Below are 60,948 nucleotides of genomic sequence, written 5' to 3' on the forward strand. Positions count from 1 at the left end.
GTTTGTATCTCTTTTGATATATTTCTCTTTTGTTATATGTTTTATCGTCGTTTAATATTTGTTTTACTAATTTTAGCATGACATCCAATTCTTTCTATCTTAATACATGATCTATGTACACCCTACCTACAAATGTCCTACTACTTAAGACATCTCACTTTGCTCTAAAATCCTACAATTAAAATATTAATGATTAGTTAATGTAAACTTTATAATAAAGTTATCAGACTATATGCTACGTTATACGTTAACAAAATTTGTTAACTAATTTGACTGAAAGCAACACATATTTCCAATTAAATAAATATAAGTGATTGTCCGTTTTATTATTATTTATTATATGCAAAGCTATCTTCTAGGTTGAAAATGGGGTTGAGCTCCCAGCGACACCACTACCAAAAGAAAAGAAATTTATGTTGACGGGACCTGACTAATATGTGAAGTCAAATAATTTTATTTTTCTTTTTGTTCCTTTTCTCCTTTATTAATGTTCTCTTTTTTTTGTTAATTACATGTTGGTGTTTCTTTAACCTGTTTTTCTTTTTTTCTTTAACCTTTTTAGAGTATTCGAGAGTTCAGGTCGGAGAAGATCCAGATTAAATTAACGGGTTTAGGTATCAATATACATCAATTCTTGTTTTGTGTTTGGTAATTAGTTAAATTTTATTATCAAGTGAGTAATTATAATTTAAGAGAGAAAAAAAAATGTTCCATGGTTGGACATGCATCCCAACTAGGACTACTTATTTGGCGGGTCGGACGAATATTTACGCTTAACGATTTGACTTATCGGTTATTGGATTGTAAATGTATTGTCTGCTAGCCACTTGATTCGGGCGAATTGGTATCGAATTAGCGATTATCAGGCGGTTTGTTTGCTAAATCAAATAGACAATAAAAATTACATAAGTAAACAAGACAGTTAACAATAGATAGACGATCCAATCACAATCACACTCCAGTAGGCTAATGAAGCCCATATTGTTAATGGCAGTTTCTTCTTCTTTAATTCTTTTGCAATAAGCAAGCTAAAATACGAACTAGGGATCCTTAACTATTAATGGATGTTCGGTTAACATAAATTATGGATATAATTTTGCTCAGTTACCAAATTAAATTATTCATGTTTACCCTCAAAATCGAATAACAATTGAATTTGTTAGTGGTTTAAAGGATATGCGGATTAACTTGATACAAAACGATAAATTAGATTGCAATTAAAATAAATAACGATAAATTAACTGCAAACCATATGGATTGGATGATTTCAGCTTAGGAAAGCAAGTCAGCCTTGAGTTGAATGCACTTTTATTGACACAAATACCAAAAGATAAGAATTCTAAGAATCAATAGTAATGTGTTGCTTACGAGTATATGTTACAATAAATCTCGTGAATTGTTAAGTCTCATTTATATATATTAGGGGAGACCTACCTTTTAAGATATTATCTTATTGTTCTATAAAAGGCAAAAGTCCATGATTTGCTCACCGTTGGTCCCTTTTTGACTCGTTCTATGATTTCTGCCATAATGATTGGTTAATGACGAGAATTATTGATCCATGTCGGATGAGTTGGCAAAGCTTTCTTCGAGACCATTAGAAACATCATCGGTTACGCCTTTGGTAAACTCGAGGGCAAATCTGATGGTTTCGATGGCTAACTTTGACAATGCTTTGGATTCGATCATAATCACCATGTGCCGATCTTGGCTGATGGTGTTAGACGTCATATCGATCTTCGAGCTCGACTTCACCCGATCACAGATATTTTGACCCTAGCCTAATCAGGGAGTTCGGAAGCTCGATCGAATATCGAGCTCGGTTTTATCCGTATATAGATAGTCCCCTCGTTTTTCGGAGAGTAGATGACGAGGAACGACATGAGCTTCAAATTCTCACTTCGATATATCATGACGTAAGTGACAAAAACATGACGTCAAATCCCCTTGTTTTTTGGAGAGTAAATGACGAGAAATGATACGAGCTTCCGATTCTCACTCCGATAAACCATGACGACGAATTCATGACGTAAGTGATAAGAATAGTTGAAACGTCCCATCGGTCCAGTCTTCAAGGCATTAAATATGTGTCAGTTAACGGTCGACCGCTACAAGATGCGAACCACCGTTTTGAGAAAACTATAAATACCCCTTTCATCCATTCGTTAGAACTTTTTCATTCAAATATTTGCTCTTGTGCTTTAAGAAAACTTCATCACTCTCATCTTCTGGTTTTCTGAAAACGTAAGTTTAAAACTTCTTCCCTTCTGGTTTTCTGAAAGCTTTCATAAGTTATCTGCTAATTATACCTCCTCTTTTATCAGCATCTTCTTTTCTCCTCTATTTAGAAGCAATGGCAAATACTTCAAAATCCGTTCCTTAAAAAGAAAACCCCTATTCCTCGAGACCGTCTGGGAACGTTTCGCCTGCTGTCACTGAAGAACCGACACTAGAACCCCCTCTAAAGATGTTTGTCCCTGCGGAGTATCCAACCGGAGCCGATTTCAAGATTGATAAAACCTCCTCGGTGTGAGCACCTAATGTTTTGACTATATTTGAATTTTTATCACCTTCTACTATGTAAATAGTTTTAGAAATTTAATATATATTTTTAGCTTTGTTACAGGAGGTGTGACACTCGGTACCGGGTCGGTGCGAGCCGGTCTCGAGGTACATTTGTTCGGTCACCGACAGTGTCCTCGAGAAGGTCAAGGAGGATTGCAACTGGACCAATATGCTTGTAGTGGTCCCTGCCCCCGAGGACTCGATCACCACCCACATGGAGGGTTTTTTAAGTGTTTACACTTACCCTTCCATGCTGGGTCCTTTAGATCCAGTTATCATAGCCTTTTGCAAAAGGTATGAGGTGACTCTCGGGCATATTCATCCTTCGTTTTGGAGAATTGTAATTCTTATTCGATTTTTCGTGAGCAAACTCGAGGGGTGTCCCTTTACCATCCACCACCTTATGAGCATGTATAGCCCCCGACTCTATCGAGGGGGATTAATCAAGCTTGCACGTCGGGCCAGTAAGGCTCTATTATCTAGCATTGATGAGCATCGAGATCGAGGCTAGTTGGGCCAATTTGTTCGAGTGAAGACCTCAGATTTAATCCTGACCGAGGATATGTCATTTCCTGAGAAATGGAACATGAAACGTAAGTATAACTTTGCCTTTAAGATTTATTTTATTGCTTTTCTTTTTCCTCCCTTTTCATTGATATTTTGTGATGGTGCAGTTGTTTCTCAGATGTCGGATGTAGTTCCTCAACTCAAGGAGTAGGTCGAGGGTATCGCAACACAGAGATCTTATTCTGAGCGCTCATGGCATGAGTTTTCGAAGGGCCGATGGGAGGCCCGTTCTCATGGTGAGATTTCGAAGTTACATTCGACCTTACTCTTACGCTATCGATTTCTGAATTGTTTTACTTTCCTTTTGCAGGTTTACCAAAAGATGTCAAAATGAGGCCTCCGTCCGACGATGATGACATATTTACCAATCCCCCTTCCCCGAAGTAGGATAAAGAGAAGAAAAGAAGAAAAGCTCCGAGCTCCTCAAGCCCCGAAAAGAAGAAACCGAGGAAGCGACTGGCGTGCAAACCTAAAGAAAATACCAGCGCCCGAGAACTCCTATCGGACTCAGTCCACCGGTTGAGGGATGAGTCCGAAAAAGAAGAAGAAGAATCCGAATTGGTGGCCCGCGTGAGAAGCGGTTCCGAACTGCCTCAAACCAGGAAGGCCGATGAAGAAGCAATGACTGAGGCCTCCGAACTAGGGAGGGTTGAGGCCATTTTCCCCTGAGCTGGGGAGGCCGGCGAAGAAACCATGGCCGGTAATTCTCGGTCAGAAGATAATATTCCGAAGGACGCACTCGGGCTGATAGATCTCTCTGGGTCGCCTTTGTTTACTGATTCTATGATAAACGAGGCTCAGACGTTGAAAGGTCACCTCAGTGAGGGGCCCCAAGGAGAAGCAGATTCTTTTCACAACTTCTTCGATGGCTTAGATTCTACCGCCTCGGAGGATGTCAACGGGTTAGGTGACTTACCGGTACCAAAAAAGATACCGTCTTCGGGAGCTGGCGGGTCTTCTTCGAGCCCAAAATTAGTGAATCGGTTCCCAGCTACGAGTGTTGATCCTACCCGAAAGCGAGCAATATTTATGTCCATTTCGGAGGATGCCCGAGTTCTCTCTGCCCCCATGGGGATTTTCAGTTACCTTCGGTGCTTGGTGACCGAAGAGGATCACGCCAAAATGAATGAGGTGGAATGCCTGTTCAACGAAGCTCAAGAAGCGTTAAATCGAGTAACTTCGAATGTCCCTTTTGTTATGTACTTAGATTTAGTTGTAAATAATCGTAACATTTTCCTTTGTGCTTGCAGGACTCGGTACTTCATCACGAGTTTTTTCTTCTATACCGGGAAGAGTTCAAACATCACGAGGTCAAGACTCGGGAGCTTACTGAGAAGAAGGATGCTTACAAGCTTCTTAGTGAGAAATCCCAGGCTGAGCTAGAAGCGGCTCGGAAGGAGCATGCCGACCTGTTCGAGCAGGTAATAAGAGTTTTTGAAGTTAGTCATGATTAGTCAGACATAGTGGCTAACGATCCGAACCCGCAGGTTCAAAAGAAGCTTGACCAGATCAAGCAGCTCCGGGGGGAGGCGGATACTGTCAAAGCCGAGGCCGAAGAATGGAAGAAGAACATGGATCGCCTGACCTCGGAGAAGGAGACTGTATATGCTCACTTGGGTTCGGCTAAGGTTCAGCTTCGGGTTGCAAAGGAGAAAAACTTGGTGCAGGCCAAAAATATCGAGGGGCTTCAGTCTCAGCTGAACTCGGTTGTATTTGGTCAAGAGAATCTGGCGAAGGTGCTTGAGGCGACCAAGTCAGAGTTTACCATGGTCAGGGCCGAGGCCGATGATATGGTGGCCCAGCACAAGGCCGATGACGAGTCGATTCAGGACCAAGCGAGAAACATGGTGAAGCATGCGAAGTGGAAATCCTAAAGGAATGCCCTCGAGGGAGTCCATGCTCAAATTTTGACTTATTGGCTGAAATCGAGACAACCAAGATATATGAAGCCAAGTCTAGGAAGTTGGCTTATCCCGAGGAAGATTCCGAGGGGTCTGAAGAGTCAGGTGAGTCCGATGGTGACGAAGACCCCGTAGGTGATGACGTGGCCCTCGATGAAGATTAGGCCATTTAGGATCTTTTTAGGCGCTTTTGCCTTTTGTTTTTTGTACTATCTTTTTGTTGAGCCCGTTCGATCTTTGTAAAAATATGTATCGGTGATATTCAGCTCTTGTAAAAAGAAATTTTGATATATATCTAAGGCTTTTCCCTTTCACATCTATTGGATTTTTCCTTTGCTTTTTTATTTTTATTCGCAAAGGTCGAAATGCCTTGGCTTGAAATAATTAGGTTGTTTTCTAAGGTTCGAACAAACCTTGCCTTTAACATTATTTTGTATTTAGGCATCGGAGGGATTCGGTGTTACCGAAAACTTTTCCCAAAATAGTTTAGGTTTATGGTTTGTCGAGGGTAGCCTTTATGACCAGTTATAAAAAAGAATTTTTTGAAGGCCTTGTTTTTGTTACGAGTCCCAGACGTCTCTGAGTAGTGTTAATATGGCCGTAACATTTTTAGTTCGGGCGTCGCCCAGTGGGCTTGCTATCCCGAGTTATCCTGGCATGCCTAAGATAACAGTCTCCGAATGGGGGTGGTCGTTGAAATTAAGGCGTTGCCTAATAGGTCTTATGACCCCGAGAGTTGATATCTCGGACTGCCCGAGATTATTTTTGGTCGGCAGTCCCCGAGTGACAGTGAATGTTAGAACTTGGATTAAGATGGCCCTTGGGCTCGATAGCTTTAGTAAATTCCTTGAAAAATGCAAGAAACATTTTAAAGGACAAAATGTTTATGTGCAAGGAAGAGTCTTATTTTTTATTCTTGTGCACAATAGTTGTACATGTATACATATTTTGTGCCAGGGCTCGAGAGGTCTGTGTGGGCACAGTTCATTTGACCGTTTGGTCCTTATAATAAATCTTATTGATCGAGACTCTTCAATTATGAAGTTTCTTTCCTTGTTAAAGTCGATATCCGAGGGTATTGCCCCCAGTGTTCATGGCTGACCGAAGAGATGCCTCGAATGCTATTGTGATCATGGTCACCGGTTCGTAGTCGGACTTCAATTCTATGTTAGCACGATTTACTTGTTGCCTCATTAAAAACCTTGCCGGAAAATCCATTTGGGACAAAGCCGGTTCAAGGAAAAAAGAGTGCAACGCGTGCTTTCAGACCTAGGATCTCGTATCATCCCTTGTTGGTTACCTGTTAGTGTTAGCTTGAAATGTAAAAATAAAAGAAAGAATTGGGGTTGTACCTTAGCAGTAATATCGATTTAAGTGAGTTATATTCCAGTTGTTCGGTAATTGCTCGTCGTTCATTGTTCCAAGCTTGTAGTATCCTTTTTCGATGATCTCGATAATTTGGTACGTTCCTTCCTAGTTCGGTCCTAATTTCCCTTCGTTCGGGTTTCGGGTGCTTAGTGTAACTTTTCTTAGTACCAAGTCCCCTGTATTGAAGTGTCGAAGGTTGGCTCTTCGATTGTAATATCTTTTGATCCGCTATTTTTGGGCGGCCAACCGGACAAAGGCGGCTTCGCGCCTTTCATCTAGTAGCTCCAGGCCCGTACTCATAGCCTCATCGTTCGATTCCTTTGTTGCATATCGGAATCTGATGCTTGGTTCTCCTACTTTGACTGGTATTAAAGCTTCGGTGTCATAAACCAAAGAGAACAGGGTGGCCCCGATCTAGACTTCGAGGTTGTACGGTACGCGCATAGGACCTCAGGTAGCATTTCCTTCCATTTTCCTTTGGCGTCGGTTAACCTCTTTTTAAGGCTTTGGAGTATGGTTTTGTAGGTAGATTGAGCTTGTCCATTTCCACTAGGGTTATAGGGTGTCGATATGATCCTTTTGATCTTATGGTCTTCAAGGAATTTGGTTACTTTGCTTCCGATGAATTATTTCCCATTATCGCATCAATCTCGATCGGAATATGATGTGGTCCCAAATGAAATCGATGACTTCCTTCTCTCTGACCTTCTCGTATGCCTGGGCTTCCACCCATTTAGAAAAGTGGTCAGTCAGAAATAATATAAATAGAGCCTTATCGGGTGCCCATGGAAGGGGGACAACGATATCCATTCCCCACTTCATGAATGACCATGGAGACAAAACCGAATGCAGCAACTCCCCAGGTTGATGAATCATCGGAGCGTGTCTTTGGCATTCATCACATTTCTGAACGAACTCCTTTGCATCTTTTTCCATGTCGATCCAGTAGTAACCGGCTCTAACTATTTTTCGAACCAGTGATTCGGTGCCCGAATGATTTCTGCAGGTACCTTCGTGGATTTCCCTCAAAACGTACTCAGTATCCCCCGATCCTAGACATATTGCAAGTGGTCCATCTAACGTCCTTCTGAACAGGGTTCCGTCTTCGGATAGGCTAAATCGGGTTGCCTTTGTACGCAGGGCCCTCTATTCTTTCGGGTCCGAGGGCAGTTTTCCAATCCCGAGATATTCCACATACTTATTTCTCCAGTCCCAAGTTAGGCTCGTTGAGTTGATCTCGGTGTGGACTTCTTCCACCACCGATCTCATAAGCTGTACAAATTCTCCCGAGTTGATCTCGTTATCTTCAACCTATGAACCCAAGTTAGTGAGGGCATCAGCTTCGCTATTTTGATCCCAAGGTACATGTTGCAAAGTCCATTATTTGAACCGATGTAATGTCACCTGTAACTTGTCCAAGTATCTCTCTATTCGTTCTTCCCTTACCTTGCATGTCCCATTAACTTGGTTTACCACAAGGAGTGAGTCGCACTTGGCTTTGATCACCTTTGCCCCCAAGCTTTTGGCTAATTCAAGGCCTACAATCATGGCCTCATATTCGGCCTCATTGTTAGTCAATTTCACAGTCTTAATAGATTTCCTAATTATATTACTTGTTGGTGGCTTTAGTATGATGTTAAGTTCGGACTCTTTTGCGTTTGACGCGCCGTCTGTAAAGAGGGTCCAGGTTCCTGAGAAAGTCCCCGAGTTAATCAATAATTCTCTTTCGACCTCGGGTATTAAGGTCGGCGTAAAGTCGGCCACGAAGTCTACCAAAATTTGGGACTTAGTGGCGGTACGAGATCGGTACTCAATATCATAACCACTTACTTCCACGGCCCATTTGACCAATATGCCTGAGAGTTCGGGCTTATGCATAACGTTCCTTAACGGGTAAGTTGTTACGACACATATGGGGTGACATTGGAAGTATGGTTTTAGTTTCCTGGAGGCGCTTAGCAAGGCGAGCGCTAGTTTTTCTAGGTGAGGGTACCTAGTTTCGGCCTCACCTAAGGTCCTACTAACATAATAAATCAAAAATTGCATACCTTGTTCTTCCCGAACTAGGACTCCACTTACCGCTATCTCCGAGACCGCCTAGTACAAGTTCAGTTATTTGTCTGTCTTTGGTGTGTGAAGCAGCGACGGGCTCGATAAGTACCTCTTTAGCTACTCCAAAGATCGTTGGCATTCCGGAGTCCATGAAAAGTTATTCTTCTTTTTTAATAGTACGAAGAATCGGTGGTTTTTATCGGACGACCTCGAAATAAACTGTCCCAGGGCGGCTATGCACCCGGTTAGCCTTTGCACGGACTTTACGTTGTCCACCGCTGTGATATCTTCGATGGCTTTGATCTTGTCGGGGTTGATCTCGATTCCTTGGTTGGATACAATAAACCTGAGGAATTTACCTGATCCGACTCCGAACGCACATTTTTTCGGGTTCAGCTTCATATTGTACTTCTTCAATATGCTGAAGGTTTGCTACAAATATTATAAATGGTCCTCTGCTCGCAGGGACTTAACCAACATATCGTCAATATAAACCTCCATCGATTTTCCTATTTTTTCCTCAAACATCCGGTTTACTAGGCGTTGATAAGTGGCACCGGTAGTTTTTAATCCGAATGGCATCACGTTATAGCAGTACGTGCCTTACTTAGTGATGAAGGAGGTTTTTTTCTGATCATTCGTGTCCATCCGTATCTGGTTGTACCCGGAATAGGCATCAAGAAAATTGAGGGTCTCGTGGCTGCCGTGGAATCGATCATGCAATAAATGTTGGGCAAAGGGAAAGAGTCCTTGGGACATGCTTTGTTCAGATCTTTATAATCTACGCACATTCTTAATTTGCCCCCCTTTTTAGGGACTACCACTACGTTTGATAACCAATCCGGGTATTTAACATCACGAATGGACCCTATTTTAAGGAGTTTAGATACCTCGTCCTTGATGAAATTATGTTTGACCTCGGACTAGGGCCTCCTCTTCTGCTTGACCGGATTGATTTTCGAGTTCAGGCTTAGCTTGTCAGTGGTTATCTCTGGTGGGATACCTGTCATATCAAGATGGGACTAAGCGAAACAATCTATGTTAGCTACAAGAAATTGAATAAGTTTTTTCCTGAGCTCGGGAGTTAACCCCGTGCCCAGGTATACCTTTCGATCGGGTAGATGTTCGATCAATATAACCTGTCCATCTCTTCGACCGTTGATTTGGTTGCGTCGGAGTCGTCGGGGATAATAAAAGATCGGGGAACCCCATAATCGTTGTCTTCATAAGTCCTCTGCTTATCCAGTTTGGTCGTGGTCGATATCGGTGACTGTTATTTGGCTTCTTGGTTTGCTCCCGAATTTAGTTCCTTCGATGTTGCGAGTGTTGATATTGGAATCACTTCTTCTACTGCAAATATCTCTTTTGCGGTCGATTGTTCCCTGTAGATTGTCTTAACCCCCCCCCCCCCCCCCAACTCTTTAACACTTGGTGAAGAGTTTAGGGTACTGCCCTCATGTTGTGGATCCATGGCCTCCCGAGAAGGGCGTTGTATCTCATGTCTCCTTCGATCACATAAAACTTGGCCTCTCGTATGGTTCCGGTGGTATTTACTGGCAACGTTATCTCTCCCTTGGTGGTTTCACATGCCATGTTGAACCCGTTAAGAACTCGGACTGCAGGCATGATTTTATCTTGTAGACCGAGCTGCTCCATGACCCTCGACCGATTGAGTTGGCCGACCTACCTGGATCAATCAACACACGTTTAATTCGAGTTTTATTTATGAGTACAGATATTACCAGTGCATCATTGTGAGGTTGTACGATCCCTTCCGCATCCTCATCGCTGAAAGATAAACTTCTTTCCGGTATGTAGTCTCGAGTTCGTTTCTCCTTAATGATGGATACTTTGGTGCGTTTCAACACCGGCCTCTGTAGGATATCGACTCCACCGATGATCATATTAATGACGTGTTCAGGTTCAGTATCTTTTTATTCTGTCTATTTGTTAGAATCCCTGTTCCTGAAATGATTCTTGGCTCGGTCGCTCAAGAATTCTCGAAGATGCCCATTGTTGAATAGTTGGGCTACTTCTTCTCTCAATTGTCGACAATTTTTCGTTCTATGACCGTGAGTCCCATGATATTTGCACATCTGGCTAGGATCCCTTTGAGCTGGATCAGATTGTAAAGGTCGAGGTCATTTGGTATCCTTGATGCGCCCGATAGTTGATACGATGGCAGCAACATCGACATTAAAGTTGTATTACGATAGCCTCAGTGTTTCTTTAGGCCCGATAGACCTATCGAAGCTGTTTTTGGTCATGAGCCCTCGGTTGCTTAGACCTTGGTCATTTCTCCTTTCTTTTCTAATGAGGTTTTGCCCGGACCCACTGCTCCTCCGATCTCCATTATATGGAAGATATCGATTCCTGTTTGATCTTGGTTCACAATCGATGTGTCTCTTGACTCTGTCGAGGGTTCTGATGGGATAAACAGACTCTGAATGGGGACTGAGTTGATCAACATTGACTCTAAGTTTTGATTGATACCGGTTATGTACGTTAGCCTAGGTAACGGTGGGGTATTCTATCAGATTCTGCTTCAGTTGTTGTGAAGCCACTGAGCTTCGAATATTGAGTCCCTGAGTGAAATCTTGAACAACCCCATCATCAACGACTGGCGGCAGATCCATTCATTCCATTTGAAAATGGGACACGAATTCCCTGAGCATCTCGTTATCCTTCTGTTTGACTTTGAAAAGGTCTAATTTCCTGGATTTGACCTTGATGGCACCAATATGTGCTTTTACGAAAGAGTCTGCAAGCATAGCAAATGAGTCAATATAATTAGAAGGTAAGTTGTGATACCATATCATATCTCCCCTTGACAGGGTCTCTCCAAATGTTTTCTGTAGAACAGTCTCGATCTCGTCGTCTTCCAAGTCGTTCCCTTTAATGGCACATGTGTAAGAGGTTACATGCTCGTTCGGATCGGTCGTTCCGTTATACTTAAGTATTTCAGGCATACGGAATTTCTTGGGGATCGGCTTCGGAGCCGCGCTCGGAGGAAAAGGTTTTTGCACGAACTTCCTGGAATCCAATCCTTTCAATATTAGAGGTGCTCCTCGGATATGATCTACCCTGGAATTTTAGGTTTCCACCTTTTTGTTGTTTGCTTCGATTTTATTTTCCACCTTTCTACGACCGGTTAATCTCCGCGGGTGAATTCACAGGGTGGATCGGGTTCAACACTGCTCGACGTCTGGCTTTGGCTCTGCAACTGAGCTATCGCCACCTGTTGATCTTGCAGCATTTCGAAGATCATTCGTAGGTTGATCCCGTCTTCTTCATTGTTTTGGGGCCGGTAGGCAAGTTTGCGTCGATAGCCACATGTGAATGAACATCAATCGGATCTGCGATCGAAATTCCAACGGGATCAGCGGGTGGCCCTACGTTACCGGGTGCCATGTTGTTATTCTCACCCTGATGAAATGACTCGTTGTCGATATGTAGGGGTGCTAATTGAGAGTTTGGCATTTTTAGCCTAAAATCAAAGACACTTCAAAGAGCAAGTGTAAAGTAGTGTGTGTTATGGAGATTTGTATCAAATAACCACTATTATCCTTAGTCCCACGATGGGTGCCAAACTCTTTACCCTCAAAATCGGATAACAATTGAATTTGTTAGTGGTTTAAAGGATATGCGGATTAACTTCATACAAAGCAATAAATTAGATTACAATTAAAATAAATAACGATAAATTAACTAGAAACCACATGAATTGGATGATTTCAGCTTAGGAAAGTAAGTCAGCCTTGAGTTGAATGCACTTTTATTGACACGAAGATACCAAAGGATAACAATTCTAAGAATCAATAGTAATGTGTTGCTTACGAGTATATGTTACAATGAATCTCGTGAATTGTTAAGTCCCCTTTATATATTAGGGGAGACCTACCTTTTAAGGCAAAAGTCCATGATTTGCTGACCGTTGTTCCCTTTTTGACTCGTTCCGTGATTTCTGCCATAATGATTGGTTAATGGTGAGAATTACGGACCCCTGTCGGATGAGTTGGCAAAGCTTTCTTCAAGACTATTAGAAATAAGACTGATTATGCCTTTGGTAAATTCGAGGGCAAATCTGATGGTTTTGATGGCTAACTTTGACAATGCTTTGGGTTCGATCATAATCACCATGTGCCGATCTTGGCTGATGGTGTTATACGTCAGATCGATCTTCGAGCTCGACTTCACCTGATCACAGATATTGCGACCCTGGCCTAATCAGAGAGTTCGAAAGCTCGATCGAATAGCGAGCTCGGTTTTACCCGTATACAATTCATTTGAGCAGAAAGGTATCACGACTATCCAGATCTGCCTAGTCTTATCCTAAAAACAAGTTATAATGATATTGAAGCTTAGTCTGCTAAAAATCTGCATCGTTGTAAGTCTGATTGGTGTAGTTATTTCCTAAGGATTCTTGCGAGAAATAGAGAATGTTGCGGGGTGCTGTTGAGATTTAGGGAAACAAGAAATTAGAGTTTCAAATAGTGAAAGAGATACTTTATATACATATAGTGTAAAAATATAAATATAATAATTCTTAATGAATTAATGGTTAAATATATTTTATAAAAATTATTCAACTACATATATATTCTTTTAAATCAAAACAACGTGATAATTTATGCGTCTTTTATTTTGATGATTTGGCAAACTTTATAAGAGAACCAGATAAGGAACCTGATACAATTAGTTCCCTTGCATTCAGAGTAACTAGTCATATGTCTGGTTCAATTCTCAGTGAAATCAGATAAGGGAACAATAGAGGGAACAAATAAGGATCAGTTCCCCTGGTAGTCATGCAATCAACTCTATAGATGTAAAAGTTGTTGCACTATACCATTTGGCAGCAGTACAACCGCACAGTTGTAGCTTCCTAATACCAAACTAAAGGACACTTTATTGAATTATCTTTGATATCACACACACATATTATCAACATGAGGCAAGGGATTTCATTTCTAACACTTGCAAATTCAAAAATCATATTCTCTCAAGTGTTAGACACCGCCTCCCTCGAGAACAAAGTTGCTGCAACCTCAAGGACCAGATCCAAAGATTGAAGATATCTTAAGTCCTTAGGTTTGTTGAGTCTTTTTTTACTTTGGTCTTCATTTGTAATCCTACACTACTTTCAAGAAGTGTCTTTGTAGGATAGATTTAAACCACTGTTTGGTTCAGTTTCTTGACTAGAGTTAGTCAAGGTTTGTTGCTTTGTAGTAGAGTTATTGTAAGGGGTGGGGGATTAAGAGTTTAATTCCTAGATTGTAATATGTTGTAATCTGAAGTTTGCTCGGTTTAGTGGAGTTGAAATCCTACTAGGGTAGGTCGTGATTTTTAATCTCTCGAGCAAGGAGTTTTCCACGTAAATATCGTGTGTTCTTTATTTACTACCGATTTACTGTAGAAACAGATAGTGAACCTGGTTCCCTATACCATTTGGTGAACTCTTAATTTTTATCAATTGATATCAGAGCAGGTTCTTTCCAAAAGGTTAACACCTACAAAGGATCTTCATCATGGCTGCTACACCAAACTTCGAGGAAGGACAATCAACCTATAGACCTCCAAGATTCAACGGCCAATACTATGATTAGTGGAAAACAAGAATGCATGACTTCATTATGGCTGAGGACTCCGATCTTTGGGACGTGATTTGTGATGGTCCATTTGTCCCTATGAAGGATGTTGGAGAGGGAACAAGGATTGTTCCAAAGACAAGAAAAGATTACAATGGTGCTGACCGAAAAGTTGTTGAGAAGAACTTCAAGGCGACGAAGATCTTGTGTGTGGTATTGGACCAGACGAGTACAATCGTATCTCGGCATGTGAATCTGCCAAGAAAATCTGGGAAGCTCTCTAAACGGCTCATGAGGGAACTACTCAGGTAAAACAGTCCAAAATAGATATGCTTACAACTGAGTATGAACTCTTTAAAATGAAAGATGATGAGTCTATTCAAGAGATGCATACACGTTTCACCTCCATAAAAAATGATCTTCATTCACTTGGTGAAATCATTCCAACCAACAAGCTGGTTCGAAATATAATCTGTGTTGTACTAGGTTCCTGGGAGAGCAAGGTCAATGCTATCATTGAAGCCAAAGACATGCAGAAGCTGACTATTGACGAGCTTATTATAAATCTCAAAACTTATGAGATGAAGAGAAAGAAGGATCTTGAAATAAGAGAGCCCAAGAAGGAGAAGAACCAGGTTCTCAAGTCTGCCAACAACGACTCGGGTAGTGAAGAATTCGACATGATGTATCTCACTAGAAGATTCCAAAAGATAGTTCGAAGAAATGGTGGAATTCTAAAGAAAGGAAGTTCCAGCATAAATTTCAAAGAAAATGATTGTTTTCATAAGTGTGGAAAGCCTTGACACTTCATTAAAGACTGCCCTCTTCATAAGCAGGATCATCACAAAACCAACACTAATAATAAATCTAAGAGGTATCAGGTCCCTGATAAAAAGTTAAAAAAAATGATGGTGCTGACAACGTGATGAAGCAAGCCATGACTGCCTGGGGAGATTCCTCCAGTGAATCTGAAGGTGAAGATGACCAAGGAGATATATCTATGATGGTTGTTGACAATGGATCTTCAGAATATGAGTCAATCTTTGCACTCATGGCCAAATCTGATGATGAGGAGGAAAATGATGAATATGAGGCAATTTTTCTTGATGTTTAAAGAAATTTGAAAACTTACTCTAAGAAAAAATTGATGACCTTAGCAAATGTGTTGATTGATGCCTATCATAACCTCATTAAAGAGAAAAATGTTTTAATTAAAAATTTTGGTGACATAGAACAAGAGAGGGATGATATGGTAGTTTTCAATGTAGACTTGAAGGAATAAGTGGAAGAGGTAACTAGAGAAAGTACCTTGTTGAAAAACAAATGAAAAAATGGATGGACACCCCTAAGGGTAAAGAAGTGGCTAGTGAGGCTCAACTTGAGTTTCAGAGTGAGCTTAAGAAAGTTAAAACAAGTCTTGTTGTTGAGCTTGAAAAGAATAGACAATTTCATGAGGATCTGAAAAGAGTTAAAAATGATCTTGATAAGTCACTTAAATGGACCCGGTCTTCTAATGTAATAACGTCTATGTACAAGAGTAATGGTGAAAACAGGCAAGGAATCGGGTTCCAAAAGACTAAAACCTCATATAATTCCTATAGCAAGTATATAACTGTGGATGATAATTGGTTGTGTACTCACTGTGGTCAAATTGGTCATTACAAGGACTATTGTAAAGCTAAAATTCAGTCTTTACAGAAAAATAAAGCTTTTGTTGAAAAGAAGCATACTATTGAGGAACATGGTCCTCTAAGAGAAAAACGTGTGTTGCATGCATTGGCAACAAGAAGTTTGATCCACCCGTTATATCATAATAAGGGACCCAATCTGCCTTGGGTTCTTAAGTCTAATAAGTGATTTCATGTGCAAGCTGGAGTGAGAGGTAGCAGTCAAAAAATGGTACATGGATAGCGGTTGCTCTAAGCATATGTCTGGAAGAATGGATAATTTCCTCTCACTCTAGCCCTTTCAAGGTATGAGTGTGTCCTTTGGAAATGGCAAGAAGGGCTATATTCTTGGTGTTGGCAAAATTGGCAAATACTCTCACATGCAATTGAAAATGTGTACTATGTGAATGGCTTGAAATATAGCTTGTTGAGTGTGTCTCAAATCTGTGTTACGGAAAATAGAAGTGAAGTTCTTGTCCAAATCTTGCACTTTCACCAATCTCAAAAATGGTGAAGTGGTGTTGATATCCAAAAGGTTCAAGAACATCTATGTTGCAGACATTGATTCACTGAATGATGGTGATATAACATGCCTAAGTGTGATTGATGATGACGCTGAGTTATGGCACATATGATTGGGGCATGCGAGTCTTTCTTTACTGAACAAGTTGGTCATGGAGGACCTGGTTCGTGGGTTGAAGCAGTCAACATTGCATGTTACTTGATTAATAGGTGCATGATCAGGTCCCTTCTCGAGAAGACATTCTAGAAAACCCAAGCTGACTTACTTGAGAGCCTTTGGATGGAAATGTCTTATTCTCAACAATGGTGGCAAAGGGTCACATAACAAAGAAGATGAAGATGGAGATTTCACAAAGGTTCCTGGAGAAGCCATAGATATTGCCAGTGGAAAGACTGATTTGATGCGTCAAGTCAAGCAGCGATAAAGAAGATGCAGCAAAATCTCCAAAAGGCATAGAGGAACCTGGTCCCACTATCACCTCGACTGAAGCTGAACATAGGGTTGTTGATGCTGTATTAGGTACTCCTGATGCAGAAAAAAGGAGTGGAAGTCATAATTATGTTGATGTCCATGATGTTTCAAATATTGAGGAACCTGGTCCTTCAAATTCTGAAGTTCAAGTATCCAACTGGAAGCAAAAGAGTTAACATCCCCTTCAAAATGTAATCACACCCTTAGACTCTAATATTCAACCTAGATCTTAGGCAAGGAACATGTTTTCCCTCTCAGCCTTCTTGTCTCAATTCAAGCCTAAGAACATCAAAGAAGCATTGAAAAATTCTATCTGGATAGCTGCTATGCAAGAAGAACCCCATCAGTTTGAGAGGAACAAAGTGTGGCACTTTGTCCCTAGGCCTTGAGACAGAACAATTATTGGAACTTGGCCCAAAAGAATCTTACTTGAAGGTTGCCAAAGGAATTTTGAGGTATCCTAATAGAATGCAGGACTTGTTCCTCGTCTATTTTTTAGGAGATAATTTTGACTTGGTTGGATATACTGATCCTGATTATGTTGGATATTTGGTGGATAGAAAGAGCATATCTGGAATGTCATATTTTCTGGGGTCATGCTTGATCTCATGGGGTACAAAGAAATAAACTTTGTGACTCTTTCTACTGCTGAAGATGAATACGTGTTTGTTGCTTCTTGTTGTGCTCAACTACTATAGATCAAGAAATAACTTGAAGACTTTGGTATATTTACCGCTGGAACCCGGTATAGCACAAGAGGACAAATCACATTGATGTGTGACATCACTTTTTGAGGGATAATTTTGAAAATGGTCTGATTTGTATGAAGTTCTGAAAGACAGAGGACCAGGCAGCAGACATCTTCACCAAGGCGTTGAGCAGGGAACATTTTGAAAGAAATTGTCTGGAGTTGGAGTTGATCAAGCTCAACTAAGGACCTGGTCCCTCGATGATTGGCTATGTCAAGAAGGAAAGGTACAATGCTAAAAAGTATTTTTTGGCGACATCTAACTCAATTCTATATTGTTACAGGTATACACACATGGCAGTTTCAGGACAAAACAAGAGTGACATTGCACTTCTAGAAGTTTTTGCTCAGATTTTCGAAAATCGTCAAGGAACTTGGTTCCTATGACTCAGGTTAGTAGTCTCTTCAATACTTATATGCCTTTTTAAACTGTTGAAGTATCATGTCATTTATTTATTCCCGTCTCTCTCCTAATCGTTGAAGTCAAAAATGTTAAACATTTTCAGAACTCACTCGTTGCCCAAAAAAACTATTTCCTTCCCTTACACCTAACCAAAACTGATTACTTTCTTCAAAACTAAAATCAACCTTGTCTCAAAAAGAATCTTTCTCTCCAAATATGCCAGAAGTGAACCCAACTCTGTCATTTTCCAAAATCCTACTCCATCTGAATCAAAACCCTAAGAAGTCTTTGGTATATTTTGATAGGACTTTAACTTAAAGGGAGCGGGATAGATCTAATATTCTAAAGAGTGAGGCTGAAATTGTTGTTGGGTTCTTAGAAGCCTTGGAGCATGGAGGAATTGGTAAATATGCTGGAAAAGGCGAACTAAATGAGGGACTTGATCCCTCTAGTCCGTCTCAGGATATTAATTTTGATGTTGACTTCTTTTTGAGCTCTGTGTTTAAATGAACTTCTGATCTAGTAAAAATGATTTGTGAAAGGTAAGCTGATTAATGATGAAGTGGAGTCACTTGATGATGTGGTGAATGTGGAGGATGAGCAGAATGAAGTGAAAAAATCTCCACTTATGAGAAAGAACTCAAAGAAAAGAAAAATGGAGAAAATAAAGTCAGTTGAGAAAGATGCAACAAATGATAAGGGTGAACAGATTGAAAAGGAGAAGAGGGAGACATGACCGCTCAGGAAAAGAAATGGTAGCGTGAGTGAGGAGTCTGGTTCCTTAAAGAAGCAAAATGTTGAGTTATCGGAGTTGGAGAGGAAGGAGAATCTGAAGTCTCAAAAAGTGTTGTTAGGCAGAGTATTTGGCTCTGATATTGCTGAAAATGGAGGAACTTTTTGACATTGTTGAGTTCCAAAAATAGAATTACCTCTTTGTTCCTCCAAGTCCCAACGTTTATGAATAGAAGTAAAAACTTCTATGTTGTATGTGATACTCTGATGCTATATGTGTATGGGACTGAGTTTGTTCTTGATGAGGAAAAGTTTGGGGAGATTCTTGGTGATCTGATTGATGGTTCAGACTGCTCAGATAGGTAGAGAACCAGGTCCCCGTGGACCCTTGGTAGAATAGAATGCTAAGTTGAAGAGTGGGAATAACAAATTGAGGAAACACGTGGAGGACCTGAGAGAGCATAAGGTCATTGACCAAAGAATTGTAAATGAACGAATGGACAAGCTTATCAAGGTCTTAGCCCCTTACTTTTCTTCCTGCCCAGTGATCCATGTCTTTCACTCTTTCTAAATTCCCTCGAATTCCTATCTTCTTTTGATCCCTATGTTTGATAACATTGGTACTTTAGTTGTTTAAATTGTCATATTCAGTATTGATTGAAACTGTTGTGCTTTTGTTATAATTAATCTACTATGGGCAATCACTTTATTTTATGTATAGATGTTCACTTGTTGTTCCTGCTACTATTTATGTTGTGTTGTCCAAGTGGCATGAGTCAATGCTGTTAAACTTCTTTTTGGTTGTGCCTCTTCTGTTATTCTTTTAATGATGCCAAAAGGGGGAAGTTACATAGGTGTCAACAAGGGGGAGGGGAACAGAATTGAATTGATATGATGTGTTGTGCATGAAAGATAGGTCTGCTTCGCAGGGAGAACGTTGTTGTTAACATGTTGATTATACGTCTAATCAGTAGGGGAACACGTAAGGAATCTGGTTCTCAGAGGAAACATCAATTTTGGGTTTGTCATCATCAAAAAGGGGAAAATTTTCTCTAAGTTACGTTATTTCGTGGTTTGATGATTTGCCAAACATTCTCGAGGACCATATAGGGACCAGATGTGATCAGTATATGTAAGGAATCTGATTCTGAAGGGGAATATCAATTATGGGTTTGTCATCATCAAAAAGGCGTGAAATTGATAAGTTATATTATTTTGTGTTTTGATGATTTGCCAAACAGCCTGGAGGAACCAGTTGTGACCAGTTCCTTTGGTCTTGTTCTCAGGGGGAATATGGCTGATTCGTAGGGGGAACAATGTGGAGATCTAGTTCTTAGGGGGAATATCAATTCTAAGTTTGTCATCATCAAAAAGGGAAAAATTGATAATTTATGCGTCTTTTGTTTGATGATTTGGTTAACTTCATGAGAGAATCAGATAAGGACCTGATACAATTAGTTCCCTTGCGTTCAGAGTAACTAGTCATATGTCTGATTCAATTCTCAATGAAATCAGATAAGGAACAACAGAGGGAACAGATAGGGATCAGTTGTAATAGTCATCGTGCAGTCAACTCTACAGCTGTAAAAGCTGTTGCACTGTGTCGTCTGACAGCAGTACAGCAACACAGCTGTAGCTTGCTAAGGCCAAACTAAAGGACACTTTATTGCATCATCTTTGATGACCTCACACACACACACACACATTAGCAACATGAGGCAAGGGATTTCATTTCTAATACTTGTAAATCTAAAAATCATATTATCTCAAGTGTTAGTCACCACTCTCTCAAGAACAAAGCTGTTGCAACCTCAAGGACCAGATCCAAAGAATGAAGATACCTTAAGTTCTTAGGTTTGTTGAGTCTTTGTTACTTTGTTCTTCATTTCTAATCGTACATTACTTTCAAGAAGTGTCTTTGTAGGACAGATTTAAACCACTGTTTGATTTAGTTTCTTGACTAGAGTTAATCAAGGTTTGTTGCTTTGTAATAGAATTATTACAAAGGGCTTACAATAGAGTTATTAGAAGGGGTGGGGGACTAAGAGTTTAATTCCTAGATTGCAATAGGTTGTAATCTGAAGTTTGCTCGGTTTAGTGGAGTTGATATCCTACTAGGGTAGGTCATGATTTTTAATCCCTTGAGCAAGGAGTTTTCCACGTAAATATCGCATGTTCTTTATTTACTGCTGATTTACTGTGGGAACATATAGAGAACCTTGTTCCCTATACCGTTGGTTTTATGATTTGTTGCTTACTGTGGGACTGATAGAGAACCTGGGTCTCTATACAGTTTGGTGGACTCTTAGTTTCTATCACAATGTAACTGAGTATGAACCCTATCAGAATCCCACGTTATTAGTAAAGTGAATGTGTTATTGCCTTTCACATGGTTTTGCACATTCTCACTAATGGAGTTTGGGTCAGATTCAATTCCAAAAGTTGATTCATAAAGTGAAAATTATTCATTACGATATAAGGAGACAACATTTCATTATCTTAACTAGCGTGAGATATCTAACACCAACGCACACCCATGGATAGATATTTAAATCATGAACAACATTACACAGGGTCCCAACGTCAGGTTAACCAAAAATATGGAGGCCTCTAACTCTAATATCATGATGTGAGGATTATGTAAAATCATATAAAGAAATAAAAATGCATGCCCTAAACCAATACAGGGCACTTAACATGCTAAATTCGGAGATGAATCATGTCTAAAGTTCATTTTCTTAACATGATATTAAAGCAAGGCGCATTCTTAATCCAACACTATCCAATCTTGGGTAATTTATGTTATGTTTCCACACTCTAAATATCCCTCTTTAGTCCTCTGAGGATGTTGGAACCTTACGTTGGTTAGGTGATGAGCTATTGTCTTTATATGGTTTAAAGTAATTATAACCACTTATATTCAAAACTTTTAGAGTTGAGTTAGTCGAAGATAATTTTTTTAAGTTCTTAACATATCGATTACAAAATTGACGCCCGTCCTAAGTTTAAAGATAGATTTAGAATTTGAAATTTATGAATTCGTAACGACGTTAAGTTAATATTAGAATGAAATGGTAAGATTCGTTAAAGTTGACGACCAGTTACGTTGGACCAGCAGAATGGTCGGGTCTTGTTTTGTAACATTCTAAGGCGGCATTGATCATTTAAAATCTTGAGGTCCATTTTTTTTTGTAAACTTACATTATTAAATTACAATGTAAAGATGTCTGCATGTGAATTCCTTTTATTAGTTTACAAGAAACTTCCCTAAAGTTTCTTCTTCAAAAAACAAAGAAGTTTTGAAGCTAATTGAAGATATAGTCCCCACAATATGATTCCATTCTAACTTTTAGCAAAATTAGTTTTCAAACTTGATAGGCACCAAATAATAATTTTTCTTTCTCGAAGGTCCTAATAGTATCTTTAAGTCTGCGAAGTACACGTGGATATCTATGTATATTAATAAGGAATGACCAAATTACGGATTCCCCAGTTGATTTAGGGCAAATCCTAAGTTTGTATTAAGAATTTTTTTTAATATATATAAATATTTATTTGAATTCAATTAACTAAAAGAGTTGTGATTCTGAATAGGGGTGTCAATGGTTCGGTTCGGCCGGTTATTTTATAAAATTTGTATCATACCAATTTTTCGGTTATTCTATTATGTATAACCAAAATTAGACTTTTCGAAACTGTACCAATCACGTCGGTTTCTCTTCGGTATCGATACGGTTCGGTTAATTTTCGGTATTTTTTTAAACATCATGTAAAACTCACCAGTAGAAGTAGAACGTAATAACATACATTCTTTTATAAGACTTAGCAAAACTCTCTAGACATTTTTATTGTTTAAAGGGTGATAAATTTAAAAAAAATGAAAGATGGCTAGAGTATAGATCCATCAACTATTCTACAATAACGTAAAAGAAACCAAGAATCTAAATTATATGAAAGGAAACATATTCAATACATTGTAGTTTGCTACTCATAATCGCCAGAATACTTTGTGTCTTGCTAATAAAGATAGTTGAAATAACTTAGTTTAAATAGAAGTAGCATAATAGGTTTTAGAAATTAGTATTTTGAGTTTAATTAATTTTTGAACTCGATTTTAACTACTAATTTTGATATCAAATCAGTCCAAATCCCCTCCAATCTTTCTCAAAATTTGTATATTGACTCATCTATATGTTTCCAATGCATTTCAACCGTACCAATTGAAAAAGGTCATTTTAGCTTAGATTTTTAGAATATTATATATATATATGTTGTATTTCATCACCTTATTTGTTATCTCATCCATGAAATTTTCTTTCCGTCTTGCACATAATGTTGCTGATCACGTTTAAATATATGAAAGGAGATTTTTGCGTGTGATTCATGGAAAGAAAGAACCTTATTTATTTGAGTTTTTAATTTTTATATGTGCTTAGCTAATTTTGATAAGTTTATGATTAATTACTAGAGATTGGTAAGTTGAAACTTATATGGTACATTTTTGTAAGATTCCCGTAATAAGCACTATTCTTGTTCTTTACCTCTCATTTAATATTATGTAAATCAAACTATCAAATAGTAATTTTGAAAAATAAAAATTCTGATAATCTCTACAGTTTTAAACGCAAATTCATATACAAATTAAGTTTATGATAATAAATCAATAATGCGTGTGCAAAATTACAACAACATGTCATGATTTTTATTATAATAACAACCACAACAACAACAATAAAAAATTTAGTGTAATCTCACGAGTAAAGTCCGGAAAGAATAATATATACGCAATCTTACTTATACCTTATACAGTAAAGATGATGTTTCTAATAAGCTCCCAGCTCAGACCATCATAGTCACAACATTAAAGCAACAGAGATAAAGTAACGAAAGAGTCATAAAAAAAAACAGCGACAACAACAAAATAATAGCAAAATTGAAGCAAAAGCAACATCTTATAATGATAAACATCCAAGATTACTAATACGGTGTCATATAAAACTACTGATAAGGAGATCGGAAGTTGTGGTACTAAAACTACTAGTTTAAATACCACAATTTTTTTATAACTTACCTTAGTTCTCGTCATTTCTTGTTGTTACTGTTTTATTCTTATTTTTTCCTCATGCCGAGGGTCTACTCGAAACAACCTCTCTATATTTACTGTAGGTGTAAGGTCTGCGTACTATCTACCTTCTCCAAATCCCACTTGTGGGACCATACTGAATTTGTTATTGTTCTATTTTTTTATAACTGTTGTATTTAAAGCAGCATGCACATACCCCAAATAATTTCGGATGATACTTATGGGCTGTTTTGAAATTTTTGTGAGTGATCTGAAGTGGAAATTTTCGAAAAATAACTTTTTGAAGTTTTTTAATTTTTCAAAAAAATTCGAAATTTATCTTCAAGTGAAAATTAAAAATTTTACGGTCAAATACTGATTTCGGAAAAAATAAAAAAAATTCAAATAAATGAATTTTTTTTATTACCGTCTATTAGCACAAATATTGAATAAATGTGGGTCAGGCCTACCTCATTGAATTAAGCATTTATTTAGAGTAGTACTAGCAAGTGTCATTCTTTATTGGTACGGCTAAAATCCTATCTGTCGTTTTTTTAGTCCGTAAGGAAAAAAGAAACTAATGGGAAAAATAATTGAAAGGTCATGAATAACTTTTGTTCAATAAATGTGGTGTTTCGGATTAGGTAGTGTGTATCTTGGTTAATTTTACGGAATATTATCTGTATATATAATCACACATCTCTATAACATTATCCCTATATAATAACCATTCAATATAAAGTCAAGTTTTCGTCAGAGCCAATTTTTTGTGTAATATTTTACCTCCCTATAACAGTCTTTTTACCTATAACAACAACAACAACTATGTTTATAGCAGAACGTTCTTTGTAAAATCACCCTTCTATAACAACCATGTAGAATCTTCAAGGTTACTAATAATAATTCTAAATATATGCACACAATCTTTTCCATTGCACAAAGTTTCTATTTTACATAAGGCATAAGATTTGAAGATTTGCACATGATATCTTTTTCTTTGGACAAACGCCAAAAAATATTTATATAAAAAATTTAATTATTAAGCTCTTAGATTATCTTCAAGTGAGAGCTCTTGGATACTTTTTTGCTGAAAATTTGGATGAATTTTCGCCAATTCAAGCGTTATATCGCTAGTAAGAGAATAAAATCTATGAAATACAACTACGAAGTTCTTCCATTAACCTAAAAGAATTTATTTTTCTAAGTAGTTTTAAATGTGTGCTTTAGAGTTTAAATCTGTATACATTTAGTTATGAATTTATTAATAATATGCTAGCTTTCTTCAATATTTAACTAGTGAAATATCCATATCTTTTAAGATTTTGAATTTCAATAATTTTCTTACTTTTTATATGTAACATTAGTAAAGGATAAATAATTGATACTTGGATAATTATATATATAACGGCCAAAAAATATTTTAAATATAAAATGTTATTATAGGTGTATAACAGTCATTCACTATAAAAGTCAAAAATTATCGGAACAAACGAGACTATTATAGAGAGGGTTGACTGTTATCAAAAAATTTTATTCATCAAAATTCAAACAAATAAAAATAAATTATCTGATATTTTTATCTCTGTTAAATATTAAACCCGACATCATAATTCCCAATCACTTAAATAATATTTCTTCCGCTTCATCATTGTATAAAGGGAAAAGGGTCAAATATACCCCTCTACTTTCATATATTGTCTACATTTAACCTCCATTATACTATCGGGCTAAATTTACCCCTACCGTTATACTATCGGGCCAAATTTACTCCTACAATCAGCAAACTTTTAAAATACTCCTTGATCTGTTAAGTAATTAAAAATCTCTCAAATTTCTTTTATTTAAATCACTTGTTGTTCTTCTTGGTCCAATATTTTTGAAATAATGGCATTTACCTGCTTTCTGAATTAGAGAAAAAAGCTGTTGCGACTGGTTGTTCTCCGTACACTATTTTGACTCCTCTCGATGTTGGGAATTTGAGGACCTGGTATAGGTTCGAAGGTACAACTCTCATGTTGTGGATCCATGGCCTTCCGAAAAGGGCGTTGTACCTCATGTCATCTTCGATCACGTGAAACTTCGTTTCCTGTTGGTTCCGGCCACGTTTATTGGTAGAATTATCTCGCCTTTGGTGGTTTCACATGCCATATTGAATCTGCTTAGAACCAGGGCTGCGGGTATGATTTGATCTCGCAGGCCGAGCTGCTCTACGACCTTCAATCTGATGATGTTGGCCTAGCTACCTGGATCAATCAACACACGCTTAACTTTAGTTTTATTCATGAGTACGGATATTACCAGTGCATCGTTATAAGGTTGTACGACCCCTTCTGCATCTTCATCATTGAAGGACAAAGTTTCTATGGGTGTGTAATCCTGAGTTCGAGATCGCTTTTCTCTCACAATCGATGTTTTAGTGCGTTTAAGCACTGGTCCTTGAGGGGTATCGGCACCGCCGATGATCATGTGAATGACGTACTGCGGCTCTTCCTACTCATTTTGCTTGTCGAAATCCCTGTTTTTAAAATGGTTCCTCGCCCTATCGCTCAAAAATTCCCGAAGGTGGCCTTTGTTAAATAACCGGGCTACTTCCTCTCTTAGTTGCCTGCAATCTTCTGTTCTATGGCCATGGGTGCCATGATATTTACACATTTGATTGGGATTCCTTTGGGCAGGATCGGTCTGCATTGGTTGAGGCCATCTAGTATCTTTGATGCGTCCGATAGCAGACACAATGGCAGATGCATCAACGCTGAAGTTATATTCCGATAACTGAGGTGCTTCTATAGGATCGGCATATTTATCAAAGCCTCTCTTGCTCATAAGTCCCCGAGAATTTTTCCCTCGATCAATCCTTCGATTGTTCCGACCGGTGTTGCGTGTCGAACCGTTGTTCATCCGATCTGGGACGTACGGTTGATATCGGTCTCTGTTCGACCTTTGTTCTCTGTCGATCTCCGTTTGGTTTTTAGTAGCTGTCCTGTTCTGATACATGGATCCAGACGGAGCTCCCAACTCGTCATCTTCGACCCTAATTTTCGACTGATATCGGTTGTGCATATAATTGCCCTTAGAATTCCCAACATCATAATTCCCAATCACTTCAATAATATTTCTTCCGCTTCATCATTGTATAAAGGGAAAAGGGCCAAATATACCCCTCTACTTTCATATATTGTCTACACTTAACCTCCATCATACTATCGGGCTAAATTTACCCCTACCGTTATACTATCGGGCTAAATTTACCCCTACAATCAACAAACTTTTAAAATACCCCTTGATCTGTTAAGTAATTAAAAATCTCTCAAATTTTTTTTATTTAAATCACTTGTTATTCTTCTTGGTCCAATATTTTTAAAATAATGGCATTTACCTGCTTTCTGAATTAGAGAAAAAATAAGAGAAAAAAATATTAAATAATACAATCGAATAAACAAAGTATAGTAAATTGAAAAGTCTAAATTATGCAGCTTTTCAAAATTCTAAAAGTATTTACAACATCCCAATTTTAATGAATTCGTTGCACCAAATATACGGAGACTTTGCAAGTATTAGTGATTGAAGTTGAAGTTCCTTAGAGACTTTACATTGCCTAATTCAACTTTGCTTTAATTAAATGCCTACACATTGTGCACTCTTAAGTTAGTCGATCAAACTCTATACTAACCAGGCAATGACAAAATATATTTGAATATACATGTACATACATGATGATCAACTGCATATAATACACAATAAATAGACCCACTAAATTCTACTGTGCGTATATGACTGAAAAATAAATAAAATTCTAAACCAATTTTATTTATTACAAGAAGAGAAATGGATGCATTGGTAATTAAAAAAATTATGAATAATTTATATAGTCTAGTAACTTTAACATTCACATCAATAATAATTTTTCAAAATAATAGAGCAAGAAGAACAACAAGTGATTTAAATAAAAAGAATTTGAGAGATTTTGGATTACGTAACAGATTAAGGAGTATTTTTAAAAGTTTGCTGATTGTAGGGGTAAATTTGGCCCGATAGTATAACAGTAGGGTAAATTTAGTCCGATAGTATAACGAAAGTTAAATGTAGATAATATATGAAAGTAAAAGGGTATATTTGACCCTTTTTCCTTGTTTAAATATAAATAATTTTAAAATATGGAAAGAATTACTTTTTATACGAACTAAAATTAAAATAGAAAGGAATATGGTGAGCGTCAATCTCGTTCAAAAGCTGACAAATGATGCCAACCCTTTGACTCTTGCCTCCTATGACGTACGTACTTTTGCTGAGAACCCATTACGACATTTTATTTTATTATTTATTTCTTATCATCACTTAAATCTTAATCAAAATCTGTCATCCTAACGCTCACGTATCCAGATCCGAAAAAAATTAGAATTGCCTTATTATTTTAGTAACTATTTTCTGATAGGACCAAATAAGTTCTATGTGATATTCTAATGTTTAAGCAACTCAATAATGCTACTTTCGAATTTATTATTCTATTTTTCAATTTATATATATAACTCTCTTTTCATTTTAAAGGTTCTTAAATTTGATACTATATATGTAGAAATCCAAAAAGTTTGAACACATTTGAATTTGTGTTATGATTAGTTAGTCGTATGATCTTTTTTATGGGAAATAATAAAAAATAACATAGAAAAACTAAAAATAAAACATATATAATTTTTATAGAATAAATTTCTTCTATATTTGAAAGGCAATCTTGAAGCAATAATAAAGTTCTTGTGCATGTGAATTAAAGAAAGGAGTGTTGTCTTCGCGTGATCGTTAGATTACGGGTCGAACCGCGAAAACGGCCATTAATGCTTGCATTATGGTATGCGGTCTACATTATATCCCTTAGGGCATGACGTTTTTCTGAATTCTGCGTTAATACAGAATATTTTGTGCACCGCACTGCCCATTTTTTTTATTTATTTTCTTTTATTCAATTTGTTATCAAACGTAGGAGATTATATCCTCATTTTCTCTCTACTTTTCTATGTATTAATTCATGATTTAGCTTGTTTACTTTTTTTAGCATCCACGTATATTGGATAGCATATGTAGGAATATGCGTGAAATCAGAAATGTCGGTTGATTGGGTGTGAATCACGAATTTGTTTTGGTTTCCTTATATGCTTATAATCCAAGAAAACTGGTGATTGTTGCTTCCCTTGACTTGAACTCTCTTTGCTAAGTTGCCAAATAATCTTTGTTTGTTTTAATAACTATTTGGAGATTCCTAATTCCTATCCATTAGTCGGTGGATTTAAATGTGACTGTTGTATTATCAATAGAGGTCAGAGATAGAATGGTAAGTATTACTTTATTCTTAATTAGAGGTTTTCATATAAACTGTGTTTGTTAGGAATCGCTTTATTTTTGAAGTAAAATTTTTCGATGTGAATACTAATTTAAATGAGTTGCACTATAGGTATCGAACACCAAATGTAAAACTAAAACTAAAAAAAGTGATGTTGCTTTTAGGGACGAAGATAGGATATTGCTTACGGGTCCGGCTTTAACTCAGTAGCTTTAATTGCTTAGATCTTGTATATATTTGGAAATTTATTAAATATATATAAATATTTAATTACGAATTCAATAATTAAGATATATTATAGATTCAATAATATATTCAGAACTTATAAAATTCAAATGGTAATTGTTTGTTGGTATACTACATAGTACGGGTGTAAGAATGAGGTGAACCACCAAAAAAGTGATGAATCGGTGGCAACCATAAAGTGAGACTTCTCCATATGTTTTGCCGTGACAATGTGACAGTGTTTGACTATTTGTGTTGTGTTCATATTTATGAACTAGATCCACAGTTGTTTTTTTTTTTTAAAAAAATTATGTAGTATTCAAAATTTATTGCTGATTAATCAAAGTTCGTATCGAGTAAATTAATTAAGAAGGGGTCACTTCACGTAAAAAAAAAATCAATTTTAATCCAAATTCAAGATTTTTAGTTAAGAGTAAAGGGGATCCGACAATCTCAATAAACTCACGAATTCTCATTTTGAGTCTTGTAATATCAAAATTTTACACATTTCATCTCTGTTTAGTGAAATGGAGCACTTGTTTACCCTGCGTTTAAAAATTTCAACAAATAAACTTAATTAGTTTTAGTTGTTAAACACGTGCTGTTCATCTTTCATATTAAGAAGATTGACACTTTTTATTTTAAGTTAAATTCGTATACATTTGTTTGTAGAAGGGTTGAAAGGACGAAATATCACTACTTGTAGGTTAAAATTACTTATAGTATATCATGTTAATTATGTTTCAATTTCAAATTAGTTATTACAGTATTTAGCTATATTCAAGTCTGTTGAATATAGAATTTATTTTAATAAGATTAGTTTTATATTACTCGTTACAATATTTTGAATGACTTACAATTTTTTGGAATTAATGCAAATTTAACAAATAAATAGGGTATAAAGAAAATTCTTATATGAGCTATAAAAATTTGTTGAGATTAAATTTTAGTGATATTTATACATTTGCTTAGATCTAATATTTTCAAAAACTCTTTTAATCTTGTCACTAACTTATATGCTAGTAAAAAAATATAAAATACTTTCACTATATTTATACTATATAACTTTGGAGAGAGATAAATTTAGATACGAATTCATATATTTGATTCTAGCTTATTTTAGATTGAGGTAAATAATATAAAAATTTAAATTTTATATATTGTCAGTATAAGCAGTATTTACACTCATTATATCATCTTTATCAGTAGTAGCAGCCCAACAAGTAAACTATCTTATTTTTAAAATGATGGAGTGTTTTTTATTTCCCTATAATATTTTTAAATGACATAATAATATAAAAATTCAATAATTAATTATTGCCATGCTTTACAAACCTCACCTAGCTTGGTAGAGTAAAATGGCACTAAATACAAAATCAAAGCAACCTCTTTGTACTGTCAAGTGTGTGTGTGTGTGTGAATTAAAGACCAGCAGTCCAAAGAGAGAGACAGCTTAAAGATTGGGAAGTAGGACCCATGCCGCCATTAATATCCCCTTCTACCAACCTTCCTCTCCTCTCTCTCTCTCTAAAGTCACTATATTGATTATAAACCAAATGCTAAAGATAAGTCAAATTTAGCTCTTTCTTTTCCTTTGGCTTTTTTTCCCTCTCAGCTTCAAAGAAAGCTCTACAACAAACAGCCATCATCTTCTTATCTTTCCTACCTCCTGACTTTTCTTGAAAAGAAAAAAGTAGAGGTGGGGTGGGTGCTTCTTTTCTTGAAAAGTCTCTACTTTTAGTTTATTTTTTATTTTGCTTCTCTTAGTTTAATAATCTTGTTTCTTGATGGAAAAAAAAGTCATTTAGTGGGAGCTGTAAAAAGGGTTTTCTCTTTTATATTCATATATTTCAGCTTTGAGCTACTTGGATTTACTCTCTGTTTTTTTACAAGTGATTGTGTGTTCTGTGATATACAGAGAAAGAGAAGTTTGTTGAAGAAGAAGGGAAGCTCAAAAGGGGTGATTTTATTTTTTTCTAATGGGGATTTGTTTGAGTGCTAGAATTAAAGCTGAAAGCCCATTTCATACAGGTATGAACATATTTCAAACTTTCTTCTTTAAGTTTAAACTGTTTTGTTACTAAAGGTGTGATTTTTCTACTTCTTGAATGCTTGAACAATTTGCAAATTTGATTGATTTTTTTTTCAATTTTCATTAATTTATCTAAAGATGATCATGTCTTAGTTTTTATAACTAAAATATAATCAACTTCATCATCATATAAGTTTGGCTTTCAGCAAATTGGCTAGTTGGAGACGAGGTTTTTATCAGAAACAACGTCTCTACTTTCGCAAGGCTAAGTTCTGCGTACACAGCTGTGGGATTACACTGGGTTTGTTGTTGTTGGAGTTTTTGCTAATCTTTAACTTGTTATTATAAAACCCCTACTATTTGGTAATAAGAGTTTTCCTAATTAGTATATATGTTGCTATCTCTGGTTTTAAGTAGTTGTTTGTGGTTTAATGAGGTTATTTGTTGCTAATTTTTTATGGATAGTGGCATTTAAAGCAAGTTATCTAATATATTAAGATAATTGTTAACAGGGCTAAATTCAAGATCTGCTAGTACAGATGGATATGATAGCAATCCAAGCTCGAGGGTCTCAACCGTGCCACTGGCTCCAAGAAGTGAAGGAGAGATACTGCAGTCTGCCAATTTGAAGAGCTTTAGTTTCTCTGATCTCAAAACGGCCACTAGGAATTTTCGTCCCGATAGTGTACTGGGAGAAGGTGGATTTGGCTCGGTTTTCAAAGGGTGGATCGACGAGAACACGTTTGCAGCTACCAAGCCCGGGACAGGTGTGATCATTGCTGTGAAAAGGCTAAATCAAGAAGGTTTTCAAGGTCACAGGGAATGGCTGGTGAGTTTCTTATGTTCCATTTAAGTGCACTGATTATCCCATGAACTGTCATTACTTATTACAGCGCCTGTTTAAGTGCTAATACTTTCTTATCTGAGAGTGTCACAAAATTGTAAAGGTTGTCTGTGTTCTAACTTTTATTGTGCCTCTATGTTTATAGGCAGAAGTAAACTATTTGGGACAGTTTTCTCATCCTCATCTCGTAAAGTTGATCGGGTATTGCTTGGAGGATGAACACCGGCTTTTGGTTTATGAGTTCATGCCTCGGGGCAGCTTGGAAAACCATTTGTTCAGAAGTGAGTTCTTTGTCTCCGGCATTTGTAATTTCAACTCTAAACTATGATCATCGACGCCTTTGGAGTAAAAGTGTACATTCTTCTGTAACAGGAGGTTCTTATTTCCAGCCTCTATCTTGGAACCTGCGATTGAAGGTTGCTCTTGGAGCTGCAAAGGGGCTTGCTTTTCTCCATAGTGCTGAAACAAAAGTGATATATCGAGACTTCAAGACCTCGAATATTTTGCTTGATTCAGTATGTCCGCTGCGAATTAGATCTTTGTGCAATTGCTTATTACGAACCAGCGAACTTTCGCTTACTTGGTTGTGATGTTTCTCTTATAACATTGTAGAATTACACTGCCAAGCTCTCAGACTTTGGATTGGCAAAGGATGGACCGACAGGTGATAAAAGCCACGTCTCTACAAGGGTTATGGGGACCTATGGATATGCAGCTCCAGAATACATGGCAACTGGTACAGTTGCTTTTTCTTCTGACTCGTGCATTAGTTTCATTTCTTGTTCCCATTTAAGTCAACTTCAATGGAGTATCATATTAATTTGGAACGAGAGACAGATACTGATCAGGGCATCTTTGCCTTTATGATGGAACATCTGCATTCTGCTCTTATCCAAGATCCATTAACGTGCAGTTTTCTTTTTTTACTTTTTAAGTCGTGTTCCTTAAGATTCAATTTCTTGCTTATTCTCAAGAACCTCATTCATGTCTAATCCATTTGCACTTGAGCTCCATCTCTTAGTTCACGGTTCCTCTGTGTTCTCTCTTGACAAACATTGATTTCTTGATGTTGACACTTTAATCAGCTGAATATAAGACAGAAATCAGCAACCCTTGTACTTATTGATTGACTTTACACCTTGAGTTCAAACAAATGTTATCATAAATCACTTGTACCCTGGATTATTTATTTGCTCATCTCCCTTCTAATTCATCTGTTTGGTACAGGTCATTTAACTAGCAAGAGTGATGTGTATAGTTTTGGAGTTGTCCTCCTCGAAATGCTGTCTGGTCGTAGGGCAATCGACAAGAATAGACCATCTGGAGAACATAACCTAGTGGAGTGGGCTAAACCTTACCTAGGCAACAAACGTAAGGTCTTCCGTGTTCTGGATACCCGTCTTGAAGGCCAGTATTCAATGGACGTGGCGAGTAAAGTAGCTAACCTTGCATTGCGGTGCCTATCCAAAGATCCTCGGTTTAGATCAAGCATGAGTGACATTGTTAAAGAACTAGAGCAACTTTATCAACAATCTAAAGATGCAGGTAATACTCGCAGCCACGGTAACAACCGGCCTAGACCACGTAGACGGAGTGCTGGTGATGTTGGTAATAAACATGCTTCAGTTGCTTATCCAAGACCTTCTGCTTCACCCCTTTATGCTAAATAATTCTAAGAAATGATTGGAAGATGCCTTTTTCATGTTGTCTTTATGTTTTTTCAAGCTTGAAAAGTAGTTGAGGCTGCTGAAGAACCTGCACATTTGCAGAATCAGCTGATTGTATAGTTGTTTTGGTTAAATGTATTGAATGTGTTTGTAACATGAGGATTGCTCACAGGTCACAAGATTTTTTTTTTTAACACACAGTATGGGGGTGCTAAGTGCTATTGCATAGTTGATATTGACAAATCTTTTTTCTTGATGAAAAGTTCTTACCTTTTCACAGTCAAGTTATTGATTTATGTTTATTTCAGCTTTCTTCTTTGTTACATCCCCTTTCTAGAATGTGTCATAGGTGGGGCCAGTGGTGAATAAGGGTGTTCAAGATTTAACCTACATGTATTAAAAGTGATTTTTGACTTATATACGAAGTACATTTTTTGTATACATAGTATAATTTTTCAATGATGAGGTACGCCACAACATGGGGTATTTTATCCTTCCATCTAAAGTCTTCATAAAATTGATAGACACAGAAGTATTTTATTTTATGTGGCATTTTTTCAGTTATCTTTTTTTTTTATATGAATATTTTTTTATATTTGGAAGCTCTTTAATTTTAGATTTCCCATTTACCTTAAATAAGGTGCATTTACAATCACAAAAATGTTATAACATGTTTAAGCCCATATGTTCTAATGGTATTTTTGATATATACACAAAAATTATTTCTTTCGTTTTTAAATTTCTTCTCTAGTCAAACATGTCGTATAAAATTAAGTAGAAGGAATATGAGCAAATCCACTACTTTTACCTTTTGGCGCATTTACTAGGTCTTTAATAGCCAACTAAAAGAATGACTCTTATAAAGCGAAAAAGAAGGTTATTTTTAATCAATTAGCATTAGTATCTGTGCGATGCACGGTGTTGTATTAAAGCAAAATTAAATTTGGCATATTGTAATTTAACCTGTTTGAGGTATTAAAGTAAATTAAATTTGGCATATTGTAATTTAACTTGTTTGAGCGTATTAGATCATATTGTTTTAATAAAATTTCAATTGTCATCTTGGTCGTGGATTTTTATGACAATCCGATAGGTCGTTTTGAGTACTAACCTTAATTTCTATGTTCCGAGACCTCTCATAGCTTCATTTGATATTGTATGACTTGCGTGCGTGATCCGTGTCATTTTTCCGGAAAGCTTTTATGTGAAATTTTGAAGAAAATATAATTTTTGACTTAAAATGAGGTTAGAGTAGACCACAGTCAATATTTTTGGTCAACGACCTCATATCGGTATTTTGACGATTTTGGTAGGTTTGTATGATATTTTTGGACTTGTACGCATGTTTGGTTGGGATCCCGGGTGCGAGTTTGTATGATGTTATTTTACTTGTGTGCATGTTCAGATTGGAGCATGAGGGCTCGAATGAGTTTCAGATGTGTTTTGGAAAGGAAATGAACTGCTGATGCAATATATGGTGCAACTGGGCTGCAGGTCTCCCAATTGCGAAGATCTGCTCGCAAATGCGAGCTTCGCTTTTGCGAAGTCAGGCTCACATTTGCAGAATTTGGGCTATGTCCACAATTGCGAGTTGGGGGCCTTCACAAATGCGAAGGGAATGTCACATTTGCGACTACTACATAATTGGGACACTGATTACATTTGCGATCAGTGGTTCGCTTTTGCGAATCGTAATTGCCAGAAGAGTTTGCAATTGCGATATCTGCAGCTGGGTAAAAATTGAAAAAATCGGGACTTAGCTCATTTTACACCATTTTTCAACCCTAAACTCTCTAGAGGTGATTTTTGAAGAGGATTTTCTTCCCAAATTCATTGTTAAGCAACTTTAACTATTTTCAATCAATTACAATTACCAGTCCATGAATTTTAACATCAAATCCATGAATTTCAAGGTATAAATTAGGGGTTTGGGTAGAATTTAGGAATTTTGTAAAATTGAGATTTAAACCTCAAATCGAGGTCGAATTTCGAAATAAATATCACATAATCGGACTCGGGGTGAATGGGTAATCGGTATTTGATCCGAATCTCAGATTTCAACCAAGTGCGTCTCGGATTGACTTTTGTTGACCTTTTCAATTTCATTAAAGATTGAACATTTTTCACTCGTGGGTAGTTTCTAAAGCTTGTTTCAAATTGTTTAAACTATTTTGGCTAGATTCGATTGGTTTGGAGGCTTGTTCTAAAGAAAAAGCCATGGATGATTATTGATTTGACTCCGAAAATAGGTAAGTGTCGTGGTTAACTTTGACTTGAGGGAATTAGGACTTGTTTGGTCTATTTGCTACATGAATTATGTGTGGGGACATCGTTTATACAAGGTGACGAGTGTATATGAGTTGTCATAGGTTAAAGCATGCAGGTGGAATTTGCCTATTTGCACCAAGTTGTTTCATTTACTATGCCCTCCATGCCGTAGATAGATAATTTATTCTTTGACTATCCGCTTTCGTGTTTATTGCTTATGTTAAAATTGTTGTGATATTGAAAATTGGATTTGCTTATTCTAACACTATAGTTGAGGTTGAAATTTGCTTCTCACCTTGCTTGATACTTTGGGTTGTTGTTGTTGCTTGGTGAGGAAAAGTGAAAAATATAAAGGGTGATGCCATGCACATGCTTATTTATCATGAGAGGTTAAAGCACGAAGGGTGATACCGTACACTTACATTTATGATATATGGTGAGGATGAGAGTAACATCACGAAGGGTGATGCCGTGCAACTTGTTGACTTTATTGCTTGACTTGATATTTAAAATATGGACTTGACTTGATGGTTTCGGTGCTTATTTTGAAAAAGGTTTATTGGCGATTCTTACTTATTGTTCCACTTGTTGCCCTTTCTACATATTCCCGCCATGTTGTTACTTTTGATGCTTTATTTGTTATTTCGTTGCTTTATGTATATAACTGCACAAGTTTTTAATAGACGTCTTGTCTTAGCCTCGTCACTACCTCGTCGGGGTTAGGCTCGACACTTACTGAGTAAATTGGGTCGGTGGTACTCATACTATACTTCTATACTACTTGTGCAGATTTTGATATTAGTACCAGCGGAGTCCCAGGAGATACTTAGTGGATACTAGACAGTGATTTGAGGTAGAGCTGCATCCTTGTGAGATTTGTAAATGGAATGAAAGGAATTGAAGAATTTTAGTTTGGACGAACCCGAGAATGTTCGAGAGAGAGAGAGATATAAATATCTAAGAGGAGAACATGAGCTTAATTCTCATTATTGAAAGATATTCTGTACAAGTGTAATATCCGGTCCTTATACAAAATGAGTACAATCAAATAAATATTGGGCCTGCTACTATGTTGGTCCTTCAACAAGTCTATCAATAGGGCCATCTATGCTAACACCCCCTCAAGCTGTGGGGTGAGAGAACTCCCAACTTGCCCAGTAGAAGATTGTGCGAAACACCAAACAAGGATTTAGTGAAAATATCGGTCAGTTGAGAAGAAGAGGAGATGAAATGAAGAGAAATCAAACCATCTGCAAGCTTCTCTCCCACAAAGTGACAATCAAGTTCTATATGTTTGGTCTGCTCGTGTTGTATATGGTTCTTAGCAATGCTGAGGGCTGCTTGATTATCACAGTAAACAGGCACAAGGCTGGAAACAGTGACACCAAGATTATGTAATAAACGGACAAGCCAAGTCAATTCAGCCTATGTTTTTCACAAGGCTCGATATTCAACCTCCGCAGAAGAGAGGGAAACGGTAAGTTGTTTTTAAGACAAACAGGACTGCCACCCAAAGAAATAAAATACCTAGTAACAGACTTCCTAGAATTATAGCAAGTAACCCAATCCGAATCTAATTAAGCCTTAAGAGAGAAATCCAAAGAATTATTAAGAAGAATACCCTTAGCAGGATCATTCAACAGATACCTAAGGGCGTGCAGAACAACCTGTATATGAGTAGACCTGGGAGCATGCAAAAATTGACTCAAATATTAAACGGAGAAGGCCAAGTCAGGTCTTGTATGCTGAAGGAAATTCAATTTTACCACCAATCTCCTAAAGAGAGAAGGATCAGATAGTAATACCTCAGATTCACTATTAAGTTTGCAATTCAAATCCAATGGAACCACAACAGGAGAGCAATATGAACAGTAAAATTCAGCAAGCAATTCCTTAGTGTATTTGTGTTGATTCAACAGAAAACCTTGGGGAACTCTGGAAACTTTAAGACCCAAGAAGTAGTGCACATCACCAAGGTCCTTGATTTTGAATTAATTATCCAAGAAGGACTTAAGAGAATCCAATTCCTCAACATCATCCCTAACCAATAATATGTCATCCACATAAACTGCAAGAACAACTATAGAAGCTGATAAAGATCTAATAAAAAGTGAATAGTCATTGAGGCTAGAATGATATCCCATGGAGATAATAGCAAAAGATAGTTTGGAAAACCATTATCTTGATGATTGCTTGAGTCCATAAAGGGACTTTTTGAGTTTGCACACAAGAGGAGACCCAGAAAAAGCAGTGGCAGGAGCAAAAACAGACAATCCAAGGGGGGCTTTCATATAAACATCTTCTGAAAGATCCCCATGTAAGAAGACATTGTTTACATCAAGTTGGTAAACAATCCAAGATCTTTTGGCTGCAATATCAAGGAGGCACTTAATAGTAGTGAATTTGACAACTAGAGAAAAAAATTCATTGTAGTCAATGCCAGCTGTTTAAGTATCACCTCTAATAACAAGCCTAGCCTTGTATCTTTCAATACTATCATCAGATTGTTATTTTTGTAGACCTATTTGCATGGAATGACTTTCTTGCCAGGAGGAAGGGGAATAATGTCCCAAGTCTGATTAGCCTCAAGGGCTTGAAAATCCTTGAGCATAGCCTCCTGCCAAGCAGGGTTTGATATATCCTATTGATAATGTTGAGGTTCTTGCATACATGCTGCAGTAGAATTCTTGGAACTGGATGAAGGAAGATGGGGTAAAGAAGTGACAAAGTGTGGAATAGAGTTGCATTCCTTTAATTGCACTGGAGGATTAGAAGGCCTAGAAGATCTTCTAAGAGGAGGCATGAAAGAAGGAGAAGGTGAATGAGCAACAATGGGTGAAGCGGGAACATGGAGAGTAGGAAAGGAAGAAGAAGTATTGGGTAAAGAAGGAGAAGGAAAAGTGAAGGAAGTGATATCAAAAGATAAGATGAAGGTTGAGAGGAAGTCGGGAAATACACAGAAGGAGATGAGGTGGAAGGAAAGATGTACTCAACAAAAGAGACATCTCTGGAATAGAAAATGGATTTGGTATATAAATAGAGTAGTTTATATCCCTTGTTCCCAGAGGGATATACCAAAATTATGCAAGGGATAACTCTGGACTGTAACGTATCCTTGTGAGAAATAGGAACAGAAGCATAGGCCAAACAACCAAAAGATCGAAGATGATCATAAGAAGGAGGTTGACCATTTAACACTTCATATGGAGTTTTACTAGAAATAACAGTAGAGAAAAATCTGTTAACTAGGTAAGTGGTAGTAAGAATGCACTCTCCCCAGTATTTGGTGGGCAGTGGGCTCTAGCAGTTTCCAATAAGTGCTTATGTTTTCATTCCATAACACCATTTTATTGTAGAGTGTGTGATCAAGTAGTTTGGTGAGAAACTCCAATGGAAGAAAGGTATTCAACATAGGAAGTATACGATCCTAGTTCAAAAGCATTATCTGTTCTTATAGTCTGGACAGTGGTACCATAATGAGTGGATACCATGTTTATGAAAGCCTTGATAAGGGAAAAGGCATTTCCTTTACGTGAGAGTAAATGAGTCCAGGTTACCCTACTGTAGTCATCTACAATGGTTAGAAATATTTAAAACCATTGTAGGTAGTAGTATGGTAGGGTCCCCACAAGTCAATGTGAACTAGTTGAAAAACTTTGGAAGAATGAGTGGTTCTATCAGGGAAAAGAGTTCTCTGTTGTCTTACCTTGGGATATATTGGACAAGTAAAATATTATTTTGCTAAAAACTTAAAAGACAGATGTGGGATAGAAATTATTTTCACAAAAGAAATGTGACACATTCATTGATGCCTCAAAACATCATTTTTATTAATAGTTATAGAATTACATGAGGTTGAAAACACAGAAGATGAAGAAACATCATCAACACTAGTGTGTAAAGAGCATGCACTAGGTGACACATCATTGTTTGAAACAATAAGAGAAACTGATGGAAAAGCAGAAACAATAGGTGCTACAGTAGTTACTAAATGATCAAGAGAAACGGGGGCAGAAATAGATGCAGTGGAAGGCATGTGAAGAATGTAGAGACCATGATCCACTTTACCAATTTCCAATAGCCTCTTCAGAGAAGTTCCCTGTAAGAAAAGAGATATAGTAGTAAGAATATCATAACAATTGAGTTGAGTAAGGAGTTGATGTATAGAAATCAAATTGAACTGAAAGGAAGGCACTAATAAGACATTGGTTAAAATGATAGTAGAAGACAGTGAAAGAGAATAAACAGATGTGACTTTAACCTTGTAACCATTAGGTAATGTAATGAGAGAATGTGTCAACAGAGGTTGAATATTGTGCAATAGGTATTTATGTGGTATCATGTGATTAGTGGCACCAGAATCCAGAATCCAAAATCCAAGAAACTAAATCTATTTTAGAAGCATTGCATGCAAAAGAACCATCTTTATTAAAAACAGTACTGTTGACCAGACCTGCAAAGTTGGCATAAGCAGTTGAGGATGAAGACTGTGGATGAGAGGTAAGTTATGCCTGCTGGAAAATGTATAAGAGGTGAGCATACTGCTCCTTTGAGAAGCCATGTGGAGAGACATCAACATTCTGAGTATCAGGACCCATGGAGATCTCAGAAGATGTTTCCAGTTGTGCACAAACAACAACTTTGCTTTCATGTGGAGGCCTGTTTTTGGTGAATTTGAAATTTGGAGGAAACCCATGGAGTTTGTAGCATTTGTGCACTGTATGTCCAGTCTTTTTACAATACTTGCAAGATATTAGGGACTTCTTAGGATCAAATTAACTCGTTGAGTGTAATTTCTAGGATTATTGTATTGTGGAGGTGCAGGAGCAGATTGTGAATTGGCAAGGAAGGAAGCTGAATCAGAAGAAAAAATTGGAGCATCAGACTTAATCTCTCTTTGTTTCTCATCCCTAATCAGCAGAGAATATGCCTTTCCAATAGATGGTACAAGAATCACCATTAGAATGTTACTTCGAACAGTAGAGTATGTATCATTTAACCTAGAAAGAAACTGAATGAGTTGTTGGCCTTCAATAAACTCAAGAAGAGAACCACATGTGCATGGTTTGCCAAATGTGCAAGTACCAAGCTCATCCCAGTAGCCTTTCAACCTTGTGAAATAGGTAGCTATGTTAGAAGACCCCAGAGTAGTGGTAGTTATAGCCCTTTGGATGCTATAGTATTTAGAAGTATTGGCAACTCCATAATGTTCTTCTAGGTTATCCCAAGCTTCCTTGGTTGTTTTGTAATAGAGGGCAATTTTAGATATTTCCTTGGAAAGGGCATTCATAATCCAAGCTTTCACCATACTGTTACACCTCTCTCACTGAGGGTAAAGCCTAGAATTGGAGTCAGGTTTGGGGAAAGATCCATTTATGAGTAGTTTATTCTTTGTAGAAAGAGATATGATCATTCCCTCTCTCCATTCACCATATTCTATACCAGCGAATGGGACTGAAACCAATACTGTCCATGGAGTATCAGAGGGATGAAGGTACATGGGATGGAAAGGATCAACACTAAAGTTAGGACTAATTTCTGAAGACTCAGAAGTAGTGGGAATGGTAGAATCAACAACCATAGTTATCCGAATCAAAGAGGATGCAAATGAACAATCGAAATTGTACCAAAAAATAATGCAAATTAACAAAGTAGAGAGAAATACCACCAAATATGAGAAAGGAAACCCTAGATTGTAGTAATATTGTGAAAGACTAACAACCAATGAATCGCTACCTCAAATCGTATATACAAACTCCAAATCTGTGGCTGAAATTGCTCGATCACCAAAGAATCAGCATCAATAACCAAAACCCGAAGAAAACGAAGAATCACCGATGTGAAAATCCTTCAAAATCAAAAAATTAAACCGATAGAATCGTAGAAAATGATGAAACCAACCATGTTTGATGTGATACCATGTGAGATTTGTAAATGGAACGAGAGAAATTGAAGAATTTCAGTTTGGACAAACCCTAGAATGTTCGAGAGAGAGAGAGAAATATCTAAGAGGAGAACATGAGCTTAATTTTCATTATTGCAAGATATTTTTTACAAGTGTAATATTCGGTCCTTATACAAAATGAGTACAATCAAATAAATATTAGGCATGCTACTATGTTGGGCCTTCAGCAAGTCTATCAATTGGGCCATCTATGCTAACACGTTCGCAGGCCTTGGAGTCACTTTCTTATTTTTGTTAAACCGTTTCCATTTTGTTTTGGACAATGTTGTATTTTTTTTTAGAACCTTTTATTTAGTTGGATTTAGAAGCTCATGTACTCGTGACTCCAAATCTTTGGGTGGTTTTACATTAGTTATTAATTTTAGAACTTATTATGTTGTCACAAAATTATTTTTACGTTATGTTATTTGTCCAACTATCAGATATTTATTGCTTTTCTCTTTGTATTATTTATTGTGTTGGCTTGCTTAGCGAGCGGTGTTAGGCACCATCACGACCCTTATTGGCTAGGATTTTGGGTCGTGATAGTTTCTCATGCACTGCAAATCCCAATCCATTTACTAGCTCTTTAATAACCAACCAAAAGAATGACTCTTTACAAAGCGAAGAGGAGGTTGTTTTTAATCAATAACTTATGGGGGACTCTTCCTCCCTTTTGAGATATTATGTACCGTTTCTTACACAAATTTGGATTATAAGCCTAGTTTAGGTATGGAAATGGATTGTAGAGTGAAGACATCTTTAATACTAAAATATTGAGTTTTTTTACGCACTTGATCCTTTTTTAACTATTATTTAAAAAAAAATAGCATCATTTATTGTTTATTCCATAAAGAGCACTTTTTTTCATTATTATCATATTACAAAAATTAAGCCCAACATTCATCTTTTTCACTCCATTTTTTAAAATCTGATGCATATGTGAATGCCACTTAAATTCAAGATGTATTGATTTATACGTCTTTTATACTTTGTATATCAAGTATCACTTTAATTTAAAATATATTTTTATGTATATAATTTTGTATATTTATTTGTGAAGTGCCATCTTATTTTAAGATGTATTTTTAATGTATATTTCAAATATATTTTATATGTCAAGTGCCATTTTAATTCAGGATGTATTTTTTATATATATGTTTTTTGTATATTTATATGCCATCTTAATTAAATTTAAGATATATTTTTTTATGTATATTTCACATGTCCAAGTGTCATCTTAATTGAAGATGTATTTTTTATGTATATGTTTTGTATATTTTATATGTGTTAATTCAATATATATTTTTTTATATACGTTTTGTGTATATTAACGTATATTATTATATATATACGCTTTGTATATATTAATGTATATTATTATCGAAGTAAGATCTTTATATTAAGAAAGGAAGAAAGAAGGAAGAGAAAAACTTAAGAAAGATAATTAAAAAGAAAACGAATGGAACAAATTTAGAAAATATATTGCCTTCGGCAGAAAACAAAATTAAGAAGATGAAGAAAAAGAAGGAAAACTAATAGATAAAGAGAAAAAAGGCATGATTTTTGTATAAAGAATTATTGATTTTCCATTCAAATTGCTTATGTTTAGAGATTAATAATTAATATTTCAATTTTAATGAAACTGTGTGCTACAAATATAAATATTTTTCTGCCACAACTGTAATATTAGATTTCATGCTAAGAATTTGTTATATTTCTTTCAAATTGTGATAGTTATGTAAAGTTTCCATTAATATTTGGGACTTTTCCGGGTCGAAACGCAAGATTTTTGCATATCAAGAAGCCATGGGAGATGAGTCATTTTGAAAAATCGAATTTATGTCAAAATATTTGACATTTTCAAAAAAGCATTTATTGCTTTTATTTTTTTTAAAGTTCATTGTTACTTTAAAAAAATTTATTCTATCCTTATCATTAACTACTACTTTTCAAATCATTTCCCCAAGATTATTTAAAGTGCTATCACTATTATATGTATTATGGTAAATTAAAGAAAATGGTTCTTCATGATCATTTACAATGTTAAAATTAAGGAAGTGTCTTTTTTAGATTTCTTATGTGTAAAAAGCAGATCTCTTATGTGTAAAAGTAAATTTTCTATGTGTAAAAAGAGAGGTAGGGTCATAGAACTAAAAACGAGTTTGTAAAGACCCACAAAACCATTTGACCATTTACTTCATTTATTATTTCTTAAGGAGAGTACAATATTTATTGCGAACAAGTAGAAGTAATAGGATGGAGTATCTTTTCATAAAGAGTGCAAAAGATAAATAAAAACTATGTGATACGTCAAACATATACACTATATTTACCATTCGTAGCTATACTTTCAACAAATTTACTATTCGTAACTATATTTGAATTTTATAAAAAATTCATAAAATAAGAGATTAATTGTTTTGAACTGAAACAAGATAGCAACAAGCTCTCGTAGCTCAATTGGTTAGAGCGTCCGCTTAGTTAATTCAACTCTCAAAAAGAGCATTTTTTTCTTCTGTATTTCTATATTTCGCTTTGGCAACGAATACAATCAATACATGTTGTATCCTTTGTATACGCCCTTGTATTTCGCCTTGGTTACAGTTGATACATATTGTATTCGTTGCGCAAACGAATACAGTTGATACAGATTGTATCGTTGCACGAACGAATACAGTTGATACAGGTTGTATTCGTTGTGCGTTTGAACACAAGCGATACAAGCTGGTAACAATTGAACAATAGTTACGAATGACAATTAGACAAACTATAGTTACTAGGTTCTAAACTATAGTACTTTATGAAAATTTCTTTAAATAATATGAATCTGGTACACTACCCTTTTAGTGCGAGGCCGAGGAGTGGTAGTTCTATTCATCATGACTTCAAACCAAGTGCGTTTTGCTTGGTCAAAGAAGGTGTGTTATCTGGAACCACATTTGATAAAAGGGCCGCCACCGGAAGAAGATTGCTTCAGAAATCAGGTAACGTTGTCCATTCACACTGGGCCAAATTTTAAGAATGTTAGAAGACTAATCGGTCGCATATTCTTATACATAAATTATACAACTATTATATATAATTATATATATATATATATATATATATATATATATATATATATATATATATATATATATATATATTATACACATTCGTCAATTATTTATAAATTCAATGATTGAATGGGCAGCTATTTAGGTTAATTCTTCTATTCCGTTATTCACAAGAGTAGCTTTTGTTGAAGAATTCTTGGTTATCAACAACACTTTCGAAGCCTCCAACATATCCGAAGGCGGAGTTAGGATTTAAAACTTATGGGTTCTGAATTTTAGGACTTTTAAGATACTGAGTTCTAAATTAATAATTTGTACATATTAAATAAAATTTTTAAGATAAATATAGAGTTTGCATCAAAACTACTGGGTTCGGCCGAACCCACACTTCGATCTCTAGCTCCGCCCCTGAACATATCAAGTACTTGCATTAAGTTAATTGTGGTATGTAATTCAATTGGACCAATTATATTTCAACAAAAATAAGGAGGAAAGCTCAAACTAAGATTGGATGCGGCATAGTTACATGTTGGTAGAAACTTACAGCTTGTTTGGATGGTTGTTATATGTTGTATTATATCTTATTGTCTTTAAATACAATATTTATTTTGATTGTTATTTAAATGTATTGTATCGTTAAATCCGTCGTTACGTAGTAGTCGCATAGTTACCTTATTTTTTTCTCATCTTACCCTTCCATATTATTAAATAATCGTATTTTATCCTTTATCCTTTATCCTACCTTTTTTAAATAATAATTTTACCTTGTACCTTACTTTTTCTTTATAATATTATACGTTTATTCTTCATATTGTTAGTGCATGATATCATGAAATGACTGGAAAACAATATAATCTATCCAAATATTATATACATCAAAACGATACAGTACAATACAATACAATACGATATATTATGAAATGACACAAAACAACCATCCAAACAAGCTGTTACATGCAACGAGTGTTTACACCAAGTAAATGAGTGTAAGTTGTCTTACATATATACTTTTTTTATACTTAGCCATGGTTAAGTGATGTACATTTTCACTTTAGTTTGTTGATTCTTAATGTTAAATGATTAAGGTGTAAACACAGACTAACTATAAGTATTTACCGTCAGATGTTCAGCTAATTCCTTTTTTTCACATAATTAACTGGAAACAAGAATAGACCCGGCTAGACAACAATGACCAATATGGTTGTCGAGATTCACACTTAAGACACTACAATTTGAATTCCAGCAAATGTCGCTCGTTGGCATAACGCCTTGATACGTGAGTCTAATTTGTTGGGATGAAACTCCGCTTCTTTATACTCTTTGGAGGCAAAAAAAAAACTCTCATTTCGTTCAAGCAGATATATAATTACTAACTTTTTGGTTAAAAAGGAAAGAGACTTTAAACCTTCATCGACGCCAACATACTGGCAGGGGAGCATCATGAAAGCGAGGCTCGACACCCCTTGACCGCGGCTTTATGAATTAAAACTGGATGTTGGCTTGAAGAAAAATGCAGGAAAAAGAAGAAGGAGCCTCTTTCATTAATTTAAGGGTTGAACACAATCTAGCAAACTAAGTTCATAGAACATATTGCCCTCTAAGTAGCTCTCAACCATTGCTGTGACTTGGTGAAACTGGATGTGTTGATCTAAGAAGTTGCCTCTGTGGAGGATTACACTTACAAAAGAAGAGGATTGTTCAGTATATACAAACTACAAGTGAAAATACATTCCAATTGTGAACTAACACTTCCTAGGCCAAATACAAGATTGGGAAAACGTACCTGCATTCTCTGTTGTACAAGAGAAGATGCTCCTACTAAATTTACACCTCTTTGCAGAAAATATGTAGCAAAGCTGCCGATATCTCCATTCTTAAAAAACAAAAATGCTCCATTAGCCAGAGTCCGCAGAACACGAGGGGCAGTATGTTATGATGTTTTGACTAAACCTGCTGTCCAATTCCTCCAATCTAACTTACCAATAGATTTGTTCCTAAAGCTGACCATTTCTTTGAAATCGAAACTCCACTTTTGATTATTGCTTTCCGGTTTTCCTGATTCAACTTCCTCTCTTCCTTCTTCCTTTGTGTCGACACCTTCTTCTGCAGCTTCTTCGTTTTCATTTACTGCTTCTTTTGCAGTCTCAGGCACTGCTTCAGCTTGAACTGCTGCATCAGTAATGATATTCCCGAGTATATCAACGACCTCACTCATTTTAGGGCGAGATCTTGGATTCTTCGTGAGACATTTGTTGGCCAGTGATGCAAGTCTTTGAGCAGACTTGACACAATCATGGCCTTCAAGTCGAGGGTCGAGAATAAAATGAAACTTCTTTGAGTCTAAAACGTAGGGTCTCACCCATTCCAGTAGTTTTTGCTCAGCTCGAGGAAGGTTTCGTTCCAACACTCTCCTTCCTGTGATAAGTTCATAAAGGACAACTCCGAAGCTCCAAACATCACTTTTAGCAGTGAGTCTTCCAGTCTGGACATATTCAGGGGCCGCATAGCCTACCGTACCTACAACCTGAGGAACTGCTATGTCACGCATTGCACAAAGAGACAATATCTACTGTAGATTATCAAAGACATGAATCACAGTTCTTATAATATCATGATCTTTCTGCTTGAAGTTTTATACTCCCTCCATCCCAGCATATGTGACGTTGTTTGAGTAGGCACGGGTTTAAAAGACAGACTTTTGAAACCTGTGGTCTAACACAAGTCATAGACATTAATGGGAAGTTTTAAGTTTAAATTATTTTTAAATAAAGGAAAAATGCCATTACATTTAGGACAGACTAAAAAGGAAAGTGTGGGAGTAAGAAAAGAAAAACTTATTAATTCCAGATTGAGACCCACTGACGCCAAAAAACTTACTGATGTTGAGATATGGCTTAGTCCTGCAGCTGGACCTTGCCGAGCCAGTCCAAAGTCTGAAAGCTTTGCATTAAAATCTTCATCCAGAAGAATATTTGATGGCTTGAAGTCTCGAAATATCAACTGAACCAAAGACAGTAGCGGAAAAATAACATAAGGACAACTTCTAGAACCAGAAATATCAAAGGTTAGTAGTTGGTAGTGCTGATAAGAGGCTGCAATCCTGAATATATCAAGGGATCGCGGACAATATCAAGTTTTGCTGCTATCTCTGTTGATAGCCATACTGAAGTTTGACTTGGGCTTCCATGCATCAACAATGTCATGTTTTTTCATAGGAGTTTACAAACACATATATAAGAAAGTTTTCGTGAGTTCACTCTGTAATCAACAAACTTAAAACTATCTGATTTCATCCTAGAAGACATAACTTTGACTAACCGTAAAAGCACTAATGCAATTACCATCCAAATTTCAGAATTGTCAGAACGTGCAGTGCTCCATATCCATTAAGCCATTTTTTCTTAGTGAGACGACTTATCTTTTGGTAACTTGTACAAAAACCATGTAAATAAATGGCGAATTAGGTATATGAAGCAGTTTGAAGAAAGGGACTGCTTTAAGCTTGGATAAACATAAAAAGCTTGGATAAACATCAGATTTGTCTTGTTTAAAAAAATCCAGCCAAATGATTTTCTTTTTTGGCTTCTTATCTGTCATCCCAAAAGGGAAGCCTTGGCGTAACTAGTAAAGTTGTTGCCATGTGACTAGGAGGTCATGAGTTCAAACTGTGGAAACATACTCTTGCAGAAATGTAGGGTAAGACCGCATACAATAGACCCTTGTGGTCCAGGCATCCAGCCCTTCCCCGGATCCCCACGCATAGCGGGAGCTTAGTGCTCTGGGCTGCCCTCTTTTATTTGTCATCCCACCCTATCTCATTTGCTCGTCTTCCAAGTTCCTTTTTGCTTCTATTCATCTCATGTATTCTACTATCCTCCAGTTGATGATCAATAAAGAATTAATCTACATCTGTCCTTTTGTTACCTTTCTCAAAATATTAGTAAATCTGTTTTTAACATCACTGACAATTTAGCTAAGCGAATTACTTTTCATTTTGATAAGAATCAGGAAAATATTCGGTAAGCTAGTTCACCTTTCCAACATGATTCAAAGGATTAAGTCGTTGCATTTACTCAATATCAAGGGACTGAAAGATAAGAAAGAGTTTTTTCTTCCATAAAAGAAAAAATATTAATGGGATGATTTCAACCCTCTTCCTTGAACTGAATTTCTACTACAGTAACGTGCGAAGCTTTTTCTTTAGTAAGGAAATCTTGAAGAAAGAAACAGCTTGAAGAAAGAAACAGGGTGAGGTCATTAAGTAAAACGCATGAACTACCAATTGAGAAAACACGTAATGGATTCTGAAGAAAGAAGTCTAAATCACCTGAAAATCCATTTCTTCATGCAGATATGCTAATCCACGAGCTGCATCTTGGGCAATTTTTAATCTCAAAGTCCAGGAGAGGGGAGCTCGTGATCGGGCCAACAGATGGTCCTCCAAGCTTTTGTTACACATGAGTTCATAGACTAAAAGACGTTGCATCCCTCTTTCATCATCCTCTGCACAATAGCCGATTAACTTCACTAGATTTGGGTGCTTCACTACACCTAAAAAGTTTACTTCATTAATCCACTCCTTATGCCCCTGAATACTAGACCACAGAAAAATGAAACACATAAGATGATTGTAGAGAAACTCAGCATTATCTTATGAAACATATAAGATAACTGAGCTGAGAGGTGATAGGTAAAGAAATAAACTAGAAGACCAAAACTATCATATCCGAGTCGATGATCCCGAGGTCCTAGTTTTTGAATCACCAGTTTTTTTCCCAAATTAAATTTTTTTCTGGCAGATTATAAAAAACAATCGGTCTTTTTCTTGAATAGTTTGTTTTACCTCCCATCCTAATAATAATAACAATAAGAACAACAAGAACAAGAATAAGAACGAACAACAACCACGATACATCATCATCATCATTCCCTTTCAATTTAACACTTTTCAACGGTTATTTTGATCAATTTCAGAATTAACCGCATTACATTAATATCTTTTATAAAATTAAAAAAAGATACTTTATGCCATTTCCTTTTTTTATGGAGGTCTCCGGGCCAGCTGTCGTGCACATCGATTATTCCACAAGGTATATCCAAATGACAAAATGATAATAATGTAAGACAAAATTCACTTAGCTTATCAGCCCCAATAATTATTCACATTATAAGCATATAATGAATTTATTATCTTTTTTTTTCTCCTCAAAATCAAATTTCTGCAAATTAAATCACTCCAATCACCTTAATGGAAATAGCACTCAAAATTTTATCTAAAAAACATCCATAAGCATAATAGCTAAAATATTCAATAGAATCTAAGTCCTAACAATGTAAGAAATATTTCCACAATCATGTACCTTATAAGATAATTCAAGGTAAACATCTATTTATATGATAAACATTAATTCGTAATCTGATTAAAAAAGATTTTAAGTTATATGCGCTAATGATGTAAAGCTTTTTACGTAAATTTTAGCCTGTAATTGCATATCAAACCATTTTTACCAGGTTACCAATTAGAATTTAACTAATATCCATGGACCGCGCAAAACGTTTTTACACTATCAGGTCACATTTACATATTATGGCAGGCGACATGCCTTATTTTCAAGATTTTAATTTACTATTAATTACCTTATACGGAGTATATAAGTAACTTGACTGTATAAATATTGTGGGTAAACAACAGTAAAAAAAATAATCTTTGTATATATAACTTAATTTTATTTAATATAAAGGAGAAAAGCATGCCTGGAATCCATGGCGATTCAATCGTTTAACAGCAACTTCCATTTCACCAACAACTCCTCTATACACAGACCCAAATCCTCCTTCTCCGATCATTAAACCTCTACTGAAGCCTTTCGTCGCTAATTTCAGCTCATAAAATCCGAAAACTCGCAGATCATTAGCTCGTCGCTGAGTTAAGAACTCATAAAACTCGAACGAGTCAGTATAATCCCTCGAGTCCGAGTCAAACTCGGACCGTGACCTCCGCGTATCAACGGTGGCACTGCTCGATGCTACGCTCAATGAACGAACCCATGAAACTTTTGATTCCCTCGAACTTAATGTTGCCCCTTCTTCTTCTTCGTCCTTTGTAAAATAGAAGCATTTCATTTCTGTTTATTGCTTTTGTTTTCTGGGTTTTGGTTTAATTTAAGAAAAATGTAAAGAGAAGGTAATATTAAATGTAAGGAAGAGACAGTTGAAGAAAAGATGAGAGAATGGTTGATTTGAAAACGATGAGTCATGGAGTGGAGTTTGAAGAGCGGGTGAACAAACATCACCTCTCGGAGCTCGGACTTGTAATTGTTGGAAAAAAATATTCGTGTTGATTATATATATATATATATATATATATATATATATATATATATAATTGGTATTATTAATTTCTTGTTTGGTAGTATTTTTTTGATCAATGTATAACGAATATTTGGATAAGTATATATAAAGAGAGAAGCAACCTTTCAAAACCTTTTCCAAATCCTTTTCAAAAGATATGGAGGGTATTTTTATAAACAAACATTTTTAATTTTTTTTTACGTAATGCATGTTATTTTTAATACACCAAATTAAATAGTCGATAATAAATAATTCTAGCATAATTAATCTTCGCGTTACTAATCACATCATTACTAATACACCCTATTTACTACTATTCTTATACACCGCGACCCCTTATGTGATTATGCTCGGTTGAGTACGGAGTTTAAAAATAATATTTTCTTTTGGCATATTTTTCTTTTTAATTTATTCTAAAAGAATGATACACTTTAAATTTCAAAAAAAAAAATTAACTTTATACTTTTCAAAAAAATTTAACACATATAAATGGTCTAAGCTGAAAGTTATGGGTTCATTGGATACACGAAATTCTTTAGTTATACAAACGTCATGACATATTTTACCTCACAATTTTTTTGTGAGAACGAAAGTAGTAATAAATATTTATATATATATAAATTAGCTCATTAAAAATAAAATATAAACTTTAAAATTAAATTACTTATAAATATGAAAAAAAAATATCATCATTTTTTAACAAGCTAAAAAGAAAAGAATATTATTAGTGCTTTGTGGCGTATATAATTGATGTAACCGATGTGTATGTGTAGATTATAATATAAAATAGAAATAGGAGGAGCGGGTTTTCTTGATCATGATATTGTCGTGTTGGAGAGAGAGAGAGAGAGCGCAAACAGCGTACATTTTTTGAAAGAAAATCGTACTAGTAGATGAAGATTTGGCGTTGGTTCAATTTGAAAAATTAAGAAAATGAAAGGTTGATATTTCAAAAACATAACTGAAGTCCCCACAACTTCATTGAGATAATAGTCCTTATTGGAAGATGAATATTATATGAAGAGAAAAGAAATACCTCAACGGATGTTTGTGTTATAAACTATTGCTTAAAAGGTGCTACGAACTATGAAGTTATTTGGTTAATAATTTAGATATCATGTGTTAATTATGCAATTATGTTGCATTATTTTATTTCGTTCTATCACGTCATAAGTTGAGAATTTTACACAAATTGTCAGTGAATTCACTGTTTATTTTTTATAGTTGGTGCATATAGATTATATATAGTTATTACACATATTATATATGAATTATACATATACTATACATACCGTCAATCATTTTTAATTTAACAATTGGTGGATAACTATTTAAATTAATTTTCTTAAAGTTATAACAGCGACAGAAACCGGTTTCGACCTTCGTATGATTAGTCAAGATTGGAACATAATAGACCGAAGGTCATCTTCATAATATCGATTATGAGATCTGAAGCCAGGTTACCGAGCTCAAATTTCTAGGACCGATCAAATACCGAGCTCGAAGTCATTACCGAGCTCGAATCCAAATCGAACTATGATGCGAAGCGGCGTTATCGAGCTTAAGAGCCAGAGACCGACCAATACCGAGCCCAAGTCAATACCGGGCCCTGAGTCAAAATCGAGCTCGAGTCAATATCGGGTTCTAAATCTGAAAACTAACCAAAACCAAGTCCGATCAAGATCGAGCCAAGGGACAATAGTCGTTACAGCCACACTATGGGAGATAATCTCGGCGGGAATTAGGAAAAAACTAATCTATCATAGGTTCCTCACTATGTATTTTTAATTATATCCAAAGTAGGATCCCTCCACTATAAGAGGGATAACTATTACTTTTGTAAGAGGATCCAACATTAAGGCATGCATACACTCTCATATTCAGATATTACCATTCACAGAGAAATACAACAGAGATTATCCTCTTGTGAGCTTTATACATTGATTCATCTTGTTTGTTCATAAAATCGCTTTCTATTCAATATTGGTTTGTATTTCATTATTTATAGTCAATATTCGATATATCTCTACTTACTTTTCTGATTTGTGCCAAGTTATACCACGTACCCTTAGAACTACGTATAAATTCAACTTTATCCGTTTTTCGAGTAAACAGTTTGGCGCCCACCGTGGGGCTAAGGATAACAGTGGTTGTTTGGTACGAATCTCTACAAAAGACACCTTTTTACGCTTGCTCTCGAAAGTGTCTTTAATTTCAGGTTAGAAACAACGATCTCTCAATTAATGGCCATACCTATCGACAACGAAGCATGCCTTCAAGATGAGAACAACAACTTTACCCCCGGGGGTGGAAGGCCACTCGTTGATCCCGTTAGAGCTTGGGTCGAAGAGCCAATAGACATTAATTCACATGTGGCCATCGAGGCGAACCAACGTTCTGACCCTGAAAATAGCATTCAAGGTGGAACTCGGTCTGTAGCTCGGAATACCCAAAACGCCGAGGAAAACGGAATCAGCTTGCGTATGATTTTTGAAATGTTGCAAGCTCAACAAGTAGCGATAGCCCAGTTGCAGAGCCAAACATAGGCACCAACCAGATTCGAGCCTAGTCCACCCCAAGAAGTCACCCACAAAACGGGGCCAGCTATAGTAAGACCAAATGAGCAAGAAATGGGGACTAGTCCCGAAATTTTTAAGATGTTCGAAGACCTGACAAAATGAATAGAGTCAGGAGAAAGGAGGATCGAGGCAAACGACAAAAAAGTAAAAACGTATAACTCCAGGGTTGATCAGATCCCGGGGGCACCACCGATATTGAAGGTCTTAGATTCCAAAAAATTAGTACAAAAGCCTTTTCCCCCGAGCGAGGCTCTTAAACCGATCTGAAAAAAGTTTCGCATGCCCAAAATTCCTAAATATAATGGAACAACCGACCCCAACGAACATGTCACCTCTTACACATGTGCCATTAAAGGGAACGATCTAGAGGACGATGAGATCGAACCTGTATTATTAAAAATATTCGGTGAAACCCTGTCAAAAGGAGCAATGATATGGTATCATATTTTACCGTCTAACTCTATCGATTCTTTTGCTATGCTTGCAGATTCTTTCGTAAAAGCACATGTTGGGGCCATAAAGGTCGAGACCAGGAAGTCATACTTGTTCCAGGTAAGACAAAAGGATAAGAAGATGCTAAGAGTATTCGTATCTCGTTTCCAAATGGAACGAATGGATCTACCACCAATCACAGATGATTGGGCTGTTCGAGCTTTCACTTAAGGTCTAAACGAACGAAGCTCGATGGCTTCACGGCGGCTGAAGCATAACCTGATCGAGTACCCAGCTATTACTTAGGCCGATGTGCACAATCAGTATCAATCCAAAATAAGAGTCGCAGACGACCAGTTGGGTTCTGGGCCCGCTGTTAAAAGGGACATCAATCGAGAACCAAGGCCGATTAGGGACCGATATCGACCATATAGTGGAGACCATAGGGGGAACGAACCAAGACATAATCCCGTACAAGGCAATAAAATAAGTGATCGAGGCCAAGGGTCTCGGGGGCTGATGAACAGAAATAGGTTCGACAGGCATACCGGACCTAAGGAAGCACCATGGTTATCGGAGTATAACTTCAGCATCGATGCATACGCTATCGTGTCGACTATCGGATGCACCAAAGATACTAAATGGCCTCGACCTCTGCAGACTGATCCTGTCCAGAGGAATCCCAATCAAATGTGCGAATATCATGGCACTCATGGCCACAAAACGGAAGATTGCTGGCAACTGAGAGAAGAGGTAGCCCGGTTATTCAATAAAGGGCACCTTCAAAAAATTTTAAGTGACAGGGCCAAAAACCATTTCAAAAATAGGGATTTCAATAGGAAAAACAAACAGGAAGAGCCACAACACATCATCCACATGATCATCGGTGGGATCGATATCCCTCAGGGGCCGATGCTTAAACGCACTAAGACGTCAATTATAAAAGAGAAGCAATCTCGAGCTCAGGATTACGCACCTATAGGAACCGTGTCCTTTAATAATGAAGACGCGAAAGGAATCATGCAACCACATAGTGATGCACTGGTAATATCTGTACTTATGAATAAAACTCAAGTTAAACATGTGTTAATTGATCCAGGTAGTTCGGCCAACATCATTCGATCGAGGGTCGTAGAGCAACTCGGTCTACAGGACCAGGTCGTGCCCGCAACCTTGGTACTAAACGGATTCAATATGGCATATAAAACTGCTAAGGGCTAAATAATCCTACCAGTTAACTTGGCCGGGACCATCCAAGAAATGAAGTTGCACGTGATCGAAGGCGATATGAGATACAATGCCCTGTTCGGAAGACCATGGATCCACAATATGAGGGTTGTACCCTCGACCCTCCACTAGGTTTTGAAGTTCCCAACATCGGAGGGAATCAAAACGGTTTACGGGGAGCAACCGACCACTAAAGAAATGTTTGTCGTCGATGAAGTGATTCTGATATCATCATTATCATCAACAAAAGGATCAGATTCGAAGGAGGAACGGAATACCAAATAACAATCACAAACGTCAGCTTCGACCCAATTAAAGAATCAAAAGACTGACGAAGATGATGAACATGGGGTCCATCGATCCTTCGTAGTTCACGATGATTTCGACGCTACCCAATTAACGGTCAAAGAACTAGAGCAAGTCATACTAATCGAATATCTACCCGAACGAAAGGTATACTAGGGCACGGGGTTAGATCCCGAGCTTAGGAGAAAGCTTATTCAATTTCGTATAGCTAACATAGACTGTTTCGCTTGGTCCCATCTTGACATGACAGGGATTCCACCGGGAATTACCACTCATAAGCTAAGCTTGGACCCAAAGTTCCACCCGGTAAAACAAAAAAAAAGCCCCAGTCTGAGGTCAAACATGCCTTCATCAAAGACGAGGTAACCAAATTTCATAAAATAGGGTCCATTCGAGAAGTAAGATATCCCGAATGGCTAGCAAATGTGGTGGTAGTCCCTAAAAAGGGGAACAAACTTAGAATGTGTATAGATTATAAAGACCTGAATAAAGTATGCCCTAAGGATTCTTTTCCTTTGCCTAATATCGATGGTATGATCGATGCCACGACCGGCCACGAGACTCTCAGTTTTCTCGATGCCTATTCCGGGTACAACTAAATACAGATGAACCCGGAGTATCAGGAAAAGACCTCGTAGAACACTAAGTATGAGACTTATTGTTATAATGTAATGCCATTCGGTTTAAAAAATACTGGTGCAACTTATCAACGCCTAGTAAACCGAATGTTCGAAAAACAAATAGGAAAATCAATGGAGGTTTATATTGATGACATGTTAGTTAAATCCCTGCGAGCAGAGGACCATTTAAAGCATTTGTAGGAAACTTTCGACATACTAAGGGAATACAATATGAAGCTCAATCCTGAAAAATGTGCATTCGGAGTTGGCTCGGGTAAGTTTCTCGGTTTCATGGTGTCCAATCGAAGAGTCGAGATTAACCCCGATAAAATCAAAGCTATCGAGGACATCACAGTGGCAGATAATGTAAAGGCCGTATAAAGGCTAACGGGACGAATAGCCGCCTTGGGACGATTCCTTTCAAGATCCTCAGATAGGAGCCATCGATTTTTCTCCCTGCTTAAAAAGAAAAGCAATTTTTTATGGACTCCGGAATGTCAGCAGGCTTTGGAAGAGCTAAAACGGTATTTATCGAGACCTTCATTGCTTCATACCCCGAAGGCAGACGAATAACTTTATCTGTATCTAGCTGTCTCGGAGATAGCGGTAAGTGGAGTCCTAATTCGATAAGAGCAAGGTACGCAATTCCCTATTTATTATGTCAGTCAAACTTTAGGTGAGGCCGAAACTAGATATCCACACTTAGAAAAATTAGCACTTGCTTTAATAAGTGCCTCTAGGAAACTAAAATCATATTTCCAGTGTCATCCGATACATATTGTAACGACTTGTCATTTACAAAATATTTTACACAAACCTAAGCTTTCAGGTCGATTGGCCAAATGGGCCATAGAGATCGGCGGGTACGACATCGAGTATCGACCTCGAACCGCTATCACATCTCAAATCTTAGCAGACTTCATGGCTAAATTTACACCGGACTTCGTACCCAAGATTGAAAAGGAATTACTAATAAAATCGGGTACTTCTTCGGGAGTCTGGACCCTCTTTACGGACGGTGCCTCGAACGCAAAGGGGTCTGGACTGGGCATCGTACTAAAATCACCCACAGTTAATGTAGTTAGATAGTCTATCAAAACTACAAAATTTACTAACAATGAGGCCGAGGATGAGGCCGTGATTGCAGGTATCGAACTAGCTAGAAGTTTGGGAGTCGAGATCGTGGAAGCTAAATATGATTCCCTCCTCGTGGTAAATCAAGTCAATGGGACTTTTGAGGTCCGAGAAGAGCGAATGCGGAGGTACTTGGATAAATTACAAGTAACCCTATATCGATTTAAGGACTGGACTTTGCAACATGTACTTCGAGAGCAGAACAGCAAGGCCGACGCTCTTGCAAACTTAGGTTCGTCGGTAGAGGATGACGAACTCAACTCGGGGACTGTCGTACAACTCATGAAATCAGTAATCGAAGAAGGCCACAAAAATGGGAAGCTTCCATTAGATCCAAGAGAATCGAGGTCTCTACGCACAAAGGCAACACGATTCACCTTGTCCGAAGACGGAATGCTATTTAGGAGGATGCTCGATGGTCCACTGGCAATATGTTTGGGACCGGGAGACACCGATTACATCTTACATGAAATTCACGAAGGCACTTGTGGAAATCATTCTGGTGCCGATTCGTTGGTCCACAAAATAATCAGAGCAAGGTATTATTGGACCGATATGAACAAGGATGCAAAGAAGTTCGTAAAAAAATATGACAAATGCCAAAGGCATGCGCCCATGATTCATCAACCCGGGGAATTTCTCCACTTGGTCCAATCTCCATGGCTTTTCATGAAATTGGGGATGAACATCATCTTCCCCCTCCCATGGCCCCAGGTAAGGCTCAGTTTATTTTGTTTATGACTGATTATTTGTGTTAATGGGTTGAAGCACAGGCTTTCGAGAAAGTCAGAGAAAAGAAAGTAATAGACTTCATTTGGGACCATATCATATGTCGGTTCGGGATGCCTTCCGAGATTGTATGTGATAATGGAAAGCAATTCATCGGCAACAAGGTAACTAAATTTCTCGAGGACCACAAAATCAAAAGGATCCTATCAACACCTTATCATCCCAGCGGGAACGGACAGGTTAAATCGACAAACAAAACCATCATCCAAAATCTTAAGAAAAGATTAACCGATGCTAAAGGAAAATGGAGAGAAATACTACCCGAGGTCCTATGGGCATACCGAACAACATCGAAATCCAGTATCGGAGCAACACCATTCTCGTTGGTTTATGGCACCGAAGCCCTTATCCCTGTTGAGGTCGGAGAACCTAGAGTTAGATTTTGGTATGCGACAAATGAGTCGAATAACGAAACAATGAACACGAGCCTTGAATTATTGGACGAAAAACGAGAAGCAGCTCTCGTCCGATTGGCCGCCCAAAAATAGCGGATCGAAAGATACTATAATCGAAGAACCAATCTTCGCCATTTTAAAATCGGGGACTTAGTGCTAAGGAAAGTCATACTCAACACCCGAAATCCAAATGAAGGAAAACTGGGTCCTAACTGTGAAGGACCGTATCAGGTTCTCGAAATCGTCGGTAAAGGATCCTACAAGCTCGGTGTGATAAACGGCAAACAACTACCAAGCAATTGGAATGTGTCGCACCAAAAACAATACTGCTGCTAAGGTATGACCCTCCCATGTTCATTTATATTTCGAAACTAACCCTTGAAGGAGTTCTACCAGGAACAAGGATGGATTATTCAACCCGAAGTCTTTAGGCCTGAAAGCACGCATTGCACTATTTTTCCCTTAGACCAGTTTTATCCCAAATGCACTTTTCGGCAAGGTTTTTAATGATACAACCATTAATCGTGCTAAACTAGAACAATTCAACAGTATCCAAGGCCTCTTTATAATCAACCTCCAATACTGGGGGGCATTACCGTCGAATATATCAAGTTCGAAGCAAGGAAGTTACTTGTAAAAGCCAAATGGTCAAAACGAACCATGCTCATGTAGTTTGCTCGATCCCTGGTACAAAACATGAACACATGTATAATGACATAAATAAAAAATTTCTCCTTTACCGATATCTCATATCTCAGAATCCATCATATATTTCGTGATCTATTATGCAAATAGGCTGAAGGGCCGACCATTACCCCTTAAATCAGGGACTGCCAACCGAAAAATCAACAATATCAAGCCCCACATAAGCCTAAGGGCTACCTTATAAAGTTTACGGGCTACATTACTTCGAGTTCGAGCAAGTACTCACTCGACTACTAAGCCTAAGGGCTAATCTTATTTCGAGTTCAAGCAAACACTCACTCGACTATTAAAGTCTACGGGCTACATTACTTTGAGTTCGAGTAAACACTCACTCGATCTTAAAACCTAAGGGCTACCTTATAAAACCTACGGGCTATATTACTTCGAGTTCGAGCAAACACTCACTCGACTTTAAAGCCTAAGGGCTACCCTTACTTCGAGTTCGAGCAAAACTCACTCGACTATTAAAGCCTACAGGCTACATTACTTCGAGTTCGAGCAAATACTCGCTCGAACTTAAATCCTAAGGGCTACCTTATAAAGCCTACGGGCTACATTACTTCGAGTTTGACCAAACACTCACTCAACCTTAAAGCCTAAGGGCTACTCTTACTTCGAGTTCGAGCAAACACTCACTCGACTATTAAAGCCTACGGGCTACATTACTTTGAGTTCGAGCAAACACTCACTCGACCTTAAAGACTAAGGGCTATCTTATAAAGTCTACGGGCTACATTACCTTCGAGTTCGAGCGAGCACTCACTCGACTAATAAGCATAAGGGATAATCTTATTTTGAGTTCGAGCAATCACTCATTTGACCATAAAACCTAAAGGCTACTCTTACTTAGAGTTCGAGCAAACACTCACTCGACTATTAAAATCTACGGGCTACACTACTTCGAGTTGAGCAAACACTCACTCGACGTTAAAGCCTAAGGGCTATTTTTTAATTCAAGTTTGAGTAAGTGCTCACTCAGTTATAAAAACTACAAGGTCCGACTTCGATCAAATTTCCTAAAGCCTCGAACTTATGAAAACTTTCATAAGGAATAAATAAAATAAAATTTTCACAAGGCAGCAAATAAAACAAAGACACGTCGGGAAAGTAAAAGATCTCCGTATATATGAGTATTTACAAGGTCCGATCAGGACCCTACACAAAAAGATCAAAAATAAAAAACCCTAAGGTTCCTGATTATCTCCGAGAGTAGTCTCTTCTCCATAGAGCTCCTCCCCGCTCTCAGGCCCGCTCTTGCTCTCATCATCATCATTAGAAGTGAGGGCTCCAACATCGACTTCAAGATCTTTAGCCTTTTTTATCTCTTCAGTAAGATCGAAACCTGAAGCATGGATTTCCTCGAGGGTTTCCCTCCGAGATTGGCATTTGGCGAGT

General features: G+C 37.0%; 3 protein-coding genes across 9 annotated transcripts; 1 reads left to right on the plus strand and 2 right to left on the minus strand.

The window, feature by feature from the left end:
• The first annotated feature begins 30,764 nt into the window (after positions 1-30,764).
• LOC104087591 (probable serine/threonine-protein kinase PBL9) lies at positions 30,765-34,028 on the plus strand. Of its 3 annotated transcripts, none has more exons than XM_009592107.4 (7): positions 30,765-30,900; positions 31,120-31,232; positions 31,746-32,062; positions 32,223-32,358; positions 32,450-32,592; positions 32,690-32,813; positions 33,305-34,028. In XM_009592107.4, exons 2-7 carry the CDS (start codon positions 31,181-31,183, stop codon positions 33,745-33,747), a joined length of 1,215 nt encoding a protein of 404 aa, XP_009590402.1. In that variant the 5' UTR covers positions 30,765-30,900; positions 31,120-31,180; the 3' UTR covers positions 33,748-34,028. The 3 variants fall into 3 exon arrangements, with proteins under 3 accessions (XP_009590402.1, XP_009590401.1, XP_033509695.1); XM_009592106.4 differs by having other exon boundaries at positions 30,770-30,905; XM_033653804.2 differs by lacking the exon at positions 30,765-30,900 and having other exon boundaries at positions 30,967-31,232.
• Positions 34,029-39,377: 5,349 nt separating this feature from the next.
• LOC138906178 (uncharacterized) lies at positions 39,378-41,320 on the minus strand. The gene is made up of 4 exons (XM_070194703.1): positions 40,793-41,320; positions 40,524-40,742; positions 39,862-40,111; positions 39,378-39,583 (listed from the first exon to the last, which is right to left on the minus strand). Exons 1-4 carry the CDS (start codon positions 41,318-41,320, stop codon positions 39,378-39,380), a joined length of 1,203 nt encoding a protein of 400 aa, XP_070050804.1.
• A 3,367-nt stretch (positions 41,321-44,687) lies between these two features.
• LOC104087590 (serine/threonine-protein kinase PCRK1) lies at positions 44,688-51,338 on the minus strand. 5 transcript variants are annotated; one of them, XM_070196351.1, is made up of 6 exons: positions 50,770-51,338; positions 49,343-49,603; positions 47,893-48,015; positions 46,996-47,539; positions 46,799-46,888; positions 44,688-44,962 (listed from the first exon to the last, which is right to left on the minus strand). In XM_070196351.1, the coding sequence occupies exons 1-6, from the start codon at positions 51,136-51,138 to the stop codon at positions 44,958-44,960; spliced, it is 1,392 nt and encodes a 463-aa protein (XP_070052452.1). In that variant the 5' UTR covers positions 51,139-51,338; the 3' UTR covers positions 44,688-44,957. The 5 variants fall into 5 exon arrangements, 4 of the variants coding, with proteins under 4 accessions (XP_070052452.1, XP_009590399.1, XP_009590397.1 ...); XM_009592104.2 differs by lacking the exon at positions 44,688-44,962 and adding an exon at positions 46,527-46,692; XR_011414408.1 differs by having other exon boundaries at positions 46,799-47,539.
• Positions 51,339-60,948: the final 9,610 nt, after the last annotated feature.

Source organism: Nicotiana tomentosiformis, chromosome 2 (assembly GCF_000390325.3).
Source record: "Nicotiana tomentosiformis chromosome 2, ASM39032v3, whole genome shotgun sequence".
NCBI classification, from domain to species: domain Eukaryota; kingdom Viridiplantae; phylum Streptophyta; class Magnoliopsida; order Solanales; family Solanaceae; genus Nicotiana; species Nicotiana tomentosiformis.

Coding starts and splice junctions, on each gene's coding strand:
- LOC104087591 (XM_009592107.4), top strand. CDS start 31,181: ATGGGGATTTGTTTGAGTGCTAGAATTAAAGCTGAAAGCCCATTTCAT. Junction 31,233..31,745: donor TGAAAGCCCATTTCATACAG/GTATGAACATAT, acceptor AATTGTTAACAG/GGCTAAATTCAAGATCTGCT. Junction 32,063..32,222: donor AAGGTCACAGGGAATGGCTG/GTGAGTTTCTTA, acceptor CTATGTTTATAG/GCAGAAGTAAACTATTTGGG.
- LOC104087590 (XM_009592102.2), bottom strand. CDS start 51,138: ATGAAATGCTTCTATTTTACAAAGGACGAAGAAGAAGAAGGGGCAACA. Junction 49,604..50,769: donor TGAATCGCCATGGATTCCAG/GCATGCTTTTCT, acceptor TCTAGTATTCAG/GGGCATAAGGAGTGGATTAA. Junction 46,889..46,995: donor CTTTAGGAACAAATCTATTG/GTAAGTTAGATT, acceptor TTGTTTTTTAAG/AATGGAGATATCGGCAGCTT.
- LOC138906178 (XM_070194703.1), bottom strand. CDS start 41,320: ATGGTGAAAGCTTGGATTATGAATGCCCTTTCCAAGGAAATATCTAAA. Junction 40,743..40,792: donor CTAGAAATTACACTCAACGA/GTTAATTTGATC, acceptor TATTGTAAAAAG/ACTGGACATACAGTGCACAA. Junction 40,112..40,523: donor TCTTATACATTTTCCAGCAG/GCATAACTTACC, acceptor CTTTTCTTACAG/GGAACTTCTCTGAAGAGGCT.